The 72,089-nt window shown below is 30.0% G+C and overlaps 3 protein-coding genes, 1 non-coding gene and 2 pseudogenes across 4 annotated transcripts; 4 read left to right on the forward strand and 2 right to left on the reverse strand.

The window, feature by feature from the left end:
• The first annotated feature begins 18,478 nt into the window (after nt 1–18,478).
• LOC121211781 (small nucleolar RNA R71) lies at nt 18,479–18,585 on the forward strand. Its single transcript, XR_005906999.1, has one exon. It is a non-coding gene; the product is annotated as a small nucleolar RNA R71 (small nucleolar RNA).
• A 17,265-nt stretch (nt 18,586–35,850) lies between these two features.
• On the forward strand, nt 35,851–36,625 carry LOC107948148 (auxin-responsive protein SAUR32). The gene has a single exon (XM_016882617.2). It carries the CDS (start codon nt 36,034–36,036, stop codon nt 36,388–36,390), a length of 357 nt encoding a protein of 118 aa, XP_016738106.1. The 5' UTR covers nt 35,851–36,033; the 3' UTR covers nt 36,391–36,625.
• Nucleotides 36,626–42,153: 5,528 nt separating this feature from the next.
• On the reverse strand, nt 42,154–45,104 carry LOC121210907 (ribosomal RNA small subunit methyltransferase nep-1). Its single transcript, XM_041082846.1, has 8 exons — nt 44,833–45,104; nt 43,997–44,322; nt 43,758–43,850; nt 43,468–43,612; nt 43,265–43,375; nt 43,097–43,179; nt 42,960–43,017; nt 42,154–42,605 (listed from the first exon to the last, which is right to left on the reverse strand). Exons 2-8 carry the CDS (start codon nt 44,294–44,296, stop codon nt 42,526–42,528), a joined length of 870 nt encoding a protein of 289 aa, XP_040938780.1. The 5' UTR covers nt 44,297–44,322; nt 44,833–45,104; the 3' UTR covers nt 42,154–42,525.
• A 769-nt stretch (nt 45,105–45,873) lies between these two features.
• LOC107948146 (nucleolar GTP-binding protein 1-like) lies at nt 45,874–48,766 on the forward strand (annotated as a pseudogene).
• Nucleotides 48,767–53,025: 4,259 nt separating this feature from the next.
• Nucleotides 53,026–55,388, forward strand: LOC107948144 (rho GTPase-activating protein 5). The gene is made up of 5 exons (XM_016882615.2): nt 53,026–53,650; nt 53,743–53,863; nt 53,928–54,047; nt 54,149–54,379; nt 54,701–55,388. The coding sequence occupies exons 1-5, from the start codon at nt 53,223–53,225 to the stop codon at nt 55,193–55,195; spliced, it is 1,395 nt and encodes a 464-aa protein (XP_016738104.1). The 5' UTR covers nt 53,026–53,222; the 3' UTR covers nt 55,196–55,388.
• On the reverse strand, nt 55,284–56,297 carry LOC107948145 (acidic endochitinase-like; annotated as a pseudogene).
• Nucleotides 56,298–72,089: the final 15,792 nt, after the last annotated feature.

The following is a 72,089-nucleotide window of genomic DNA, read 5'->3' on the forward strand; positions in this document are numbered from 1 at the left end:
GGATGTGCTACTTTCTTAGCATATGTTATTAAATCCGATTCAGTTGAGAGTCAGTGCAGTAAAATTTAGACTGTATGTGAATTTCCTAATGTATTTCCTGGAGAATTGCCTGGATTACCTCCTGATCGGGAAGTTGAATTTGCGATTGAAGTATACCCGGGTACAGATCCAGTGTTAATACCTCCATATCGAATCTCACCTACTGAGTTAAAGAAGCTGAAGATGCAACTACAAGACTTATTAGACTGGGGGTTTATACGACCTAGTACATCACCGTGGGGAGCCCCAGTGTTATTCGTTAAAAAGAAAGATGGTTCAATGCGGTTATGTATTGATTATCAATAGTTGAATAAGGTAACTGTTAAGAATAAATACCCGTTACCTCGCATTGATGATTTATTTGATGAATTAAAGAGAGCTTTTGTGTTTTCAAAAATTGATTTGAGGTCGGGATATTACCAGTTGAAGGTAAAGGAGAGCGATGAACCAAAGACAGCATTGCGTACACGGTATGGACATTATGAATTTTTGGTAATGCCATTTAGGTTAACAAATGCTCCGGCTACTTTTATGGATCTTATGGACCGGATTTTTCAACCATACTTGGATCAATTCGTAGTGGTTTTTATTAATGATATTCTAGTACATTCGAAGTCTGAAATTGAACATGAATAGCATCTTCGAATTGTTTTGCAAACATTGCGAGAGAAGTAATTATATGGAAAATTGAGTAAATGCGAGTTTTGGTTAACAGAGGTTGTATTTCTTGGTCATGTAGTATCAACAGATGGGATTAGAGTAAATCCAAAGAAGATTGAAGCCATACTTCAACGGAAAGTTCCTAGAAATGTGTTAGAGGTACGTAGTTTCCTTGGTTTGGCAGGATATTATCGAAGGTTTGTGAATGGATTTTCAAAGATAGCTTTACAGATGACAAAGTTACTGCAAAAGAATGTTTCGTTTGTTTCGAGTGAGCAATGCCAGAAAAGTTTTGAAATGTTGAAGCAAATGCTGACAGAGGCACCAGTATTGACTTTGCCAGAGTCGGGAAAAGATTTCATTGTGTACAGTGATTCTTCTTTAAATGGTATCGGGTGTGTATTGATGCAAAACGGAAAGGTAATTTCTTATACTTTATGGCAATTGAAACCGTATGAACGCAATTATCCGACACATGATCTAGAATTAGCAGTAGTGAATTTGCCTTGAAGATTTGGAGACATTACCTATACGGCGAAAAGTGTTATATTTACACTGATCATAAAAGTCTCAAGTATCTTCTATCACAGAAAGAGTTGAATTTGAGACAGCGTCGGCGGATAGAACTTTTAAAAGATTATGATTGTGTTATTGACTATTATCCGGGTAAAGCTAATGTGGTAGCTGACGCATTAAGTAGAAAAACTGCAACTGAATTTAGAGCAATGTTTGCACGACTTAGCATTATTGATGATGGAAGTTTTTTAGCTTAATTGAGAGTAAAACCGGTAATGTTTTATCAAATCAGAACAACACAGTTAGAAGATGACAAATTAATGAAGAAAAGAGAGACGATACAAAACTGTACAGCAAGGAAGTTTAGTATGGACAAAAATGATTTCTTAAGATTTCAGAATTTACTTTGTATTCCAACTACTTCAGAGTTGAAAGAGTTAATACTTCGAGAAGCACATGACAGTTCTTTTACATTACATCCCGGAGGAACGAAGATGTATCGTGATTTACGAGAACTGTATTGGTGGTCAGGTATGAAAAGAGATATAGTAGAATATGTGGCTAAATGTTTAACATGTCAGCGAGTTAAAGCTGAACATCAAGTTCCGACAGGGTTGCTTCAGCCTATTAGTATTCCTGAATAGAAATAGGATCAAATAACAATGGATTTTATAACTAGGTTGCCACTGTCTACGAGTAAAAAGAATGTTATCTGGGTAATCGTTGACCAACTTACGAAATCAGCTCATGTTATAACCGTCAGAATTGACTGGTCACTATAGAAACTGGTCACTATAGCCCGACACTGTTAATAGGGTATCAATAATTTCTGACCGGGATCCACGGTTTACATCAAGGTTCTGGAAACAGTTGCATGAGTCTCTCAGTACTCGACTTTATTTTAGTACAGTTTTTCATCCACAGACTGATGGACAGTCAGAATGAGTCATTCAGATTTTAGAAGGCATGCTCCAAGCTTGTATCATTGATTTTGAATTAGGTTGGGAACGTTACTTACCGTTAGCTGAGTTTGTATATAATAATAGTTTCCAATCAAGTATTCAAATGACACCGTATGAAGCTTTGTATGGTCGGAGATGTCGATCACTAGTGTGTTGGACGGAACTAAATGAAAGAAAAGTGGTTGGTCCAGAGTTAATTCAAGAAACAGAAAACACTGTTAGAAAAATTCGAGAACGATTGAAAGCGGCTTTCGATAGGCAGAAATCGTATACAGATCTGAAACGTCGGAACATTGAGTACTCAGTTGGAGACAAAGTATTTCTTAAAGTTTCTCCTTGGAAGAAAATTTTGAGATTCGGTCGAAAGGGTAAATTAAGTCCATGATACATTGGACCGTATGAGATTATAGACAGAATTGGGCCAGTGGTATATCGTTTAGCTCTGCCTCTTGAATTACAGAAGATCCATGATGTTTTCCATGTTTCTACGTTAAGAAGATATCGATCAGATCCATCTCATGTGATTTCAACTAAAGATATAAAGATTCGATCAGATTTGTCATATGAAGAAGAACCGGTTAAGATACTGGTACGAGAAGTAAATGAATTACGTAATAAACGAGTTCCCGTAGTAAAAGTGTTATGGAGAAGTCATAATATGGAAGAAGCAACGTGGGAACCGGAAGATACAATGAGATCACAGTACCCCCATCTTTTCTCATGTAAATTTTGAGGATGAAATTTATTAAGGGGGGAAATGTAATGACCCAAATTTTAGGTCATCGGAAAAGTGAATTTTTGAGTCTTCGAGTATGAAAAATTAGATTCATAAATATTTCTTAGAAATATTTACGAAGTTAAGTGAGAGGTTAATTAGATTTTAATTAAGTAAATTTAGCTTAATTAAGGTTAATTTAGTGTAAGGATTAAATTGAATAAACTGTGAAAGTTCAATTAGAAATTATAAAAAGGTCAAGGGACTAAATTATAAATTATACCATAAAGTGACAAGTGTGTGGTAAAAATTAATTACATGTGTATAAAGTATAATACATACATGTGTAGTATAAATATATGTTTACATATATTATAAGTAAATAATAATAATAATTACTAAAATATAATAATATAATAAAAGAATAAAGAAATAAAATAGAAAAAGAAAGAAAGAACAGACAAAGTGGAACGAAATAGGAAAGAAAAAGAAAGGAGAAAAGAAAAAGGGAAAAATTAGGGTTTGGGAGTTTCAAGTTTGATTGGTAAGTCAATTTGATCCCTTTTTCTTGTAATTTTGGTGTCTATGGAATCCTAGGAAGAAATACTACTTGAGTTATGTTGAAATTTAGAAAGTTAATGAATTTTTAGATGTTGACTAAGTTGTATAAATTGATGAATTATTGGTTTAATTGATAAAAATTCAAGTTAAAAGTGGGAAGAGGGTTGATTTGTTAAGAGAGATATAAGTTTTGTTATAGTAGGGATTAAATTATTTAAATTGTATAATTGATGTTTTATATTGAATATTAAGAGTTGAAACTTGTTTAAAGTAGGTATAAAATGAAAACTGTAAGGTTATTTGAAGAAAAAGAATGGTTATGGTGGAAGGACTAAATTGGAATTTATGTAAAATTTACATGGAAAATTAAAGAGTGTGTTATTAAATAACATATATTGATAATTTTAAATGTTAAATTTTATGTAGCCAACGCAGCATTGAAAACGTCATCGAAAAATGGAAAGGAGAAAATGAACGAGGATATCGAGTAAACCCGAGAATTTCGATTTGTATTTCTATAAACTATACTTAATAATTTAATAATTATAATTGTTATTTTTATATGGTTAGTATGTATGATAAATGATGTGATAGAAATTGTTACTATTTCTGTTCCAAAATGAAATGATTCAAATACCCTATTAACAGTGTCGGGCTAAGTCGGATATAGTTGGCATGCCATAGGATTGGAAGTGTTCAGGGATATTCCGACTATGTGTCGATGAGACACTATATGTGTTGACTACTGTGATTGTTCTGGATTCGTTCCAAAGAGGTACTCTGTACTTGACTACGACTGTTATTGTTACTGTTACTGTTACCCTACGGTGTATTCCGGTTTCGGCCGATGAAACACTGTATATTATCCCCGATGTGTGGGTTAGATCCACGTATCCGTTTAGGTCCGAGTCATGTTAATAGGGATAAATGAAAATACTGAAGACTGTTTTCTATTGATTGTGTAACTGTGATTGGTATATGATACTGAAAGAGTTATGAAATGAATGTAAAAGATTAAGCTGTTAAGATTGTGAATGTAAAAGGATTTAAACTACAATGTATATACGTGGTTTATATTGTTCTAAGCATTAGTCTATAGAAATACCACTGAGTGTTTTACTTAGCGTACAGTTTGTTTCCGTGCGCAGGATTAGGTACGAAAGAAAGCTAAGGACTCAGCATCCAAGCCAATCCTGGACTCAAAGTGGTGAACACTTTTCTTTTGGTAAAATGGCATGTACCTAGGTTGTTAAGGTGTTATTTTGTACATGATGGTGAATAAGCATGAAAGTTGTTGAAGCATGGTATGACATATGCATATTTTGGAAGTTAAACTTATGAGTTTGACTAGTATGATAATGTAGTATAATTTTGATATGAATTGTGGTACATAATCCTTAAGAGGTATTGAAGTGAATGAATGAATATTTGCTAAGTTTGAACGGCATAATGAATGATTTTTTATTTAAGAACTATTAGCAAATGTTTGGGTGTGAATTAGATGTGTTAAGCATGTGAAAATAACTAAAAATGGTCAAAAATCATGTTTTCACACATTCAAGTCACATGGGCGTGTGCTCAAGTCGTGTGGCTCTCTGTTTATGTCACTGGGTTGTTCCCACGGCCGTGTGTGCAAGTCAGATAAAACATATATTGAGCCCCGTAGGCCCATATTAGGGACTTTATGATGAAATTTGAAAGGTTTTGAATTGGAATGCAAATTTATAACTCAGTTTTGTATAAATGCTAGTGTATATATCTGGTAATGCCTCGTAACCATATTCCAATGACAATTTGGGGTTAGGGGGTGTTACATGTTTGGTAATTAAATTTCATAAGTATGGCTTGGTTATGCCTTAATAAATTATCAATGCCATTGAGATAATATTTGAATTAAGAATTAAGCTATGAATGAAGCGAATGAAACCATATGTTTAAGTATATGATTGGTCATATTCGGTTTAATGATATATATATGTATGATATGGAAATGTAAATTTCATGCTTATGCCAAAGTTTAAATGCACATTTGTCTATATGGTAATTGAATGTGAAATTATGACTAAGGAAACGTGAATTGTATAAATGTATTATGATAGTATGTATTCGGTCAAGTGAAATTTTTATTGATATTGAGTATGAAAGATGATTTTGGATAAAGAACGAATGCATGTTTGGACAAAACTTTTAATTCATGTTTAGTTATATGTGGATATTTGAATTTACAAGTATGGTTTGGTTATGTTTTATTAAATTATTATTGTTATTGAGTTAATATTTGCTTATGACTTACTAAGCTAAGATAGCTTACTCTGTGCGTGTATTTTTACTTCTATTTATAGATTTTGGAGACTAATTCCAGGCTCGAGGAATGTCAGCGAAGTCTATCACACTATCGAATGCTTTCGGTACTTTTAAAAGTTGAATTAGAAACCTATGGCATGTATAGGCTATACTACTTTTCGAATATGGTTGAAGTTGTATATATATGTATAAGCCATGCGAAAATGGCTTGTCCATTTTGTTAATCTTGGAATTTATGCTTTGGCTTGATGATTATGTTTGGTTGTGGTTTTGGTATATATAAGTACGGTTATGTTTGATATTTTACTCATGAGTTTATTGATTCAAATATGTCTTGTATTTGGTTTTATTGAGAAATGGGATTTTGTGCATATATGGTTAAAACTTTGGTTTTATAATGATAGGTATAAAATTTGATTCGTAGTGTACTTTCATTAAATAGTCGAATATAAAATGACTTAATATGGTCTTGTGATTTGGAAAAAGTATAATTCCTATATGTATTTTAAAGCATATGAATTTAACTTGTTTATATTCGGCAATTGTATTTGGGTTTTTACCATTTGAATAGTAAATTTGGATGTTTTGTTGTGTGTTTTCAAATTATGTTAGTTTTTTAATAATTATTGCCGCGTAAGAGATATATGTTTAAGACATGATATATATAATGGATGTGTTAGCTTATTAAAATTTTTTCATTAAGTAAAGAACTGGATAAGAATTATGTTGGTAAATTAATCACGATTTGGTATTTATATATAAATATTTACATATAAGTATATGAAGTGATGGGTTGATTTATATATAATTGTATGTGCTTAGTTGAATATGTATTTGTTGAATTGGTTTTGAATATGAAGTTTGTTACATTGCAAATACATAGTTGTATTGTTCTTAATGTGATATGAAAATTTTGGATAATGTTTGGAATTAGTTCTATGTAAGAATATACGCTTGTAAAGGGATTTCATAAGTAAAAAGTGGACATTGAAATATGCATTGCTATATTCGGCTGAGGTTTTGTAAAGTGACTAAATGAATAGTACTTTAAGTTATAAGGAATTAAGTTTGTTATTTTCTAAATGGTGCCAAATGGAATTTTCCAAAAATGAGATGTGTTTGAATATATTTATTTATTACGTCTTATATATGTGTTTATAGATTGTAGTATTATATTATATTTATGGTATGAACAAATGCAATGTGATAAAATGATATGTTCGGTGCTTATTGCTTATGAATTATAAATCTGATTATGTGTTTAGAAAGAACCGCAATATGATTTGCAAAGAGATTAATTTAGTTTTATTTATATTAATAATTATTTGTTTTAAAAGTTTCAATAAAATTATGCCTATGATTATTCCGAAGTTATGTTTCGTCTGGTAATACCTCGTAACCCCTTTTCGGCGACGGATACGGGTTAGGGGTGTTATAGTGGACCTGCTTCAACATGGCTCAATCGATACATCAGCCTAGGCCGAATGGGCACTGCCGATGTAACTAAAATGAATTCTCCTGAGGCCCGCAGAAAATAAGAGATAGGGGTGGCGGGCCAGCACTAGAAAAGGAGGTTGGACCATGGGTTTTTCGCTTTTTCGAAGCGGGGACTACGACCTTAGACTTGCCGCGTGTGTTCGTCATGGTGTGCCTGAAAAAGTAAAAGAATTCATCAATAATTAAATAAAGCATCACCATACAAACAAAGAAGCTGAGAAATAGTCATATAAATTAAAATACGACACTAAGAATCATCCTAAGACGTGCATCATCATTTAAACAACCGAAAATAGAGAATCAACTTCTAAAACAGTATTTATTAAAATCAATTATGAAAAAATAATAAAAAAAGAAACGAAATGGAAAATTAAAACGACAATAAACTAATGAAATTCCAGTAATAAAATCACATAATATCAAGAAGAATAGAAAGCTGAAATACCAACGTCAGATACTAGGAATAATAATATTAGGAAGAACAAGCACTATCATAATAAAATAAAACAGTAACTAAAAGATTAAATAATTACTGACTTAATAAAAATTAAAAGAAAATCAGTAAACATGTATAACTAGAAAAGAAAAAGAAAATAACTAATAATAATAATGATAATAAAGAAATAAAACAATAGAACTAATAATTAATTAATTAATTAATTAAGTAAAGAAAAGGTAAGGGCAAAAGGGGAAACCGACGGTGGGCGGTAGTAGGAACGAAGGCGCAGCGGTCGACAGGGAAACGATGGTCGAACAATGGTGGAGCAGGTTTGGTTGGAGAAGGGGGAAGATCGGAAATAAACATTGCTGATGGGGCGTTGGAGTTGAGTGGGGTGTGCGAAAAGGTGTAATGGGGGAAAAGAAAGGGCCTAGATGGCTAGTCGGTGAAAGGAAAGGGGAGAGGGGGTGCTGAAGGAAAATGGGTTCAGGTTTGGTGGGGTGTGTATGTGGGTGTGCGATGAAGAAGAAGGGTAGGAGTGGTGGGAGTGGTTGTTCGGTCGGGGTTGGGTCGACAGCCGAAAAGGGAGTGGTTGGAAGGAGCTACGGCTAGGGTTTATTGGGTAGGTGAGGGAAAGAAGACAAAGGTGAAAAATAAAATTGGGGCTTTTAATGGTGACACAGTCGTGTGAGGCCCGTGTTGGGCACACGGCCACGTTACACGCCCGTATGGCTCTCCCCTGCCTGTGTGCATTTAAAAATTTTTAACCTAGTCTTCACACGGCCTTGGACACGCTTGTGTGTCCAGGCTTTGTGGCACACACAGCCGTGTGCAACCTCCTTTGCTTTTCCCATGCAAGTGTGACCTTCCACAAGCCCATGTGGCTCAGCCATGTCTCTCACGCGGCCATGTGCCTTACCCATGTAACTTTCTGAATTGATTTAAAATTGAAAAAATTAGCTCCAGGTTTCACACGGCCTAGGACACGTCCGTGTGGTCACACGTCCTATCACACACTTGTGTGGACTATTTTAAGCCGTGTCTCTATCGATTTTTGGAAAAATAAGTCTCAGGATTCACACAGCCAAGGACATGCCCATGTGTCCAGGCCGTGTGGGTTAAATGGCCATGTCACCAGGCCATGTAACTCACTGTCGAACCCCTTTTAGTACACACGGCCCGGGAACACCCGTGTGTGTAAGCCGTGTGGGTCAAAAAATAAGATTTGCAAAGTTAACACTCGAGTTGCCTCCTGAGAAGTGCTTATTTAAAGTCTAAGCTCGACTTACCTCATATTCGCATGGTCACGATGGTTTGCAGTGTCGAAACTCCTCTTTCTTACTGTCAATTCTATTATCAAAATAAGATTTGAGTCAAGTAATATTTACCTTAAAAGTGTCAAATTTAGAATGAGTTACCTCAACTGTACTGTATGGGAAGACATTCTATACCGTAAAAGGAGTTGCTCCATTTGCATTAAGCTTTGAAGTGACAATTCGAGGGTCCGTTTTATCTAACAGTACCTGGTCCCCAACCTTAAATTGATTCGTTTCATCCTTATGCTTGTCATGGCGTCGCTTTGGTTCTGCATCGTATATTCTCGATTTCTTCTTGACATGTGTCCGCCATTCATCTAGTTCATCGATCTGTAACATTCATTCTTCATGAGTCATTCTGTTTCTGTCACTTGGACTGGAACGTGGCTCTATTACATTCTTTCGAGGGGTTTCTTGCAAAGAAGTTTAAGCCACAAGGTTACTCATATTAATAGAACTCATATAATCACCTCTATAACTAGATGTCTTAACAGAATCACGAGCTTAGAGTGTAATCATGTCATCACCTACATGAAGTATTAGTTCACCTGTACCAACATCAATAATAGTTCTGGCAGATGCTAGAAAGGGTAGACCTAGAATCAGAGATACATCACTATCCTCATCCATGTCTAAAACAATGAAATCAACTGGGAATATAAATTTATCAATTTTTACAAGTACGTCTTCAATAATACCCCTAGGAAATTTAATTGTTCTATCTGCGAATTGAATATTCATCCTAATTTATTTGGGTTTCCCAAATCCTAATTTCATAAACATTTTATAGGGCATGACATTAATACTAGCCCCTAAATCATCCAAAGCATTCTTAACATTCAAACTACCAATTAAACAAGGAATAGTAGAACTTCCTAGATCTTTCAATTTGTTGAGTAGTTTATTTTGCAAAATGGCTTAGCACACTGCATTTAGCTCCACATGCGACGAATCATCTATGTAACACCCCTAACCCTGTCCCATTACCGGAACAGGATTATAGAGCATTACCGATTGTTACACTGCATTTGCAAATAAAACAAAATAAATGCAATACTATATATCTAATAATAGCTTTAATAGACCCACCGTACTTATTAAGTATAAATAAAACAAACTTACGCTTCATTGGGAACTTAGAAAATTTTTCTTGCAATTTCAAAATTTCTTCTTTTAAACAGTACCACATGCCCGTGTGGCTAATTTAACATGCCTGTGTGGCTTGGGACACGCCCGTGTGCAACATTGACTTTTAAACATGGCCATGACACACGTCCGTGTGACCTACCCGTGTACTAAATTGACTTTAAGACACGGCCATGGCAACCAAGGCACACGCCCGTGTACCAGGCCGTGTGGACTCAATAATGAGCCTTTCACACGTTATTATCCAACCCTGTAAATATCAATCCACAACTAATACAAATACCAATACTAAACCATTCCAAACGCATTTTATATACTATCCAATACTTAGCTTTAAACACTTATCATGTATCATTATCAATTATCAATGTACTTATTTCATATTACAATCACAATCCAATATAACACAATTAAGTCATCCTAGGTACATGTCATTATTAACAATTAATATACTTTACCTTATTGAGTTCGGGGTCAGCCTGGGATGCTGATTCAACGATCTGACTTTAACTTATCCTGCACACGGAAACAAACCGTACGCTGAGTATGAACTCAGTGGTGTTTCTATAATCCGAACATTTAAAACATAACATACACTTATTATCCTATAATAATCATAAATATTCATTTATTCATTTCATAAGTAATTTCTTTGCAACTCATTTAACCTTCATCATCTAATAACTTGATTATTGCAACTCATTTAACCTTCATCATCTAATAACTTGATTAACTTTTTCATTTAATTCACAACAATAATATTCTCTATTCATATGTCTTACTTATGTTTCTGTTCACTATTCAATATCAGTAAACATATTTTAGTATCGATTAGTTTATCAGTTTCTTTCAGTAACATTTAGTCATTTGATAACAATTAGTTATCCAGTAATGATTATTCATTCAGTAGCGATCCTTTACTTAGTAACAATCAATTATTCGATGATATATTAGTATTTTTCAATAAAAATCATTTAATCATTATTATTCAGTATCAGTCATTTATTTATTCAGTAACAGTCAAATATTCGGTACAGTAAATTTTTCAATACCTTTATTTGCCCCTATTAACATGACTCGGACCTAGACGGATACACGGATCCAACCCACACATCAGGGATAATATACAGTGTTTTATAGGCCGAAGCCGGAATACACCGTAATGGCAACAGTAACAGTAACAGTTAGGTGCCGAGTACCTCTTCGGAGCGAATCCAGAACAGTCACAATAGTCGACACATATAGTGTCTCATCAACACACAGTCGGAATATCCCTGAACACTTCTAATCCTATGGCATGCCAACTATATCTGACTAACCCGATACAGTTAATAGGGTATTCAGTGAACTTTCAAATTTTCAATTTCATTTGTAATTTAATTTCAATTCAATTTAGTACATTTTTCCATATCAATCCGCATGCAATTCACTTTCAATACAATATACATTTCAATTCATTTCCAATAATCACACATTCAATTCAACATTATGATATCACATACTCACCTTATTTTATATACCTTACACATGAAATATTAAATGCAACAACTAATAGATAAGTTTCGGATTATAGAAATACAAACCGTGATTTCTGAGCTAACTCTTGTTGACTTCGTCTTTTCCTTTCTTAACCGAGGATTTTTTGGCACCCCGTTAGCTACGAAATTAATACAATTTATAATCATTAATACAGTACAATTTTCACATTGAATGTTTCAATTTTTATTCAACTTTTGTCTAAATTTCAATTTAGTCCCAAACTGAGACTAACTTTTATTTTTCACCTTTAACTCAATATTTTCATTCAATTTTCACTTTAAACTAATTTCAGCTCTCTAATTTCAGCATAAAACCATAATTTTGAAATTCTTTCAATTTAGTCCCTAAAGCATAGAACTTATGAATTACTTTACAATTCAATCATTATTTTACTTCTAACTTGAATTTCTATCAATTTAATCCCTAATTCATCATTTTATTCAACATGAACAATATTTAAAAATCTAATAACTTTCAATATATCAACTTAATTTCATCAAAACCTTATTCCAAAGCTTCTAAAATATCAAAATTAAGTAAAAAGGGCTAAATTGACTTACCTATTTGAGCTTCAAGCACCAAACCCCAATTTTCTCTTTTCTTCCTTTCTTTTCTTTCTTTCTTTCTTTTTCTCCCTTGCTGTCTGTTTCGTTTCATTCTGCTTCTTTTCTATCCTTTTTCATTTCTTTTTCTTTTGTTTTACTTTATATATATATAATAAGTTAACTTAATAAATATCTAAATAATATCAAATATTTATTTTACATTTGTATCCATTTTTATCCACACACGTGTCATAATTTAATAAATTTATTACATAAAAATCTTATAATATAATATAATAACAATAATAATATACTTATATAATAAATAATACTTTTATACATGTGTACATTATTAATACATATGTATCCATATATCACCATGCATTTGTCATTCTTTTCTTTATTCTATTTATTTAATATTTTATTATAATAAAAATCTATTTACTTAAATAAAAGTAATTAAATAAACATATCACAATTGTACCAATATAATTATTACACATGTATATATTTTTTTATTCCCATACATTTGTCTTTACTTTAATTTATTTCATAATATAATATCAATTTAATAGAAATAACATTAATAAATATCAAATATAAAACCATAATAAATAATAATAATAATAATATACATATTTATGCATAAAAATCAAAGATTTTTATGCATTTGCCGCCTCAACTATATCAAATGGCATATTTTCCATTTTGGTCCCCTCTTTTTTTTATTAATCTATAATTAAACCTTTACACTTTATTCAATTTAATCCTTTTATCCAATTATCATTAATTAAGTTAAATTCACTTAATTAAACTTTAATTAACCACTCACTTAACTTCGTAAATATTTATAATAAATATTTACGAATCCATTTTTCAGAAATGAAGACCCGAAAATACACTTTTCTGATAACCGTAAAGTTCGGGTCATTACAATCTAACTTTCGTTTGTTTGCCAAAAACTCCTTAAAAAATTTAGCGGAATTGGGCATCTACGAAAAAGCTTCATTAAACGGTAAGTTAATATGCAACTTTTTCAAAAGTTTAAGAAATTTACCAAATTTTTCATTTGTGTGGTCTTTCTTTTTCGCGTTCAGATATGGCACACGAGGTTTGTATTCCTTACCGACCGATTTTTGTTCATTTTGGCTTACCTCAACCTTACCTTTACTTACAGCACTATCTTGCCTCGGTTCTGATTCAGATTCAACAAACTCATCTTCATCTCACTGTAACATCCCTTAACCTTTATCCGTACCCGGAACAAGATTACGGGGCATTACCAGTCAATTCAGTTCAATCACTTTAAATCACATTCAAACCTACTCAAAACATGTCAACTTAGATATTTTACGTGCTTATATGATGAATCTTTTTAAGTATTTTACATACATTATCAAATAGTTCAAATTTCTTACCAAATAAGCCAATATACTATTACCAAATCCAAATTTACTTATTTCATCCTTACCTTGACAATCCAAAATGACACACATAGACATTTTAGGTACATGACATTACCAATTATTAATATACTACACCACGTTGAGTTCGGGATCGACCTGGGAAGCTGATTCAACAGTCTGATTTTAACCTATCCTGAGCATGGAAACAAACCATACGCTGAGTATGAACTCAGTGGTATTTCTATAATCTGAACACTTAATAATATAACATACACTACAAAGATAAAATCCTTTCTAATTCACTCAAATTTTCTCATCTACTAACCCTATTAGCTTTTCAAAATAAATTCACAAATCATTTGAACAATAATGTTTTCCATTCATAGATAAGTTTAGAAATACATAATTCATATGTCTCACTCATACTTCCGTTCACTATTCATTATCAGTAAATAATATTCAACTATTCACTTCTCAGTCAGTATTCTGTACTTATCCATTTCAATAACAGTTAGTATTTTTCAGTAATGATCAATTGATCCTTATTATTCAGTAACAATCAGTCATTAAAGAAATCAGTCATTCAGTATTTTTATTTACCCCTATTAACATGACTCGGAACACACCAGTACGACAATCAGTGCCTCATCAGCTTTACCGAAGAAAACAGTAACAATACGGTACTCAGTACCTCATCATATTAAATCGAAGTAACAGTAACAGTATGACACACATGGTGTCTCATCGACCCAAAGTCGAAGTAACAGTACGACACTTATAGTGCCTCATTGACTCAAGGTCGAAGTATCCCTGAACACTTCCAATCCTATGGTATGCCAACTATATCCGACCCAGCCCGATACAGTTAATAGGGTATTCAATTCATTTCTCAATTCATAGTAATTAATCATTTCAATATCCATTTCACAATAATTACATATTCATATTTATTTCATCACATTCCCAATCAATTTAATTTTCAATATAACATACATTCAATATTAAATTTCCACATCAATCATATATATCCATATAAATTCAATAAATTTATCACATACCAAATCAATCCATTTCAATTGTAAAACACAATATAAATAATTCTCACCTAAATTACTTACCGTAATATTTAATCAAAATACAACAACTAATAATTAAATTCACTTTTCAATTTCAACCAATATTCACTCCAATTCAAATAATCATCTTGACGCACTTACCATACATATTAAATAATAATTTCAACAATTAAATATTAAGTTCGAATTATAGAAATACAAACCATAATTTCTGAGCTAACCCTCGTTGATTTTGTCTTTTCCTTCCTTAGCCAAGGTTTTCCGAAACAACGTTAGCTAAAAAAATTAAAACAATTTTTATAGTCATTAATACAATACTAATTTATATTGAATAATTGAATTTCTATGCAATTTCTACCTTATTTTCAATTTGATCCTAACTAAGTTCACTTACTGTTCTAACTCAATTCATACTTTATTTCTACTCAACTTCTTATCATATCCAACATAAATATCCAATGTTCATGATAAAATCCTAATTTTAAATTTCTTTCAATTTAGTCCTTCAAACACAAAACTTATAACTTACTTTACAATTTAATCCTTTAATCAATTCTAAATAAGAATTCTATCAATTTAATCCATAATTCAATTATTTGTTCAATATGAACTATACTCAAAAACCTAAGAACTTCCAAAATCTCAACTTAATTTCTACAAAACTTTGTTCTAAAACTTCTTAAACATCAAAATTAAAAGAAAATGACTTAATTGACTTACCAAATTAAACTCCAAGCTTTAAAACCTGAGTTTTTCCTTTTCTTTTTCTTTTCTTCTTTCCTTTCTCCCTATTTCGAAAGCTTCTGTTTCTTTTCTCCTTTTGTTTCTTTGGTTATTTTACTTTATTTCATATATATATTAGTTAATAATATTAATAATAATACATTATAATAATAATATAATATAATAATATTTAATTCATAAATATCATTTACTTAAATTATAAGAAAATATTTTGTTTTATTACAAATGTATTTATATGTATTTTACACATGTACCATTAATCATTATACAATTGTCTTCATTTTAATAATTTAATATAAAACTATAATAATTATAATAAATATTTATTTAATAACAAATACATATATCACAATTATACATATAAATATTTTTACATTTGTATATTATCATTACCATCCATTTGTCTTTCTTTTATTTATTTATCATACAAAAAACTTATCATATAATTATTTAATTAATAAATATCTTTTAACTTAAATTTTAAGTAAATAAATAATTATAATACAAGTGTATATATGTACATTATTACACTTGTACCATCTTATCACCATACACTTGTCTTAATTTATTTTATTTCATAATGTAATAATATTAATAATAATATTTTAATAGAAAACCATAATAATAAATAATAATTATTTCATATAATATATAATCGAAGAAAAATCTTTTCTTCCCATTTGCCGTCTCACCTAATGAAATAGGCATAATTGCCTATTTAATCCCTTTTATTTTATTTTAATCTATAATTAAACATTTACCCTTTATTCAATTTAATTCTTATCCTAATTAACCTTAATTAAACTCTAATTAACCACTCAATTAACTTTGTAAATATTTATTATAAATATTTACGAATTCGTTTTCCAAAAATGGAGACCAATAATACATTTTCTGTTAATCATAAATTTCGGGTTGTTACACTCGCACAGTAATTGCATGAAGTTTCTCCCTTGGGTTAGTTTTGGTATTACTAGGCGAGCTACCTTGTGGTCATTCTGAAATCAACTTTGCAAGTTGACCGATTTGGTTCTCAAGCCCTTGAATCGATGCTTGTTGTTTTGTAAGTACTGTTTCAGTGTTTTGGAAGCGAGTTTTTGACATAGAAATAAACTTCATCAACATCTCCTCAAGGTTCGGCTTTTCTCTTTTGGTAAGGTGATTGAAAGCTTGGATGGGGTTGTGGTCTTCGGTTTCTGATGTATGCGTGATAAGTTTTATATTTATGATTGATCGTACTTGAAAACTAACTATTATCACGATGAAAGCAAGCACACCTATCGAACAGTAGTATAGTTTATAACAAGACCGGAATGTCAAACCCACAGGAACTAAAAGTACTAGTATTAACTTTCTTTTTATTATCTCGCCTAAAAATAAGGAGATTCACTTTATCTCAACTAATTAACTAAACTAAGAATGCATAGGAAGAAAATTGGGGAAATACTTTTGGGAAAACTGGTTGATTTGGACAATACCCAAGGAAAAATCCACCTAGACTTCACTTGTTACTTGACTCTGAACCAGACGATTTATTCACTTGACTCGATCCGTAGAAATCCCTAAGTTCTATTATTATCTCTCTCAAGACTAACAACGTCTAACCCTATGTTGATTAATTGAAATCTCTTTCTAATTAAAACCCCTAGTGTTGCATTAACTCGATCTATGGATTCCCTTATTAGGTTTGACCCTAATCCGACAGATTTATGTCGCCCTATGTCTAGGGGTGTAATCAACTTCGCTTAATCATGCTAGATCTACTCTTAGACAGGGACTTTTGCTCATCTGAATAAGCACATCAAAACTTGAATCAATATCTTGGAATATTAAAACAAGAATTAAGAACATATCAAGTATTTATCATAAAATTTAGAAAATAATAACAAGATTCGTCTTAGGTTTCATTCCCCTTAGGTGTTTAGGGGACTTAGTTCATAAGTGTAAAAGGAAACATCTCAAAAGAATAATAATAACAAAACATAAAGAAAACCCAAAAACCCCTGAAGGAAATTGAAGGGAGATCTTCAGTCTTGAAGGAGAATCCAGCTTCTGAGATGGATCAATCGGCTTTTTTCGAGTAATTCCTCGCATCCTACTCCGTGTGTCTCTTAGATGCCTCTTCAGGTGTTTATATAAACTTTAGAATGTTTCAAAACCCTCAAAAGTGGCCTTTTTCGAGTAAAACTAGACTTGGGCTCGACAGGGACACGCCCGTGTGAGGTGGTTTAGGCCGTGTTTAGAGTCTGCTAAATAGACACGGCTGTGTGGTGTGGCTTAGGCCGTGTTGCAATCTGTTAAATAGACACGGGCGTGTGAACTACCCGTGTGAGGAAGTCAAGGCCGTGTTGATTTCCTACGTTGACCCATTTTCTCCGTTTTTGGCCCGTTTCTCTCTTTTTTTACTCTCCTATGCTCACCTAAGTATAAAACATGAAATTAAAGGATTAGGAGCATCGAATTCTACAAATCTGATGATAATTCATCTAAAAATATGCTAAGCATATGATAAAAATATGTATAAATTACGACTTATCAGTTTCCTTGACCACCCCAAGAGAAATTGGGATGGTTCCTCCAACCTACATTATAAGTGTTATTGTAAGGATTATTCTGAGGTCTAGAAATATTACCCGAATAGTTGATTTGTTCGTTCTCTGTACTAGGACCGTAAGGCAAATATTCTGGATTGCTCATTCCTCATCTATTTGCATCGCATTGCATCACCAGGTGTACCTGCGTAAAATCACAAAAACCATCAATTTTCTTATTTAATTGTTCTAACTGATTTGATAGCATGGTAACTGCATCTAAGTTAAAAACACCAGCTGCTTTTTTCGGCTTCGTCCTAATGACTTTCCACTGATAATTATTCAGTGACATCTCCTCTATAAACTCATAAGCTTCTTCAGATGTTTTATTATTCAAAGAACCACCGGCGGCTACATCGATCAATTGCCTAGTTGAGGGATTCAAACTGTTGTAGAAGGTTTGAACCTGTAGCCATAGAGGTAACCCATGGTGAGGGCACATTCTCAATAAATCCTTATACCTCTCCCATGCATCATATAGGGTCTCTAAATCCATCTGTACAAAGGAAGAGATATCATTCCTCAACTTAGCTGTCTTAGCCGATGGGAAGTACCTCAATAGGAATTTATCAGTAATTTGATCCCATGTAGTGATAAAACCTCGTGGTAAGTAATTCAACCACTATTTAGCTTTATTCCTCAACGAGAAAGGAAACAACCGTAGGTGAATGACATCGTCAGAAATGCCATTTATCTTGAAAGTATCATAGACTTCTAGAAAATTAGCCAAATGAGTATTTGGATCTTCGTCTTGTAAACCATCTAACTAAACAAATTGTTGAATCATCTGAATAGTGTTCGGCTTCAATTCGAAGTTATTCACAGCAATAATAAGTCTCACAATACTCGATTCAGCCCCAGTTAGAGTGAGCTTGGCATAATTATACATGGTACGAGGAGCAAGATTCGGATTTACAGCAACTACATGAGGGAGTTGATTATTCAGATTATCAACCATATCCTCAGTGATAATGATAACTTCCTCTTGCTCTTCCACTATACTCTATCGACTCTGCCTTACTTCTCTACAGTTTCTGCGGGCTGTGACTTCAATCTCACTATCAAATACTAAAGGTCCTAACGGGTTTCTTCTAGTCATAAACTCAAGCAACCTGCCAGAAGCAAATAAAAGAAAAATTAGGAAACAAAAATTAAACCAAAATAAAAATAAAAATGGCTAAATTAATAAAAATCGAGTGTTCCTAATATTTTAGTCCCCGGAAACGGCGCCAAAAACTTAATGGTCACTACAATAACTATAATTACGACAAAGGCAAGCGCACCTGTCGAACAATAGTATAGTTATAGTGAGTAGGGAATATCGTATCCACGAGGACTAAAGGTACTAGTAATTATTATTTTTCTATTATTTAGCTGACAAATTAATGAGATTGATTTTAATATAAAATTAACTAAATTAAGAACGCAACAGAGAATGAATTGGGAAAATAAAAAAAATATAACCAATGAGATGGCAATATCCAGGAAAGAATCCACCTAGACTTCACCTATTATTTTGAATCTAAATTAAATGATTTATTCACTTATGCCTTGATCCGTAGAAATCCCTAAATTATGTTAATATCTCTTTCGAGAGTAAGAACAACTAACTCTAAGTTGATTAATTAAAATTTCTTTCTAATTAAAACCCCTATTGTCGCATTAACTCAATCTATGGATTCCCTTATTAGATTTGACTCTAATCTAGTAGATTTATGTTGTCCGATTTCTAGGATTGCATGCAACTCCACTCAATTATGCTAGATCTACTCTTAAACAGGGACTTTTACTCCACTAAAATAAGCACATTTAACATGAATCAATATCTTAAAAATATTAAAACACGAATTAAGCATACATAATTGAGAACAAGAATTAAGTATTTATCATGTAATTCAGAAATCAAATAATAAGATTTGTCATAAGTTTCATCTTTCCTAGTTATCTAGGGAATTTAGTTCATAATCTAGAATAAAACCATCTCAAAGTTAGGATAACAACAAGACATAAAGAAACCCAATAAAACTTCTAAGGAAATTGAATGGGGATCTTCAATCTTGAAGGAGATCCACTTCTGAGTTCAGTCTAGTGGCTTTCTTCGAGTCTTTTCTTCGTTCTTCTCTGCGTGCTCTCTTAGGTCTTCTTCTAATATGTATTTATAGACTTTAGAATGCGCAGAAAGCCTAAAAATTGGATTTTTCTGCATGTTTGGTAAATAGGAAGCGATATCGATACGGGATGGCACATGGAGGTGTGGCCAGCTCGTATAGAAATGCCCAGGCCGTGTGGATCCTGGAAATAGCTCTTTTTGTCCGATTTTGGCTCGTTTTTCACTCCTTTCGCTCCCCTATTCTCACCTAAGTATAGAAACATGAATTTAAAAGATAAGGAGAATCAAATTCACTAATTTACATAATAAATCATCTGAAAATGCATCAAGAATGGGATTAAAAACATGTTACTTTTATAGCTTATCATTATTCTATTCATTTTTATTTAAACACGCAATTCATTTTTGATTTCAACGAGCTAGCGGAGGGACCGATTGGACATATGAAGTTGAGGCTCAAATGATTTATAATTAGGTTTTGGCTTTTCGCCTATTAATTATAAACTCATTTGGTCACGAAGTCATTCCATTACAGTATTGTGATTGGGCTCTCCCCAATGACATACCATTACGAAAGCACCTACTTAGTACTCGTCCAATGACATTGTCATTAGTGTGTTACACTCATAAGATATCCTTGATCTATTTGGGATAATATTCGTTCTTCCTTCATGAAAAGACAATCACTATCAATTAGTAATCAAGTCATCCATCACAAAGAAAGATGACCCGTGGTCACGTTTACTTTTCATCAACCATGTAATACCAATGAGAGGATGTCATTTACCTACGTTTTGGGCTATAAATTCCATTGTTGTGAATGATGCTACTTACTATAGAAGTCGTACACCCAACGCATCAGCTTTCGACTCATTATCTATTTGAACTCAAACTTTTACTTACATCAAAGTGTATGAGTCACACATACATAATCCGCCATCCACTCAGGATTTAAGTACGCCACACTATGAACGTCACAAGTGAATAAATCCATAAATGGTTTCAAGATCTATTTTGCTTAGATCCTGTTCGATGTACTATCAGTCTAGTCAATCACATCGATGTCTCTATCTTCTGGAAGTCATTCACTCTGATGCCTAAGACAAGGCATCTTCCCAATTGGACTTGAAAGATGACATATTAGTCTTTTAATCAGTTTTTTCTTTTTTGATTAGACTAAGGACATGTTTAGGTTCATCTACTAATATAAATTTTATTTCTGTATTACAATCCAACCACGTAATACCGCTCAGTATTAGTTAAACATTAGACAATCAATGAATAACATTTGCTTTAATTCTGTTTTGCGTGCAAAAACCATGTGAGGATAATTATACAAAGGATATTAATGTAATCAATGAATTTGTTTTATTAACCAATTTATTAGAAAAAATTACAAGTGTATATTAACAAAAATACTACACTTAGGGCACCAAATCCAACAACTTGAACAAATGTTGCACATTCAAATATTCTAAAATGGGTTGTATTTGTCTTCTAACCAAAAGTTAATTGTAGTGGGAAATATTTATCATAACTTATCAGCATGATGCGTACAAGTGTCGATTCATATAAAATATCATATCTTTGTACATATATACAAAAACTTTTGTTCTAAAAAAATGGTTTAACTACTAATTCGAGGCATTGAATCATTAATTATGCTAAACCATTTTATACGCATAAAGATAAGGCTTTGTAATAGTTATCCGCACTTACAATATAGCATACAATAATCATTTAAAACCCGAGAAATGAACTCACCAATATTTGCATGAATTGCTTTGATTGCATAATCTGAAAGTTTTGTTCTTAAACAAATCATTAAATAAGTAATCTCGCAAACTACATGTTGCGATTTGATAACTCACATTTGATTATCTTGTATGTGCATATACTAAAATAATATCAAAACAGTCCACTTTCCAGATAAATGGGCCCATATTTCTTTCAGAAATACAAGAGAATCCCGACTTTCACTAGTGAGGTTTAATGAATCTTTTTTCAGAGCAAGCAACACTTAGAAAAACAAGGACCTTCAATTTCATTAATGAATATCCATATAAATTCTCTTTTCGCATCATTATTGTTTAGGATGGTCTAACCGGTTATGTTAACAAATTAATATATTTCTCTCAGAGAAATAAGAGAACAAAGAGAAGTATAAATTTTATTAATCAATAGGGATAGTTTACAATGCTTTTCTAAAGTATATATTTATAGACATAAGAGGTATACATGGTATAAAACTTTATTTCTAATAAACATTAAAGTCTTAATGTATATCAAATTTATCTTGATATTGATGGACATCTGTTTAATAATAAAATATTTATAACAATAATAATTTAATTTAATTTCCTATTATTTTTAATTTTTAATTTTTAAATTTTTTAAATTTTAATTATTTTTGAATTAATATGTAATTAGGAAAATGAATTAGGATAAAAAAACATTTTTTATTATAAAAAAGAGATAATATAATTTTTGGACCCTGAATTTGGCAACTAGCCCCACTTTGGTACATGTATGTTTTTGTTCACTTTGGTATTTGAACTTGGCAACTAGGTCTATTTTATTCCCTCAACTTGGATTCTGTCAAGATTTTACGATGTGACCAGTAAAAATTTCTTGAAACCGATAAAAATTGAAAACTGGGACGAAAACTAGTAGTTGAATAGGTTGAACTGGTTTATTAATTTTAATTTTTTATGAATTTTTAATTAATTAATTAATTATTGTTGGTCTAGCAGTAGAACCAATCAAACTAACTTAATCAGGAGCCAATAGTTTGACTAGTTCAATTAATAAAATACTACAACACTTTAAGATTATATAATATCATCACCTGAAAATTTATATAACATTTTTAATTTTCAAATGATAATGTAACACAATCTCAAAGTGGCATGTAATCAAACTTTTTATATTTTTCAAAATGGAGGACCAAAATGAATCTAGTTGTTTAGTTCACGTACCAAAATGGATAAAAAAAGTACATAAACCAAAGTGGAGTTAGATGCCAAGTTAAAGGATCAAAACTTGTATTATCCCTCAAAAAATATTTACATCTTAAAAGAAAAAAAAACGTGGCTTTATTATATTAAAGGGGCAGGGACGGGGCATTAATAGGAAGCAAGCGATTTCCATCCAAAATAGATAGAATAATTATTTTAAAAGTTTAAAAATACAGTATAATCGAAATGTAAGTATAAATATATGTTGGAGTAATCACCAAATCTAAAATTAGACTATTATAATGTAAATAAATTAAAATAATTTATACTATAAATTAATTAACTGGACTAAAATTTACATATGATAATTAACTCATATTAAGACTTGAAAAATTCACACACTTAATTATACATGATGACTTAAGATTCAAAGCTTCCATCTTTGTTAACAGTGGGAATGTCTTAAGAACAATAGAGGGATTAATTTTTAATTCTGGAATTGAAAATTAAATAAAAAATATTTTATAAGAGGGAACAAAAGCATGCGACTATATGCATGTAGAGAAGGTGAAGGAACATGTTTAAGTCAACCAGGTAAAGATGCTGAAGTGTTGTTAGAAACTACAAACTAGAAAAATCAACGCTAAGCTAAGCTATGGCAAGTGAGGAAGAAAAAAAGGGTATACCCTTGAATTTTTTTTTAAAATTAGATCATAAAATTTTGTTTGTATTTGAAAGAAAAACTCATGCATTATTATAATTTAATATAACATAAATTATAAATTCACTTAATTTCAAAAAATTAATAAATAATTATTGAATTATTCAAAAAATTTTATTTAAATCACTGAGTTGTTATTTTTCTTTAAAGAAAAAATCTAGCTAGCGAGTTCCAAGCAATGATTCAACGATTAATACAATAAATTAATACTTATAGACAAGTAGAAGAACATACCTTAGATTCAAGTCGACCTGGCAGTTAATGTTGGAAGTCGAAGAAGAAAATTATTTGGATTTTAATTCACAGATTTATGACGTTCAAAACTATTTCATGAAATAAAATTAAACTGTAGAAGGGAAAAAGAAAAAAAAATTAAGTGGTATTGGTATAAACGGTACGAACAAAGAATACTATATAACTTAATGATGTAAATAAAAATTTTCAAATAATTCAATAAATATTTATAATTTTTTAAAATTAAATAGACAAATCTTATACTTACTAACAAATTAATAACATTAAGTATAGATTAACCTTTAATACATAATCAGACTCAACCTTTAATAATTGAAGAGTGGACAAAGGTAGGGTGGGATGCAGGATTTGACATTTACGTGTTGTTTGCTTTCACACACACACCATTTTCGAGACTGTAAAAGAAAAGCGTTGAAATGTGGAGCTAGTATCGTCGTCTCCGTTTGTCACTCTGATGTACAGTTGTGAGAGAGAAAAGAAAAGAATGGTGGAGCCTTTGCTGTAAACAACATAGATTATAGAGCATGCCAGCATTGATATTTATATATTTTCCATTTTTGCTTTAATATAAGTTTTCATTTATTTTCAAAAAAAAAAAGAGTTTTCATTAATTTGCGGGAGTTACCTGTACTGTTAGAATGATACTAGTTTCGCCATGTCACTATACTGACACCTACAAAGCAATGTATATTTTCCCACAATCCAAACACATCATACTCTCATGGAAGCCACTATATATATCACTAACACGTATTAGGTTTGAGTTTAAGAGATTTGGATTAATGTAGAAAGTATATAAAGATTTAGATTATATTTGTTTTCTTTATTAAAAATATAAATTATTTTTTTTAAATTTATTTATTTTTATTATTAAAAATTGATATTGTTGATAAAATAATCAGATAATTACATATGACGTATCACATATACTTTATATTAACATATAAATATTAAATTTTAACTCCAAAAATAAATAAAATTAAAAAAAACTAATTTATTATTTAATTTAACTTTTACTACCAATGCAATTACACCATGCATCCTTTAAATGCAATTGTGATTAATGCTATGAAAAAAGGTTAAAATGTAGTTACTTTGACCTAAGTTTAGCTAAATATAGAAGTGATAGGTAAAAAAAAAGGAGAGGGTGGACTCTCTGACCTTATCTGTCGGTCATCGCCTCGAATTCCTCTCCCATTCCCGATAGTGACACACCACACACAAGGTCACAAAAAAAAGTAATTTTTATTCAAAGAAATTAAATTTGTAATTGATAATTTTTATAGGAAGAAGTTTGTGAAATATGTTTATCAAGTGTCAATAACTCTCAACATGTTAGTATAATTATTTACTCTTTTAAAAGCTCGAGTTTTCTAAAAAATGATAGTTTTATATAAAAAATTGTTTGGGGTGAATTTAAATGGACAATACTTTTATTTACAGTTAGTGTAAAAATAATAGTGACAGTAAAAATAAATATTGTAACGTGAGATAAAAAATAAAATAAGTACATCGCACCTTACCGCCTGTCCAAACCCACCCATAATTGAATTTTCTTAAAAAGTGAACCATTGTGCGTTTTACTTAATGTTATTTAAACAAATTTCCTATAACAATGATTAAGTAAGAATGTTATCACTTGAGCTACTTCTCAACAACCATATTTTTTTTATAATCACAGGGATCCTCTATTATTTTATAATTTGAAATTAATAACTTAATATTTAATAATGAATTTGTAGTTGGAAAAGAAAATTAGGTATGGGTAAGTGTGACTCACTTTTTTTTACTTGACTATTCTATTATTTATGTCATCATACTATTATTTTGTTATGATTAGTACAGTAATTTTAAACCTGGAATTCTAGGTTACATAAACGATTAGACACAACAATCTAAGTGGTAATTTTATTCTACTTTCTTTATTTTTAGGTTCTGTTTTTATTTATTTATTTATTACTATTTTCATGTTTATGACTGCATCCCACCATCATCCCATTTATCTTGATTGTGCAGACCAAAAAATTGAAGAAAATCAATAATCGATTTTATTTTAATTTTAGATTTATTAAATCTAATTTTGGTTTTGTTTAAAATTTTTTAAAAATAATAATCAAAGTACAACATAATAATTATAATTTTTTAAATTAAAAAAATCGATTCGAGTGCATGGTGGTCGTGGTCATTTCTGAAACTGAGGAAATAAATAGCTAGTAGGGTCGAGTCTACATCTATGTTTTGTCTTTTTCTAAACGTCTAATTTTATGGAAGGTCCTTATACTATGTTTTTTTACAAATTAGTCCTTATACTATAATTTAATCATTTTTAATTATTACTTTTGAAATGTGTATTTTAAATATTAAATCTAACTTTTCTGCCTAGTTTTTTTAAAAAAATTTATACATATATATATGATAACCTAACCTATATAATCTGGTATCCCACTTCAAATCCATATAAACATAAAACTTGTTTATTTTATTGAAAACACATTTTTATTTCTATTTATCAAATGTGTTTCTCATCTTTAAAAAAATAAAAACTATTTTTTGAAAATGAAAATATAAAATATTTTCAGAAATCAAACCCAACCTTAATTTCAAGAATAAAAATACACATTTTGAAAATTAGATAAATTATACATCATCAATTTATAATAGACAGACTAAATTCATCAAAAATACATAATACAAGGACCTTTTACAAAAATTTTCATTTTTTTAAAACTTTGGGTTCCAAATTCCAACTCTTTTTACTCATCTTAACTACTCCCCCATCACCCATATTTTCCTCTTCATTATTTCATTATCACCCAAAAAGGCCAAAACCCCACCACTCTCCCCGCCTCTCTCTCTCCCCCCTCCCTTGAACAGAGGCTAAACTCTTGGGGGGGATAAAGAGATAAGAGAGAATCCAAGCAACACACATACACAAAACCCTTAGCTGCCACCAAAGCCTCTTTTGAAGATATAGTTTTTAAGGGAGCATTCATTCTGAGGGGAATGTTGTCTGGACCGGGGACACTTGTGTTTCTAATCCATTTTCCCTGCAATATTGTTCTGGCCATGGGGATCTTTATATTGCTTATTTTTGTAATGGATTAAGGTTGTACTAGTGTCGTCGGACCAGGCTTCATTCCCCCCAATCATTGCTCCCATATGCAACTCCCATGGACTGCAGCATGTAAAAAAGGTTTGGGTTGTTTTTTTGGATCATTGGGGTGTTTTATTTACTGAAATTAAGGTTGTTTGTTACTTTGCAGTGCAATGATGAAAGGGTTTTTGACCAATTTGTTAAAGTTTCATCATTACTTTCTTTTCTTTTCTTTTTTTCTGTCAGTACTAAGTTTGTAAACCCTCTTTTCTAGTTCATCATTACTCAGATCTTTTTCCATGATGGCTTCTTTTTTTTCTTTTTATCTCATCTGTCAGTTTTATGCTTGTTTCATGCTGTTATTAAGATCTGGTTTTCAAGTTTGGTCAAACTTTATCTCTAGGGTTTCAAGTTGGAGATGATGTTTACAGACATATTCACTTATATATTCTCAAATATACAGATCTGCACTACATGTTACCAGATTTGCATGGATAAGAAAATGCTTTAGGTCTTAAACTAAATATGATGCAGTAATAGTTTTGATTATATATATATAGCTAGCTTGTGTGTCTTTGGAATGAATAAGGAATGTAATATTTAAACTCTTTTTACTGTTGATAAGACTAATTTTTGAGAAAGTAATGTTAACATAATTTCTATTTTGTAAAATATATTTTACTATTACATCCATTAATTGCTGATGGCTTTTTGCATGAAAGAGCTTTGCCAATGGAAGTGTGGGTATGATGAAAGGAAAACTACTTACTTTGGCTTTGTTATTATTACATCTTACCTAAAAATTGATCAACAAGAAATGTTGAATGTTTGTAATTCAGTAAAAAAATAATAATAACATCTTTATACTACCATTTTAATAATAATAATTTCTTTTATTTTATTTTTTTTGTAAAAAAATAAGAATTTTTATATAATAAATGATACCTTTGTTATATTTGGACTTATTTGATTCTTTTTAATAAAGATTAAATTGATCCATTTAATAAGAGACCTACGAGATATTTTAACCAGTTTTTATCGATCAAAAACTAGCTTAGTTTTTTATTAACTTTGTTTTCTAGTGTGGCAAAAGATGTTTATTACCCAAGAAATTTTTTAAGCTTACATTACATTTTTAGAGAAAAGAAGAAAGGGTTTTAATCACATCAAACTTGGAATCACATGCCACCACTTGAACCGGCATATAAACATATCTTGTGATCCTATGCTCGGCTTGATTTCATTTCATCTCATAAAAAGTTTTCAATATTGTCCACCAGCTACTTCCCATCAGCTTTGAAGGACCCGTGATTTGAAACTATATGTCGGGTGCTAGCGTAGCCATTGCCAATCTTTGAATGGCCGAATGTTTTCCCAATGTGGTTGAGGCACTTTGATTATCAACCTATTTGAGTTCGTAGCTTTAAATAAAGTTAATTTTAACTTGACCCCTTAACATATCTTGGCTTCAATCATGGATCTTAGCTAACTCGTTGGATGCATTTAGCTACTTTCCCATCAGTTGTAGGTCCCATCACTTGAACCCATATTGAGTGTTATGTGTTAGATTTGTAAAACAAATCTGAAATAAAATTTAATAAACTAAGATCTATCATGTCAAATCATCAAAAATAAATCAATAACAAAACTAGATGCGGAAGTGTACCTGAATTCATGAATTCCTTGAAGTTTTACCGGACCTTTGCATATTAGTTCTAATCAAATTCTAATGAGCCCATCATTAATTAGAATTTGATTAGAACTCAATTACTAGAGTATCTACACATATTTGACTCATACTTTATTTAATAATTAAAGCCCAATAAAATTTTAACCAAATTAGATCACTTTTAATTTGGGCTAACCTATCATGATAGTAAATAATAACATGTAATTACCCTTATTATATATGTGATGTCCATATTTTCCAACACAATGGCCATTGCGAACATGTGTTCTTATTATTAGTATTAGGGATAAACATAAAAACTACACATGAGCTTTATTTCGATGTGCAATTCAATGCATAAATTTTGATTTGGTGCAATTACATATGCAAAATTTTAATTGTGATTCAAATATGCGCATTAAAATTTAACTTTGATTCAATTGTATACATTTAAGAAAATCAAAATTCATGTATAGCATTGCACATAGAACTAAAGTTTATGTGTAGTTTTATTATTTATCCCTTAGTATTATTCATGATAAGCTCAATAATAGTTATGTTTTAAATTTTAATAAAAAAATCATATAAAGTTAATAAATATTAAATTAAAACTCAAATCTATATTTATATAAAAAATTTAAATAAATGAATTTAAATTAATCATTTAAAAATATAAATTAATTTGAGTACATTTTAATATCCATATATTAGGCAGGACTTAATAGATTAGATAAATAATAAAATCATTAACACCATATATCGAAACCCAACTTGATTCGACCCATAAATACCTTTATACTCTTTTGAAGCTAAAATTTATGAAAAATAAAAATGGAAAGTGACCAGATTTGGGCTAGAGCTCAATGTATTTGGAGATCAATAAGTCCAAGTTGTCATTACCCATTGGATCAATATTTTAAAGTCCAAACCCTTTCTTTTTTACTGAACTAATGTTTTAGGTATCTAGACTCAACCCAAATTTAATAATTCGAATAAAATATGTAATTATACTAATAAATTTTAATTTAATTATCAATATAATTATCTTTTTTTTTCTGGATAAAAATGGTTATTTGTACACTTATGTAATTATATATATTTTTTTTAATAATCTTATTATATTTTTTTGACAAAAATTTTAGAATTACTCATAGCCTCTTAAATAATAAATAGAAGGATAATGCGCTTCAATGTACTCAATCTCACGTCCTCCTATATTAATAATAATGTCCGAAGCAAATTTTGACGAAAGCAGTGACGAGATATTATGAACTACTAACTCTATTATAAGGTGAAAGTTTAGGACAAATTCTCAATCATAATCACAAAAAGAAAAAGAAAAAAAGTTTATAAAGTTGTTTTTGATGCATGTGGTGTACGAATAAAGGGATGGACACAATTTGACCAACGATATTTTTTTAATAGGGTTAATATAACTTTTAGTCCCTAAATTTAACAATTAGGTCTAATTTGATGTTTGTATTTTTTTGGGTCCATTTTTGCTACTTGAACTTGGCAAATGTAAAAGTTTGATGATGTACCATTATGAGAATTTGCGATGTCATCACCTAAAATTTTAAACGTGGCACAATATCAGAGTTCTCCATCATCAAATCATGATAGAATTCAAATTCAAAAATCCAAATTCAAGTACTGAAGTAAACTTAATTGTCAAATTTAAGGACTAAAAGTTATATTAACCCTTTTGAATATTTTTAGCCTACAATTCCATTTTAGTGGAACTCCATATATGTACATGTATGTGGTGATTTGTACCATTGGATCATAGCCCTACATTTGGATAAGTTTATGTTTCAAATAATTGAGTTTAAGTCAAATCATTATTTTAATTTTTTTTTTCTATGTTCATTAAAAAAAATATTATTATTTGCATAAAAAAAGAAAGAAAGAAGAATAATCGGTAGGCCTTTAACATCTTTAAATAATAACTTTTGCTCTCTTCAAAAAGCTACTCTCCCCCTCCCCCACTTTGGATGGTGTTTTCATTGCCCACCACTTCCTTCTTTCACTTTGAATCATTTTCACCCCCGCTTTATAGTCAAGTGTCACTCTACTACCACTCTTAATTATCATATTTTTTTCCCATCACTAAGAAAAGAAAACTTTGTTTTGTAGTAAAAATAATGTGTTAAATGTGATTTTTTATCTGATTTCGGGTAGAAGATGTCTAAGAATTGAATTCAAGATTAGATGTTCAGTGATGGAATGTGAAATCAAGTCTAGTAAAGAAATTTAATGAAAATTTTTTAAAATTGGGAGAGCTTGTCCTTTTTTCTTGTACTATGGTTTAATGTGTACGTGTATATATATATATATATATATATGAGTATATTTAAAAAGATTAACAACCCTAAAATGATTTTGAAAGATTCTCTTTGAAATATTTCATTGGAGACTTTTTTTTTTTTTTAAGATTCAAGATGTCCAAAAAAAGCATGATGTACTATTATAATGTACTATGAACATAGTCCTAGAAAAAAAAACCTATCAATTTGTTATTCTCCATCTTTATATGAGTGATGAGTTCTCAACATCAATTGAATTTTTTTTAAGATTGAACTAACCCTAATTTTGCCCTACTTCCACTTTAATGGCTTATTTTTCTTTTTAATTTATGTTTGGTTTTTAAATAATTAGTAACACAACAACATTTTTAATACTTATTCTTCCCACAATTTCAGTGCAAGAAAATCATAATTTTATTACTTTAATTGCGACTATGTCGGTAGCTTTTAATGACTAAAAAAATATTGAACCAATTTGATATATCGATAAAATGATGGGTTCGATTAAATGAAAAAGATGATTAAAGGCATTGCTTTTCGATTATATTTTTATTTGATCTGAATTCGAAAATTTATTTAGAGTAGAAGAAAATTGTTGGAATTTTTGGGAATGATAGATGTTCTATAATAAGAATGCATCATTATAAGTGGAGTGTGGACTTGTAGTTGACCTTTGCTAGTGTGTTACACTGTGCCTAATGCGTTGCAGCTGTGGTATCGGCGTATATGGAGACTCGTTTCACCATTTATAGGATACCAATGGAATTTTGGGATTAATCCAAAATCCAAAATCTAATTTGATTAATTTGAATATAATATAATTTAAATTATTTGTAGAAAAGTTTGAACTCGTACAATTTCAAGTCGAAAAATAACATATATTCAAACTAAAAATGACACGAACAATTAATTGAAAGTCAATCAAATTCAAAATTATTCAATTTGAAAAACCCAATTAAATCCAAAATGAAAAATGAAGTATATTTTCAAAGGAAATAATTACAAAAATAAAAAAGGAATGAGAACATGGAGAGGATGTTTCTCCACCAAATTTATATATGCTTAAGTACAATAGCATATTATTCTCCGTATTTAATATGCTATGCTAAATGGCATTACTTGATAAAAAGGTAAAATGTATTTGTTAGGTCTCTATTATAAGGATCGATTCAAATCAGTCCTCAATTTACTCCTATTACTACAAAGAATCAAAAGCTAGAGATAACATTTGCATTTCAACTCCAAACAAAAGGTTACATTATCAAAACCATAAAAGTTTTAAAAATATTAAATCTGTTAGAATTTGGGCTTATTTGATTTTTTTACTAATACAAGGACTAAACTGATCCATAACAATAGTATATGGACTAATTTGAAAAACATCCCCATACTAGAGGGACTTGAGAAAAGTTGAGGATATCATGGTCATTTCGATTTTCTGTTCTCGTTAGTCCTTTGGTTTAGGGTATTTTCTAGTTGTTACGGCAAAGGACGTACACGTACTCATTGTGGGCACCATTGTCCTTTCATCTTTTAGCTAACTTTTTTTAATTTAATGAATAAAATAATTCCACTACTAAAAGCTAATTTAGAGATCTTATTATAAGATATATGTTAATTATGATATAAAATAAAATAAATTAAAATATTATATAAATATAAATAAATAATATATTGTTAGCTGAATACATCATATTTTAAATATAATTATATCATCTAAAAATACACAACGTGATAATAGTAAAACATAAAATTCTTTATTTTTTAACTGATAAGAATACACTTTATTTTTTATCATATTAATAAATTAAATCATCATAATATTTTAATTTAAAATTATTAGTTAAAAAATTGAAATAAAATAAAAGGTCTGATAACTACTCATTTAAATATAATTATACTTTAAATTACAAATATTAGATAAAAATTATACTAATTTTAAAATAGAGTTATTGCTCTAATAAAATTCTAAGCATATTAATTATCGCTTATTATGTTAATTAATTATTATTTTGAATAATGTTACTTTGTATTAATTACATATATTTTAATTATATTCAATAATTCAAATAAAAAATATTGTTTTATGTTAATCAATGCAATTAAAGATATAATATTTAAAAAATTAATTAAATAATAAACATGTAAAATCACATGTAATGTATGTAATATTAAAAAATTAATGATCATAAATAATGTAATGTATATATAATATAGTAGTAATAATTTGTTAAATTTATAAATGAAATTTTATTTTCCTTTAACATGTTCATATTCTCAAAGTATCTTTTGTTTATTAATTTAATTTTTGTATTTTTTCATGTGGATAGACTTCCACATAATTAATATTTCATTTTTTATACACCTTCTCATACATACATATATATATATGAATTATTATTTTGAGAAATTATTTTATGTATTATTTTCATCATATCATTTCACTTTATAATTATTTAATGATATTTTAGTAATTTTTTCATGTCACTAATACATTTTTTTGTAATTTTTTTAATTCTAAACCCCGAATTTCAAATTTTAAAGTTGGGATTGAGTTCAAGGTTCAAGGTAAAAAAGTTATTAAAATTATGTATCAATGGCATGTAAACAATTATTGTACTGTCATTGAATAATTAGAAAAAAAAACCATGAGTGATGTGGTGGGAAATGTTCATAAAATAATTTATCTATTATTGAGTGTAAGGGTGTGTTTGATAAACTATTCAAAATTTTTATTTCAATAAAAATGAAAATTTTCAACATTTAATATTTTAAATGTGTTTAATAATTATTTTAATTTTCAACGAAAAAATGTTGAATAAGATAAGTGGGTAGATAGCTACTTATCGATTAATGTATAAAATATTAAGTTGATTTTATTTCATTAAAAATTGAAATAAATTATCCTTTTTAAAAATTGAAATATTCAAATTAGCATATTTATTTTTCATCCAAAACTATTCAAAATAATATAAAATATTATATTAATAAAATAAAAAAAATTTAATTTTTTTAAAATTAATATTTACTGATTTATCAAACAATTTTTTAATATAAATTTAATATTTATAAAATTTAATAATAAAAATTTAATACTTAATTTTACAGCAATCAAAAATTAAATTTATCAAACGCAACCTAAAATAACAAAATTCAATCGTCTACTTCATAAACTTTTGTGAAACTAATCTTTTTTTAAACAATATATCAAATAATAATTAAATATTTTTTTACCAAACAAATGTTATATATATAAAAGAGAGAAACCATTTAACACGTAGTAGCAGGAATACAGTTCCACAATATTTTTTAAAATAAAAAATTTAGAAAGATTAGATGACATGTGCGATATTGATAGAATGATAAAATAAACAAATAAAAATTAAATATTTAAAAATAATTAAGTTATTTTTTTAAGAGTAAACAATTAAATAGTTATTTTTATTTACTTCAACTTATATTTTAATTGCTTTTATTTGAATGTTACTTTTTGTCACTTATATTAATGTGTTGTAACATTTTAGTTATTAAACCATTTAAAATTTTTATTTAAAATGATGATTTGAGTTACACCGTTACATTTTAGTTACATTTCAGTTTACCATTACACCGTTAACAGTAATTAATGGTCTAGTGACTAAAATTTTACAATATGTTAACGTAAATGACTAAAACGTAACATTTCAAATATAAATGACTAAAATATAACTTGAAATAAATAAAAATGACTATTTTTATAAAGATAAGGAAAATTGAAGTAATTATTTCATTGGTTTATATGTTAGTAATTTTTTAATAATATTTTTATTTAATCACAAAGCTGACGTGACCTTACCACCATTTTCATGTCTGTTTGGACACAGCTCAAGACCTGGCCTTTCCCTTCCCTGACTTCTATTTTAATTACTTTCTAGATTCTATTTAAAATATATATTTTTAATTGCATAAACGAAATTAAAAAAATTATTACGTATTTTTTAATTTTAAAAATAATAAAAATAACTGTGGAAAAGCTCAAAATGTATTAAATTATATATATATATTTATTAGAACTGTAAAACGACATCTATGTTGTCGTCTGTCGGCAATCTCTTTCTTTATTTAAAAAATATGCCACATTCGCTTCCACCTCCATCCACGTGTCTTACCCCTTTGATTCGTTATTAATTACACATTACGCCATTCCTACCAAGTCTCCTACCCCAATATTTTGTCCTTCACAAAATAATTTATATATATTTTTTATATTTCCGTATTTGTAATCATATTAAACTCTAAATTATATTTAAATTATAATCTACTCCAACTCTTAAATAGTAATATTAAAATTCAATATTAAAGGTGATTTTGGTTTGATTTGATTCAATTTTTTAAAAAAATTTTAAACCATTCAACATAATTCAGTTTGATTCGATTTGATTATTAATTTTTTACTTTAAAATTTTAAATTTATTTTTGATAAAATTAATTTTTTTATAATTTTTTAATATATTTGTAATTATTTAGAAAAAAAAAAAAGTAATTAATTTTCCCCTTCTTATCACCATAAGATTCCCATTAAAATCAAACGTATAGGAATAAACTTTCTCCAAAAAAAACAAAGAAAAACCCTAGTCCTTTCCGTAGCATATAACCCCACTTCCCTTCTTCATAAGCCTATAGTGTATAAATAAAGGTAATGAATTTACATGTTTGGTATGGATTATCAACCATGACTAAACTCCTCCTTAACTCATCACTCCCTATTTTCATACAATCCTTAGCAAAGAACCCTTGGCCTTTCCCTTGTTCTTCCTTATAATACAACCCTTTTCTTTTATAATCTCTTAGGGTTTTCATTTTTGATCATCACCTTTGTTGAAGAAATGGGTAATGGTGAGAAAAATTCAAGGAACTTTCATTTACACATACCCCACCTTCATCATCATCATCAAGGGAAGAAGCAAGCAAAGGGTGTGCCAAAAGGGTGTTTGGCTATCAAAGTAGGACCAAAAGAAGAAGAACAACAAAGGTTTGTGGTGCCGGTTTTGTATTTTAATCATCCTTTGTTCATGCAATTGTTGAAAGAAGCTGAGGAAGAGTATGGGTTTGAGCAGAAGGGTATGATTACCATCCCTTGTCATGTAGAAGAGTTTAGGAATGTTCGTGGGTTGATTGATGGTGAAAAGTCACTTCATCATCATCATCATCATCACCATCATGTTGGGTGTTTTAGGGTTTGATGAAAAGAAAAAGAAAAAAGTTGTTATTAACACCTCAAATGAAGAAAGAAAAAAGGGTTTTTATGGTTTAGCAAGTGCCAAACAATACTAGGCCAACTTAACCATAAATGAAATAGGTTTGATTGTTAATTATTAGTGTATTAGCTTTGTAAATTTACGACTGTTTTTTTTAATTTGAGAGTGAGATAAAATTGTAAATTGATGACTTGATTAATACGAATATTTTATCACTCCACCAGTAATTCAGTTCATAGTTGATTGCTTAAATTTGTTGAAACTCATACTCCCTTAATCAATGATCCCATATATATTTGGTTGGTGGATAAATGGGGATGATTATAGAAAAGAAAATATGATGACAAAGGTTGATCATAATTGTAGTGCTTTAATTTGTTAGTATTTTTGTTTGGGACCATAATGGAAAAAGGAGGAGGAGCAAATGCCCTTTTTTTGTTCTTTCTATCCATTTATATATATTTTTTCAATGTTAAAGATGAAAACAAAATGAAGACAAGGTCCATTGGTAGGGACATGATTGCTTTAAGTTTTTGAAATATTGAGCACTATAAATGTGGAAATCAGTCTAAGCCATCGGGGATTTAAAGTATACCAAAAATATTCTTTTATCAATTTAGTCCTAGATGGTGGCTTTAAAATTATTTTTTTAGAATTTTCTTTTTGATTTCATTTAAAAAATGGGATAATTATGAAGGTAAAATTAATTAAAATGTAGCTATTTTGGATGAAAATTTCAGCATTCATAGTTGCCGAGATTGAGAATAGGTAGGAATTGAAAGCAAGTCAAAATTACAGTATAGACCATATTCACGAAATCCGGAGTCAATGGTAATTAATTCCTTGAAATAAGTGCAACACTTAAAGCTTCGGTGATTCGAATCATAAATAAAATTTTGGATTCCAATAAAAATTTTATGCTACTTTATGTCATTAATTTTGTAATAAATTCTATAAACTATTTTAAGAATTGTTTGTGTGTTGATTTAACTCGTTATTGTTAATGTAAGAGAATATAAAATTGAGTGTTTTAAAATATGTTGTCCATTAGAAAAAGTTACAAATAATTCTAAATTTAATATAAAACAAAAAGTACTTGTGGGTGTTAGTGAATGAATAAAGGTAGGTGATGGGAATTGAAAGAGGTGTCGAGAGAGAGTGTGAAGAATGAAAGTCAGTAAATGGACGGTGGGTTCAATTAATACCCCTCCCCCTGTTTTTGGGGTTTAGTTATATGTAACTCCTTTCATTCATCCCAAGGGTTCTTTTTAGGGTTTATATGTTTTTTCATACTTCAATTTTGTTTTAATGTTTGGATTAAAATATATTTTGGAAATTAGTTTTTATATTTTTATCTTCAGAAATTTTATTTTTTTATTTTTTTAATTTTAAAATTTAAGTTTAATAATTCTTTTTTTTTCTAAAACAATTAGGTTCATCGCAATGTCATAAGTGAGATTTTTTTAAATTAAAATGTTACACTAATAAATTTAATAAAAAAATTAACGGTATTGATAATTAGACTTGAATTTTAAAATGTGAAAAATAAAGGAACTAAAGTTCTAAAACTAAAAGTACATGAACTAAATTTCAAAATTTTAAAGAGTACATAGACTTATGATATATTTTAACCTAACATTTAACCTAGCACATGAATTGTAAATTTCAAAATTAAAGGTGCAAAGGAACTAAGATAAATTGAAAAATATTGATTAAATTTAGATACATAATATAAGACTAATAGCATAATTTAACTAATATCATTTGAGTCAAGACTAAAATATTAAAATTTAACAAATATAGAAATTAAAATTACCAATTTGAAAAATATTAAAATTAAATCTATAATAGATATTAAAATTTTATTTTTTCTATGTTTTCCGTAGGGCACACACATCTGCATGCCCTCAAAACCAGACATTATAGGGAATTTACAAAGGACATTTGGGCCTTCGAGGTGGTGGAATTTGACTTCAAAATTGTGGTTTGTATTTTAAATTGATTATTAAATTTTAAAATATTTCAATTAAGTCCTAAAATATTAGTATTGTATCTACCAAATCTTTCTACTAACATAATTATTAGCTTAGACATTAAATATTGTAAACACATTTATATTTATTGTGTGGGCAGCATAAATTTGATGTGTTAAAATAATAGTCTTCTTAAATTTTATTGACACTATCTATTTAACAAGTTAGATCTATTTTGCGTATGCTCAATATTATATTCGAACTGAAATTTAATGCCTAGAGTGACATTCAAGTTGAAAAAAAAGACTTAATTGATAAAATTGTAATATTTTAAAAACTCAATTAGAATATTTTAAAATTTAGAGGTTAATTTAAAATCTAACAAAAGTTTGAGGGCATTTTATGGAGTTAACTCTTACTTTAAATTTTTTAAAAAAAGTTGTTGCCAATTCAAACTAAGTCCTCATTAAATTAAATTTTATGGAGTTAACAAAGAGCTATTATTATTTCAAAATTGTTTTAATTAATAGAGGCTTGTGGAGGATTAAATTAAAATTTAAAAAAAAAAAAGAAGAAGGAGAGAGACAGGCATTATTCTAGCTATATAGCTGACCAAATGTTATATATCAAACTAAATCCTCATTAAATTAAAAATTATTTTCTAACAACTTACAAAGTTTATTATGAAGATGATGTGATTTATGAACAAATTCAAAGTGTATGGGATTAAATTTAAGATTAATAACCCATTCATGATGCTATAGAGGTATCCAATTGGGACGTTAAGATTGGTTCCATGCATGAACTAACATAGTTTTTTAATTGCAAGTTTCAACATAGGGTAATGAATAATTAACAATTGGGCATTTGTTTTCTGTGATTAGAACCAAGAATTTTGTATGAAACATGCCAATAGGTCAAACAATAAATCAACTTTCTTGGTTGAGTATAAAACTTTGCTTAAACGCTTCATTTTCTCTTATTTTTTCTTCTTTGATTTCACCTTGATTATGAAATGATAAATGTGATTCATATGTGAATTTTTATTTTGTGTAATTTTATATATGAAATTTTAATTTAATTCAATTCTCCCGAATTATTAGCACAATTCTTAGTATAATATCATTTTATATTTATATATTGCATACATATATAATTATTTTTATCAAATATAAAAATAAAACGATGCATTTATTTCTTTAAATGTATATGACTGAATTAAAAGTAAAGTTTCATGCATACATTTGAACCATAACTAAAATTTAGTGTGTATAATTATACCAAATCTAAGTTCATGTATCAAATTACACATTGAATCAAAGTTCAAGTATAATTTTGAGATTTATCCTTGCCAAAAAAAGGATAATTATTTGATACACCGCCGATGGTATTTTTAGACTTTACAAACGGGTTGACATTTAAATATATTTTTATTATATCTATAAAATACTTGTTGCACCCTAAATTTGCTTACAAAGTTTAAAAAACTCTACAGCAGTGTACGAGACAATTTTCCATTAAAAATATATTAAAAACAATATAATTGTGTACTCCAATAATTGGCTTAGTGGCCAAGGATTGTTTACTTTTAGGACTTATCTGGGTTCGAGCCTTCAAAAGAGTAAGTGCTATTTGGACAACTTCCTTTAAACGTAGTGTATGTATGTGTGATAATTGATAGTATTTTATCTTTTTTTTTTAACAATTTCATTATAGGTTATGATTATATTTACTTTTTTTGACGCAATACTTAGAACTACTTATAACCTCTCTCCAACAAAAAAAGAGGATAATAAACTTTAACACAATCAAACCCACGTCCTTCTGCATTAATAATAATGTCCATATCAATTTTAACATAGTGTGAATATGTCTGTACTAATTAACTCTCTAATTTTACAGTTAAAATAACATATAATTTGTATGGAGATAAAAGATAACAGTTCGTTTAGCTGTAAATGTTTAAAATTTCATTAAATTGAGCACTAAATATTCCCTGTGGGCTGATTTGTCCCAAATTCTTTTTTTTTTTATATTTTCTTTCCTTTTCTGTGTTTTATGGGCGGTGGGCAGCTATGATTAAATTGTTAATTAAACCCTAATTCATCATTAAATATTTTGGAATTTTCTACACTAGAGTTGACCAAATTAAGAAATAATAATAATAATACGAAACAAATTAAGTTTTTTTAATTCATTTAATTAGAAAGAATGTTTTTCTTTTCTTCAGGCCAATGCAAAAGAGGTTTAGGCTTGAAAGAAACACATGGAATGCTAGTCATTGGCTAGCAATAAGTGGCCACTCAGTTCTTGGCTATATTTGCGAGATGAATTTGAAATTTTCAACCTTAAATTTGACTCTCACCATATATAAATTATAAATTGAGTTAATTTAAAGTGAGTTTATTAGTGTTTGTAATTAATAATTTTAATTTTATATATTCCTTTTATCCTTTGTTTACCTATTAAATTTATTGCTTAATTTGATACTTAGAATTTGGCTATGAAAAAATCATGCAAAACTCCAATTTAAGATTATAATATAAGAGTATTGAACTCACTTAACTATTATTTGTCTTTGACAACGTTTAATATAAAAGATTAAAATATGTTCTAAGTTTTTATACTCTTCACAAATTTGGAATTCATTCTTTATAATTTTATTTTAAGGAATTTAGTCCTAATTTTTAGATTGCAAAATTTTGTTCATACGGTTAAATTTGTTGGTGTGACATTTTGAAATAAAAATATAACTAAAAAATGATGTTGAATTAACTTGAATTTAACAAAACAATTTTAATAGGTTAGATTTGAAATTTAAAATCTAAAAAATACAAGGATTAAATTCTTAAAAATAAAAATACAAAAATTAAATTCCAAATTTATAAAGAGTAGAAAGATTTATATCATATCTTAACCAAATATATAAATTCCTGAAAGTTTACTTTGTTAAGAAAGGAGAATTGTTTTTTTTCTAAAAGCTGTTGGTATGCCAATTTCAGCCGTTGTCCACTGCAATTGATGTGAAATTGTTCACAAGATCACAATATTACTACACTATTCAAACCATGGTCATCATATCCTCTTAAATTTTTTTATTGCATCCAACTAAAATTATTTGAGCATCAATGATGATACCTTGTCCGATCATTTTTTATATGCAATGCTTTTGCATTCGAGCGAAAAGAGAGAGACCCATAGTGACTTTGTTCAAGGCTGCTCCTTTTATTGGAAGTGATAAAATTGGACTTATAGCAATGACACCCACGGAGGTGGCATTAGTGGCTGAGGTTGAGAATGATGAACTACCTATGGGAGATTTGAGAGTATTGTTACTAATAAAAAGGTTTGTTCAAGACTTTTCAAGTTTATCTCAGGTACAACGGGGTTGTAATCAGGTTGTAAATTTGGGCCGAAAAGAATTAGTCAAGGCCTATACACATAGCTCTCAGTTTCGAACAAAAGTTTCAATTTCTCTCAAGACAAATATATACTTATACCAATTTAATTCAATTCTTAATGTTTTGACTGGTACAAAATGAACACGTGCAACCAATACAAGGTGAAATTTTCACCAATGCGAAAAAGAAACTAAATGTTCAATTTTACTACCGGAATGATATTAAGATTTTAACACTGAAATGATGCATAACAATCAAATTCACCCTCAAAGCTATCTATACCAAAAAAATAAATCATGGGTAAAATTTATACCACTGAATATCAAATATTAACCTATATTTGTATTATATTATACAAATACTAAAAAGCTATATATATTGAAATTGTTATATTTATCAATAAAATATAAATATTTAATTAAATAAAAAAAGCACAAGGTTGAGTAACATAACAATTTGAAACGAATTTGGATTAGCTTACATGCTTAAATATTTTCAACATCGATACTAACACGTACCGTAATCCCGTCTTGGTCTATTGCTATCCCCATCAAATAACATCTTTTCTCTTGAAAATATTTTTCTAGCTGCTCACTTCCATATATTACCTAAACAAGAAAACTGCATATTCCGTTTTTTTAACATAAAATAAACGTACCACGTTATAAATTAAAGTAATTCATCATTGATAACCTATCCCAAAATCGAAGCCATTGAAACAGAGAGACACATATATTATATGGGTGTTACAATATGCTCCACTTATCTGCCAAAGCTTCAGTAATCCTTGCAATGCACATTGCAGCACTTAGCGGATAACCGGAAACTGCAATAAGAAATAAAACCATATAAGACAATGATTGTAGGTCTTGTCCCCTTAAGCATGATAAAAAACAAATTTCATGCTTGTAAAATGTAAGTCTTAGATATTGTAATAAAGCTTGGATTTGGATAATCGTCAACTACAAGAATGGTTCCAGCAAGTGCATATTCTTGGAGAATCATACACCTATATCTGTATCCAATATAAGTAAGCACTGGTAATTTAGCTTTCGTCTATCTTATTGCCTTAGCTTGCTCAATTCAATGGTTCTTACGGGATTCGAGGGTTACTAATCAATATCCTTGAAATTTTCACAACACAATCTAACAAACATACAGATAAGAATGTGGAACTTACTCGCTATAAAATCATCTATATAATCTACCTCTATTTTCCCATGGGCCATTGCACCCACCTGAAAAAAATGCACAGAGATAGGATAAGGAAGCGATTATACATAAAGAGAGAAGGATCGTATGTCGCACAAGACTTACCACAAAAACAAGATTCACATCATCACCAACAGCATCTACGTATTTCCTCATTTTAACTAATTTGTCTGAGCTATATGAGAAACCTGATGTGCAAGAAAAAGAACTTGAGTTCCGGAAACAACGGATTTTACAGACAACACGAGAAACAACAATCAAAGTCAAACCCACCTATTTTGCGAGAGTTGACAGGAAAGTAATTGGTTACGGGATTCTTTATCACACGTAAAAGCTTTTCACGCTTGCCAACGGCAGTTATATTTAGTTTTTGTAGCAGTTGCACTGCATGATTGTTAAATAGGTCAATAAGAAACAGACTGGTAAGAGTTTCAAAATGCAGCAGAAGAGACAAAATCTCAGCCATGATAACTTACACATAATACCAGAGAACCGCTTATATGTTCTTGGAATTCTAACATGAGGTTTAACTTCAAAAAGTACACCTTTCTCAGTTCTAACATACACAGCTTGCAATCTCCCAGCCTTATTGACCGGACTATCTAGAATCGACAGTAGAGCCTATAGGGAAATGGCAAAAATAGCAGTTAGTTCATCATAGTTTTAACAAAAGAGGATCAAGAATGCAGTATCAATTAATTCATCATACTTTTAAGAAAAGAAATATAAAGATAGCAATAAATAACAAAAAAAGGAGGAAAATAACCTGATGTGTTATGTCAGGTCTGTAATCAGCAGGATTCCTGTTATTTTTCCGCAAGAAATTGGCATGATCATCTGAGTTCAAGAGTTGAAAACTCTGTAACAATTTACAACCAACAAGACAAATTACAGTTGAAAACCAAACTTCTTTAATGAAAATTATCAATTAAAAAATACAAAAACTCATACTCGTAAACGATAACAGAAGCACTAAGCACATTACGAAGTTCAAGTTCGATATACCTTTCCAACTTTAGCAACTTCCAATGAAGCCTTCTCAAGAACAAAAATGACCCCATTTTTGTTATTCTTTTTATCAGAGGGGACAATTGGGATTCCCACAAGTTCATCTGTTCCAGCTTCACCTCCTTCCTCTTCTTCTTTACCTACGACTTCCTCTGTTGGCTTTTCAATAGCAGCTCGTTTTGCTGGTTCTTTCTCTTCTTCTTCTTCTACTTGTTCTTCATGTTCTTGCTCTTTTTTATCATACTTCTCGCCTCTATTCTTCCGTTTCTTCCCTTTAATAGCATACGGTCGAACCATTTTATCGGCTTGAAATATTATTTATCCTTTAAATAAGAAGCAACATAGTAAAAGATAACACTACATTAGAATAAGAAAATAATAAGCTTTTTTAGTGGAATTACTTTCATTGCTATTTTAAGAACCCGTTGCTACATTAGATTAGGACAACAATTGAATTTAAAAAACAAATAGCACAACTCCTATTCAAAGTTAGCTACTCGAAATTCGGTTCAAGCTCTCTGCTCGAGAAACAATACATGCTTGATGAGTATCGTATACTAATTTTCCAATACTCGAACTCCAGTTTGAACTGGAAATTAAGCTTTTGCATGTACAAGAAAAAATTTATATCAATTAAATTTAATAAAAAAAAAACTCAAGAGGGTACAGTGGTCAGAGTTCACATAGTGGTGCGTAGCGGTGTATCGGCCGCTTTTTCTTGCGGTGGCGGCGCCTTCCACCACCGCGAAAGACCTCAACAGCGGTGTGAAGAAATAAAACAAAGCAGAAAAGAATGAGAAAAAATTATAAAAGAGAAGTTACGAACAACTTACAGTGGGCGGCGGCGAAGAGGGCGTAAACCGATCGACGGACGGGGGAGGCGTTCAAGGACGGCGATGGATTCTGTTTAAGCGACGGCTGTGAGAAAAAGAGTGAATAGGTAGAAGAAGAGAACCCTATAAGGTTTCTGACTTTAGTTTTAATTTGTTCAAAATTTTATTTTGGTTAAATGTCTTATTAGTCCATGTTTGTATACAGAATTTGAGATTTTGCTCCTATATTTTAAAAGTTAAAACTCAATCTTAGTTTTTTATTTAAAATCCTAATTAAGTTACCACCGCCATTGACTGTTTTTGTTAAAGTGTGCCAAAAGAAACTTTAAGGATCAAAGTGAAAAAAGGTATACATTAGGGACTAAAGTGTACATTAAGCCATAAATTTAATATGATATAAACATACTCCCGTTCATTTCACGGGCTTCAGTAGTCTATACAAGTGTGCATGTGCCGGGCCGGGCCGGGCCAGGTTTAACTAAAAATTTAGTCCTGAGTTCGGTCTAAATCAAAAAATAGGTTTAAAATTTTAACTAAGCCCGACCTGAATAAAAATGTTAAAATTCAAGCTTAACCCGGTCCGCCTATATTAATTTTTATATTATTTTTTATATAATTTTAAAATATATATAAACCATAAAAAATATTAAAAACATCAAATAAATATTTCTCAACAAATTGAAAATAAATTTTAAAAAATAAATATACTTAAATAACACGAAAATAGATATAACTTAATAAACAAATGTTTCTAAAATAATAACAAAATTAACAAATTTCTTTAAAATAATAAAAAAATTAACAATAAAATAAATTTTATACAATATCTAAATAATAACAATAAAATAATAAAAATATAATAGCAAAATAATAACAAAATAAATAATAAATAATAAAAAATAATATTAAAAAAATTATCATGTAATGAATTCGGGTAAACGGGACCCAAATAAAAAATACTTTACCCAAATTCCAACTCATTTTTAAACGGATGTTACTTTTTACACCCTATTTTTTTCTTATATTTTTGCCCAAACTATTTCGCATTCCTATGCACACCTCTAGTCGGCTATAAAAACTAGAACTCTAGTGTGCCTCCCTCTTACTCTTTCTTCTCTTGGGCTGAGCAGAAGCTTGTGAACTCCATTTCTGTTTGGTTTGAAGGAAAAAGAGGTACTAAACTGAAACCTGTGAGCGTTCTTCCTGTTTTCAGTTCTGATTACTGTATTTTATTGTTAACTTCTAAGCCTCTACTACAAGTTGTGTTATTTTATTGAATTTCATATCTAAGTTGATTTGTATACCTATTAACCTGTGTGGGTTTTTGTTGAGGGCTTTTATATTATTTTTCTAGAAAATTGAATCTGTTTGTAACTTCTCTTTTAAATTTGCTTGGGGTTTTTTTTCTTGAATCTAAGGAAAATAATCTCATGAACATATCTGTGTTTGACGTATTTGGCGGAAAACTAACTCTTAATCAGATGTCTATTAAGCAACGATTTCAAATTGTTGTCAAAATCCTTTTCATTTAACCTAACTCGTCTTCGTTTTGCTGCAGGTCAATAGTAAAAATGGTTCAATATAATTTCAAGAAAATCACTGTTGTACCAAATGGGAAGGACTTCATAGATATTATTCTCTCACGTACCCAACGGATAACTCCAACTGTTTTCCACAAAGGGTATGCGATTTCCCGTCTCCGCCAGTTCTATATGCGTAAAGTTAAGTACACCCAGCAGAATTTTCATGAGAAGCTTTCGACAATAATTGATGAGTTCCCTCGCCTTGATGATATCCATCCATTTTATGGTGATCTTCGTCATGTTCTCTATAACAAGGATCACTACAAGCTTGCTCTTGGCCAGATAAATACTGCTAGGAATCTCATTAGCAAGATTGCTAAAGATTATGTCAAGCTATTAAAGTATGGTGACTCGCTATATCGGTGCAAGTCGCTAAAGGTTGCTGCACTTGGTCGTATGTGTACTGTCATAAAGAGGATTGGTCCTAGTCTAGCCTACCTTGAGCAGATTAGGCAACATATGGCAAGGTTGCCATCTATTGATCCTAATACTCGAACCATGTTGATTTGTGGGTACCCTAATGTTGGTAAGAGTTCATTTATGAACAAAATCACGAGGGCTGATGTGGATGTCCAACCTTATGCTTTCACTACCAAGTCACTATCAAGTAATTGATACACCTGGAATTTTGGACAGGCCATTTGAAGATCGAAATATTATTGAGATGTGCAGCATTACAGCATTGGCTCACTTACGAGCTGCAGTGTTGTTCTTTTTGGATATATCTGGGTCATGTGGGTACAGCATTGCCCAGCAAGCAGCTCTTTTTCACAGCATTAAATCTCTCTTTATGAACAAACCCTTGATCATTGTTTGCAATAAGACTGATTTGCAGCCATTGGATGGCATATCTGAGGAAGACAGGAAATTGGTCATGGAGATGAAAGCTGAAGCCATGAAGACTGTGATTGGTCAAGGAAGTGAGCCTACAAATGAAGAAGGGGTGCTATTGACTGTGAGCACTTTGACTGAGGATGGAGTGATTGCTGTGAAGAATGCAGCTTGTGAAAGGTTACTGAATCAGAGGGTAGAGTTGAAGATGAAATCGAAAAAAAATAAATGACTGCCTTAATAGGTTTCATGTTGCATTACCAAAGCCACGTGACCAAAAGGAACGGCCAGCTTGCATACCCCAGGCAGTTTTGGAAACTAAAGCCAAGCAAGCAGCAGAGAAAGAAAAGAGGAAAACTGAAAAGGATTTGGAGGATGAGAATGGTGGTGCTGGTGTGTATTCTGCTAGTTTGAGGAAGAACTATATACTGTCAAATGATGAATGGAAAGAGGACATAATGCCTGAAATTCTTGATGGTCACAATGTGTACGATTTCATCGACCCTGATATCTTGTTAAGGCTTGAAGAGTTGGAGCGTGAAGAGGGTCTTCGACAAGAAGAGGAGGAAGGTGATGACTTTGAGATGGATGGCCAAGAATTATCCCCGGAAGAGCAAGAAGCACTGGCTGAGATCAGGAAAAAGAAGAGCATGCTTATTCAACAGCATAGGATGAAGAAAAGCACTGCAGAAAGTCGGCCTGTTGTACCAAGAAAGTTCGGCACAGATAGAAAGTTCACAACAGAGAGGATGGGCTGACAGCTATCTTCTTTGGGGCTGGATGCCTCTCTTGCAATTAATCGTGCTCGTAGCAAGTCAAGAGGCCGGAAAAGGGAGCGATCAGTTGATAGGAGAGAGGGTGATGATGGAGATGCTATGGATATAGATGACAACCAAGCAAGCAAAAAGCTCCGTCTAAGGTCTACATCTTGGTCAAGGTCACGATCACGACCTCCTAGTGAAGTTGTACCGGGAGAGGGCTTGAAGGATTCTGCTCAGAAGGTAAATGCTATTAAATTGGCCAAGAAATCTGTGTTAAAGAGGAACAAGAATGCTCGGCGTGGAGAGGCTGATAGAGTTATTCCCACATTGAAACCAAAGCATCTGTTCTCTGGAAAACGTTCCATTGGAAAAACTCAAAGGCGATAAGAATTGTAAGTTATTCTTAGTTCTGTTGCTCTTCATTGAATGATGCACCATCAACCATGCGTTCTCTTTGCTTAGTCTTTCTCAATCCGGAGACATAAACTTGTATAACTCTATCCTGTGGTTATTTGTTATAATGATAGTTTGAATGTGGATGAATATGAGAGATATAATTTGGACTTGATGTATGAATTTGTTTTCTATTTGTTTACAAGCTAAAGATGGTTTGTTCGATTTTATTTTGCAGGGTATCAGATTATGTTGGGGAGAGAAAGATTTTATTTGGTTGTTTGTTTGTTTTTTGGTTGGATTATGGCTATTTTATGTTCCCTTTTTGTTCTGTTCAAATGATTAATCGAACCGAATTAGTGTTAACCGAATTAAGTGAACTTTTTAATCCTTTAACCGAATTAAATCTTAAAAAAGTAAGCAGTTTTTTTATTCCAATTTTAGAATTAATAACAATTTAAATTTAAAATCGAAATAAAAAAAATTCATGGCAATTATAAAACTTTGGAACCCAAATCGAAATTGCAGACACACTGTAGGACTATGAGAATGCTAGAAGATGTATTACTCAAAATTACTAGTTATATACAAACGATGATGGGTGGCTTAGCCAAAGCCCCTCAAATTCTACTATCAACATCAATTCAATCCCCCGGTTTATAACATGTCTCTAGAAAGATTTAAACTACCTTAGTCTACTCTATACAGGATTATAACAATCTAGAGCTTCACGAATATAGTTTTAGTTCTTTAAATGACCTTTTGGACTCTTCAATTTTCGCCAACTTTTTAGGAACCTTTGGTGTTTCTCTCTTCCTTCGAGGATGTTCTAGTTCTGTCTCATGTGAGGGGGCTTATTTCAGCCCCTAGTGGCTACCGTTCGCACCCTTGGTGGGCTTCTCCACCACGATACTTTAACTTAATATTAAGGTCTTCTCCAGATACTTTAACTTAATTTTAGGGAATAATTTATATTAGAATGATCTTAAAAATTAAGATTTTTAGGCATCCATAAAAGTTTGCCACATCATCAAATTTTGAAAACATGAAGTTCTTATTATGCACTCATCTATGAAGAAATTATTTTATAGACCTTTTTCACCATATTATCTATTGTCCCTTTTCAATTATTTAATAACATTTCAACAATTTTTTTCATATCCTTTTTCATCTTAAACCCTAAATTCTAAATCCTAAATCTTGAATCTAAATCTCGAATCCTAAATCCAAAACATAAAATCTTAAACGCTAAACTCGAATCCCGAACCCTTAAACCATGAATCCTGAACTCATAAATAGTAACCTTGAACCCTTGAACTTTGAACACGAACCCTAAGCCTAAACCATGAATCCAAAACCCAAACTCGAACCCTCAACTTTAAATCTCAAACCCAAACCCTAAATCTTGAGGTTCGGGGTTCAAAGTTTAAGATTTAGGTTCGAGTTTAAGGTTGAAGGTTTTGAGTTGAGGGTAAAATAATTACCAAAATTATGTGTCAATAACAAGAAAAAAATTAAAAAAAATTCTATTTTTTTAAAATTTGTAAAAGAAGAAAAGATGTTTGTTTATAATTTTAAAAAATTAAAGTAATTTAATTAAAGTTAAATTAAGTTGGAGAAGATATTAGATATTTTTATTTTTTTAAAAAAGGAACTAATAATACAATTTAAATATTTTTTAACAATTTTTTTAAGTTTAGCGTTTCAAAAATTTATTATTTAACCTAACCTATCAAAACAAAATTCCTGATTTCCTCCATATATTCTTAAATATTTTAAAAGAACCCTATTATTACTCTTTGGTTTGCTTATGTATGAGTATATAGACCTAAAATCCATAATGGGTCTTTGCTTGGGCCTCAACCGTTTTTGCATGAAATTATGGACATATGCATGATATCTAAACGCTTCCATTACGAGCCAAGATTTTAGTCAACGTTGAGTTGTTGAGGGCGTTAACATCATTGCCAACATTTGTATCTTTACTCCATTTTCACACACATATAAATCCCTGCATGTTTACTGGTAAAACCCTTCTTTGCATCTCTAAAGCATGTAGTAGTACCAATGAGGTCCTGAATACAATGACAAACGTTGAGGTTTTGGGTTTTTTAGTATCAAATTTTAAGTCTCAATGTGCACAATTATCATGTGTGGGTCTTTAATCTCACCATGTGTTGTTGTCATATGTAGATTTTAGTTTGGCAAGCCAGTTTTAGTCTAAATTATTCTGATTTTTAGTTAATTTGTGTTCAATATTAATTTGATTTTGTATTGTAGTTGCTCAATCGTATATTTGTGATTGTATTTATACTTATAAGCTCTAAAAAAAAAATAAAGTAACGCAATAATCTACATCCCTTACTCAATAAAGTTTTTAATTAGTCTAATCGCGAATTTCATCCTTATATTTTACGAAAACTTAAAAATAAGTATTTCAACAAAAAACTTTCAAAATTTAATCTTTATACTTTATCAAATTTGAGGAGTAAAATCATGTTGTTAGTAAGTAGGTGAACTTAAACCCTTGAGTTTTTCATTAATAATTTTGCATATCAATTATTAAACTCTTAATTTTTGTTAATTATAGGTGTTGAGGGGAAATCAACTCTTCAAATAAGTTTTGTCTTCAAAGTGTCATTTTTGGACAATCAATCTGGACCTCAATAATCAAATGTATTGTCCCTATATCGAAGTTTTATCTTTAGCATCTATAAAGAGTTAATATAGTTCATAAAAAGAAAACATCTCAATTAGTGAAGATAAGTATTTATAAAACTCAAAATAAATATTAGTATTGAGCGTGTAAATAATTATATGTTATATATAAAGTGAAGGTAGGTACCTCTATAAATTTTGGTTGACATAAAGTAAACTAGACTTCCGAGATAATTCAATATGGTTTTTAACTCAACAAGATGTACATCAACATCCGAGAAAAACAGGACCAAACACCAAGAACTGAATCGCTCAGCAAACATAAACAAGTTCAATAACTTTTCTTGATTTGATCACCAAAATCAAAGCTTCGGGGACTTAAAACAAAAGTCAGAACATTTAGAACCCCCAGCAAATGTGTCTATACCTGTGCATGCAAATTGCAAACTGCAAATGCAACAGTAGACATGTGAAGTGTAAAAAGCATTCCACTTTCCAGTTCAGACAAGATTAGGGATGTGGGACCAGGAACCGTCGGATCAACATCAGGCGGTGGGACTATATCTGCATGGTAGGTGTTCATTGTTCACGTGTCTCGTCGTATTTGCCGCTGCATGGTCATGGTGTATTTAATTAACCGGTAGCTACCCTTTCCATGTCTGCCTTTTACCTCCCTTGCTTTCACAAAACTTGGTTCTTAAAAGTACAAAACTCTTTACCATGTCTATCTGTTCAGAACTATTTAACAGGCTTTTCCATCCACTTTTATATTAAAAGATTGGTAAAAGTGCTATAGAATTCCTCTATTAGTTGTTTAGATTACAATTTGTGTTCCTGTATTTAAAAAACGGTAGATTAAAAAGTAATTTGGTCAATTCTATTGAAATTTCAATCTATTTCTGTTGTTAACAATTGACATGGCTGACGGAATATAACCAAACAATTACAAGTGGCATGCTTAGTGTACCTCATTCTAATGTATAGGGATCAAATTTTAAAATTATAAATAGATGAAATTTTTAACAGAAGGATCCGTTTGCTTTTTAATTTAACGTATAGGAGCTAATTTGCTCTTTTTTTAGTAAAAGGAAAAAAATATAATCTGACTTATAGTATAAGGGCCTCCATTGCACTTTTACCTATTTTGTTTGATCAAAGCTAGATACTTTTTAAGTAAAGTATTGAATTTAAGTTTTAGGAATGAAGAAAATAGCAGTGGAACAAATTTGGTCCCCAAATCTAATTTGATTTAACTTTGAATTCAAAGGTTTTATGTAACTATGGGACATTGAAGGTGTCGTATAAAAGAAAGGTTAAATTTTGCTATCACTCACTTTATTTTATAAAAAATTGTAGATTTAGTTCTTATACTTTTTAAATTAGTCAATTTTAGTCCTTATATTTTTAAAATTTTGAAATTTTAGTCATCACCCAAATAATAAGAATTAAATTTATTTGGTTAAATTCAATTACTAGTCTAGCACTATGCGTACAATTGTAGATTAGTCTATATTCTCCAATTGTACAATTCTAAGTCTCTATACTTTTCGAAATTTACAATTTCAATCTTGATACAAATGATGGTCATTAATCCATTAACTGGATTTTTAGTGAATAATGAGGAAATAACAAGTTGACATGGTATTACACATATGATAATATATTTGCCACATCAAATTTTAAAAATAATAGAATATAACATAATGGATTTAATAGTTATTCTTTTGGTGAGGACTGAAACTTTAAAATTTAAAAAGTAAAAGGACTAAATTCACAATTTTTGTTAAGTTCAGAGACTAATAACATAATTTAGCCTAAAGAACAGATGTTTAATGGGACCTTATGTGTATATATTACAAAAAAGGATTTTTTTTTCAAATATATTTTTTTAATGGTACTCTTGAAACTGTCTTTCTGCAATGACAGCTTATTAGTAGGGTAGAAAGCACCCATAAAAGCTTCAGATTTGAGACAAAAAAAGAAACCTTGCCATGTGCCCATGTGACTGTACTGTGGGGGACAAGAAGTGAATATATATGTATATATATGTACACTCTAATTTAAGTTGAATTTTAATGCATTTTTATAATTAATAAGAGCTGTTATTTTCATTTTCTCATATATAATACATATTTTAACGTAAGATTTTGGATGAGAGAGAACGATGGCTGGGTTGTTTCGATCCAAATCTTGTGGACTGCTCGGACTCAGTGAGTTAAACCATGCTGCTCCGAGTCCATTCTTTCACCAAACCAAGACGAATGACGATCATGAAGAAGAAGAAGATTTTGCAGAAGATGGGATGAACCCTATTGCTACGACGCCATTGATAAGCTCGAAATCGAAATTTGGTTGTAGTCATGGAGGACGACGAGACAACAACCAATTCCCGTTTGTGGATATATTAGCAGCGTTGTTAAGGAAGTCATTAGTCACTTGCAGTGTGGACACCAACGACATATCTTCCATGGATATTAGCTTACCAACTGATGTCAAGCATGTCTCTCATGTTACTTTCGACTGCTTTAATGGCTTCCTCGGCTTACCTACTGAACTCCAACCTGATGTTCCCTCAAAGGTTCCTAGTGCCAGGTTTGTTTCTTCAAAGCCTTGGATCCATGAAAGTTCTGGTTATGGATTCTAAGAACTCAATTGATCTGTTTCTGTTTATTGCATGTTTACAGTGCAAGTGTTTTTGGGGTTTCTCCTAAGTCAATGCAGTGTTCTTATGATGATAAAGGGAATAGTTTGCCAACAATTCTTCTTATGATGCAGAGTTGTTTTTATGATGAAGGAGGTCTTAAGGTAAGAGTCTTAGCCTATGTTGGTTTAATGACTAAATTATGTTTTAATTGTGTTTCATTTGAAGGCAGAAGGAATATTTCGGATTAATGCCGAAAATAGTCAAGAAGAGTATGTTCGAGACAAGTTAAACAAAGGTATCTTACCGCACGGAATCGATGTCCATTGTTTAGCTGGTTTGATAAAGGTATAGATATATATAAGCATGTCTGGTTTTAAACCTTGGTGATGATTGAATTTGTGCCTTGCGATTCACGGCATATCTGGTTTCGAATTAATGTTTCGTAGGCATGGTTTAGAGAACTTCCTAGTGGAGTGCTCGATTGCCTTACACCGGAGCAGGTGATGCATTGCAACACGGAAGACGATTGCGTTGAGCTTGTGAAGTTGCTTCCTTCAACAGAAGCTGCTTTACTTGATTGGGCTATCAATTTGATGGCAGATGTTGTGGAGTATGAACAATACAACAAAATGAATGCACGCAACATCGCGATGGTTTTCGCACCGAATATGACTCAGGTACTTTTCTTTGTTGCATTTAGGGGTCTTGCTAGTTCAACTGCACCGGGGCGAGTGGCCTGGTGAAGTGAGTTCACCTTGTGTGTTTCACAGCTGCCCTGTTTCGGACAGTAATGGACGGCCTAAACATGTGGACATTGGAGTAAACATTACTGTCCCTTGGGGTAGTATAGTATTGTTGGCCTCTCATCTCGGCAGAGTGGCAGAGTGGAAGGCTAGGACCGGAGAGAATCCGCCATAACTGATTTCTCCTTATTCTGTTCTGAAACACTTAGTTTTAGGAAAAAAAACTGAATGGAGGAATATATCTACCTAATGCAGATGGCCGATCCCTTGACAGCATTGATTCACGCCGTGCAAGTGATGAACTTCCTCAAAACATTGATCTTAAAGACAATTCGAGAAAGGGATGAGTCCGCTACCAAGGACAGGTTGCTTCCATCTTGCTCAGATTGTCCTACAGGCATAACCGATACATGTGCATCTAAGGAACCTGCCACTGCTAAGTTCTTGAGGGTTGACACATTGAGTAGACTCGAAAGTGACCCCGAAGAGAAACAATGGAGCAGTCAGGATAGTAACAGAGAAGAGGAAGTTGAGTCCATTTCAGGCAACAATATACTAAATGAATGGGAAATGGGAAATGTTGAAACTGAATGTAGAAGTGGATATGATAACGGTGACCGGCTAAGTTTAAGAAAAGGTGTAAGGCGATTATGCAGGCACCCGATATTCCAGTTGAGTAAGCCGACGAAGAAGACACGGAATCTCGGGATTGTAAATACTAGAGGAAGAGGTGGAGAAGCTTGGGTATGATAAACATCAATGGTGATTGTTGTTTGTGTAATATGCATTATAATGGTATACTCCTTGTACTAGCGTATGATGTGCAGTATTGAAGAAGTAATGAACTGAATCTTAATCTGCAATTTTAGGTAGCATAACTGAAAATAGTTTCATAAATGTAGACGATATATTTATAATACGAGTAATTTATAAGAGTTGAGTATATATAGGTCTCAGACATGGCTCTTGATGGAAGAGCTATATCCACTTTGATCATCATAATACTTGGACCAAAGCATAACTCCGCCGTACTTGGAGGAATTCTTTATGGCAGGGAGGACCTTGGATGTGAGATCGTTTACGGGGATGAAACCGCTGCCTGCTGCATCAGGAGCTGCCGGTAAGCCAAGGAATATCTTGGTTGCCGGGATATCCGAAGTCCATTGTTTCCATGCATCTTCAAGGTTGGCAATATCGGCCGACGAGTATTGGCAAGGAGGGTTGTTATAGAATTGGACCCAAACATAATCAAAAAGACCCGTTTTCAATGCATTTCCAACCCAAGCATCAGGGAATGGGCATTGAGGAGCTGCGGTTAAGTACACTCTCTTGCCTTTCTTGCTATATCCCGAAAGGTATTTCGCGAGATCGTCCCAATGTTCCCCTGTTCCTCCCTCGATATCAAAGTCGATCCCGTCAAAAACAGCAGGTCCAAGCGGTCGAGACGACGACGTTCCCCCCAAGAAATTGTTCCAAAGATACATCGCGACTTGCCTAGCGTCATCAGACGAAGAAAGGGAGTAACTACCAGCACCTCCTCCTATCGAAAGAATCACTTTGACACCTTTAGCTTGACACGATTTAATGTCGGAGCTTAACCCAGTACAACCATTGCTATAAGGATCACAATGACCGGCAAGGTTTATCATCGGAGTTTGGCCATTACCAAATGTTGCCAAGAAGGCTATATTCACATATTCATAATTCCCCGTCGCGCAAGTCTCCGCTAAGGTGCCTTCATTACCATTTTGGCCCCAGTAGATGGAAATCCCGCCACCATATGAACCAGTTGCTAACACCAAACCCTTCAACAGCAGATGAACGAAACTGATATATTCAGCTTGAATGCCATGTTCTTAGGTTACTTTATTACACGACCGAGTTGTTTGTGTGTTGAAACCATGGAGGTGAAGCTCCATATTTATAGCAAAAAAAAGGTGCTTGTTGTTTGACAATTATTCTGAAAATTTGCAGCTAAGAACGCAGCGTACCAGTAGGCTAAAACTGTCTCTATATTTTAATGATTTACCGTAGACTTCACGCAAGCAATATATGCCAATTTAATGGCAATACCTGAGACATTTTTGTTGAACACTAATTCCTACGATATGTCATTGAAGAGTTACAAGCATTGATCCTTTATTAATAATTTTTTGGTTAGTAAATATTTGAATATTAAGACATACTTCAAAGTTTCTGTAATTTTTTATATTTGAAATTTAGTATCAGTATTTTTATTTTTAATAATTTAGTTTTTTATTTTTTCAGTTTAAAAATTCAAATTTAATAGTTAACACCATTAAATTATTTTGTTAAATTTAATTGATGTAACATTTCGAAATTAAAAAAAAAAACTTCAGTAGCCATGTAACAATAAAAAAACATTGTAATGGACTTGAATTTAACAAATAATTTTAATAGTGTTAATAACTCTTAAAAGTTACGTCAACATTTTAATAAAAAAAAGTATTAAGCTAATCAATGACATTGTAAAAAAAAAATTTAAGGTACCAAATTATGTCAAAATTTGAAGTATAAAGATTGAATCTTAAATTTGAATGTAACATAGGGATCAAAATTAAAATTTAACCGTTGTTATATAATCTAAAATTTGAGTGTAGCATAAGGACTAGAATTGAAAATTTACCATTTTCTTATAAAATGCAAAAAATAAAAATAAAAATGAGGAGGCTATTTTGGAACTTCCTTTTATGTATAGTTATGTAGATAATAATATTTATGCTAAATTATGAAGTATAAATTTAAATGTTAAAATATACTCTAATTTTATTTTTAGAGATTTAGACCATTTACTATTTAGATTTAAAAATAAGGTTCAATTGTTGCCACTATTAAAATTCTTCTATTAAATTCACTAGTGTGACATTTTAAAATTACAAAAAAAAAATCACCTAATAACCATGTAACAATAAAAATAACATCGAAAATGTTTATGTAGATTTTGTTTTGTTAGAATAGTGTTCTTAAGAAAATTTGACATTAGCGTTTTAATTGAAATAGTTAATAATATTAAATATTTGGACTAACTAATAACATTATAAAAGTAAAAGGATCAATTTATGTCAAAAATAAGATATATAGATTAAATCTCAAGTTTCAGCATAGTATAAAAGCTAAAATAATAATAATAATAATAATAATAATAATAATAATAATAATAAAGGAAACAAGGTAAACCTAAAAGAAATAAAAAGCTATTTATTCATCTCTAACACCCTTAGGATATCAAGTTAAATATAACCACGTAATGTTTTAATCGAAAAATTAATTATATTAATTATTTAGACTAATTAATAACATTATAAAACTATAAGGACAAAATTACATTAAAAATTAAAGTGTGGCAGTTAAATCTTAAATTTAGATATAATAAAGGAGTCAAAACTAAAATTTAACCCTTTTTTAAAACTAAAAAAAAAAAGCTAAGCACTCATATAAACCTAAAATAAATGGAAAGTCACGTGTTACTCTTTAATAAATTTATCACGTAATAATTTAACCAAAAAATTAATTATATTAACTATTTAGACTAATTAATAACATTATAAAAATATAGGGGTCAAATTATTTTAAAAATTAAAGTATTTAAAAATTCCAAATTTAAGCATATTAAAGAGACTAAAGGTGAAATTTAACCATTTGTGTAAAGGGAGCATGGTGAGAGAGCCACATGTCAGCCTAAGGTTTTTTATATATAGGTATATAATATTAGAGGTACCAACGGTGAAATTTAATCATTTTCATAAAATAAAATAAAAAATGGTGAGAGAGCCCCATGTAAAGTCCTTTGAAGCTTCTATTTATATATATATATATATATAGATTGTTGGGTTAAATTATAGGGATACAATTTAAAAATTAACAATAAGTTTTAAGTTGTTGTATTTTCCGTGTATTTTTAATTTTATAAATTTAGTTTTTATTTTATAAATTTAAAAATTTATATTTAAGTATTAACATCGTTAAAAACTTTTTGTTAAATTTATTCATGTGAAATTTTAAAATTTAAAAAAAAAACTTAATTTGATAATTATGTGACAAAAAATGACATTTTAATGAATTTGAATTTAACATTGAATTTTAAACTATGTTAATAATTATTAAAATTTACTTCAATACTTTAATCAAAATAAAAATATTTAAACTAAAATTGAGGTTCCAAATTATGTAAAAAGATTAAAATATAAAAAAATTAATATCAAATTTAAACGTTAAATAGAGACTGAAAATGAAATTTTGACCATGTTTATATAATTTAAAAATTAAAGGATAAAAAATAAATTAATACAGTAAATAAAGGAAAATTTCCATGGACATGTGAATAAAATGAAGGCTTAGTATAAAAATTAAATTTTAAATTTGAGAGGAATTTTATATTATTTAAAAAATTAAAGAAGACAAAATTAAAATTTAATTATTTATTAATAATATTAAAAAATAGCTATAGAGGCATGATTGATATAAAAGGAAGGCCTCATTACCTCTTATATTTATTTCATCATTACGAAGATTAATCCATTCGAAATGTAGCATTTGCATTAATTTACCGCTTTATTCGTAAACCAGTAGAGTGGGTTAATAAAAAAATAAAAAAATTATTTTAAAAAATTTAATTACTAATATAACTTTATAAATATATGTGGTTTGAGTTGGTTCAAAACAGTTAGATATTTTATAAATAAGAAAAATAATTAGATGGTGTTCCAATTTTATAAAAATATTTATTTTTTATTTTTTATTTTTTATTTTTTAAGATTTTAAATTTATGTTTTTTGTCAAATTATTTTCAAAATAATGTAAAAGTTAACTTTTTTAACTTTGTTAATCTGAAATACACGTGGATTACCACGTAAGCATTTAGTTAATTTTTAAAAATTTAAAATTCAAAAAAATTATAAAATTATTTTTAAAAATAAAAAATTATTTAAATTATTTGATAAGTATAAAAATGATAAAAAATATTTTTAATTTTAAAATTCAATTAAATGCTAACATGTCATCCATATGGCAATCCATGTGTATGTCACATCAGTAAAATTAATAAACGTTAATTTTTCCATCAATTTTAAGGTAATTTGACCAAAAAAATACAAATTCAATGGCTAAAAGAGACGAAAATTTAAATAGATGACGAAATTTTATTTTTTTTAAAGTTGGAGAATCAAATAAGTCATTATGCCTATATATTATTGTTATTATTATCAATAAGATAATTATTTGATACACTGACAACAGAGTTTTGTAGACTCCACAAATAAGTTGAAAGTGTGACAACATTTATTTATATTTATATTTTTTTTACTATACCGTACAATACATTTATTAAACCTTTAATTCAAGTGTGGAGTCTAAAAAATTTTACTTATAATGTATTAAATAATTTTTATTAATAATATGGTATAATAATAAAGTAGTAAAGTGTAACATATAGTAACGAGTACTGATTGAATTTATATTTGATGTCATGTATAAATTTATATAGGCTTCAAGCATAGTTTTATAATTTGTTTTTTCATTTTGGTACTTTTTTTTATCTAGATTTGTTAATCCATTAAATTTACAAGCATTTAAAAAATGGTTGAAATAAAATCTAATTAGAATGTGTCACATGACACTTCAAGTCAGTTACAAAGTGTCATGTGACAATTAGAGGTGGCAAACGAGTGAGCTCAAGTAAACTCAAATCAAGTTTTTTTTTTTAATTCGAGCTCATGTAGAGTTGTGTGGTTTGAATTTTCTAAATTATAAATATTTTAATTTTAAATATAATAATTCATTTTATTTTTATATAATGACAACATAATTTAAATTTATCTTATAAAAAAGATAAATATTATATATATGTAAAATTTATATGTAATAGAGTTTTTAATATACAATAATTAAATTGCTAATTGCATGTAAAATTTATTATATGATATGTATATTAATCAATGAAAATATTTTTTATTGTTTGCTATTATATTATATTGACAACAAAATAATTTTTATCTTTCTTATTAAATTTAGGGTAAACAACATCTAAAGTCACTAAATGACGTTTTAGCCACTCAACTTTAGAAAGTTACAAAATGATCACTAAATTTTTTGAAAGTTTTTAAGCCATTGGACTGTTAAAATCGTTGTTGTATAACCTTCTTTGTTCGCACTGTTTGCATAAATTGAAAGCTCTCCATCACCTTTTCTTCTATAATTCAGTGTTTTTCATGAAACAGATTTGAATGTTACGAATTTGCAAATCAAAATTCAAATAAGTTTCTTCTCCAATACTAATCATTAGATCAACTTAGATCTAAGGTATATTCTTCTACTAATCAATGGGTACTGATCCACTATACCGATCATTAAATCATCACTTGAAGCTCGCTAATTGGAGTTTTTTTAAAAGAAAAACTTAACAGTCATTTGAACGAAAACTTTCAAATAGTTCAGTAACCATTTTGTAACCTTTTGAAGTTAAGTGACCAAAACATAAACTTACTAATAGTTTAGTGACCTTGGGTGTAGTTTACCCTTAAATTTATAAACCTAATACATACACCAAACTACTTTATTTCAAAACCCAAATATATTATACTAAGCATTAACTCAAATAGTATACCCATTATTACCCAAAATGAAAATAAACTAATTATAATCCAAATCTTAAGTCCAAATTTAAAAAAAATACCTAAATACAATTTGTAATTGTTAAAACCCAATTCAAAATATAATTTAATAAAAATAATATTTTATCAAGATACTAAATTTTTAATAATATTTTATGTATTACTAGTTATATACATGTATTATATACTAAATTACACATAATCGTTAATATTGCATCTTTTATTATAATATATAATATAATAATAGTTATATATATTACTAGTTTGTCATAGTAATATACTATATTATTATATTATGTAATAGTATATCATCTATTATAGTTAGTTATTAAAATTGACTTAATTGGCTAAATTGATCTAATTCAAACAAATTGATTGATAAATTTAATTTTGATTTTAGACCAATTAATAGTTATATATATATAGTTTTAAAATATGTTATTACATTAAGTAATGCTATATCACATACTATAATGACAATACATAATACATTAATTAGTATATCTTATTATTTATTATTATATTAGTTAAAATATACTCTAATTCCTTATACTCTTCGTATATTTGAAGGTTAGCCCTCTTATAATATTTATGTTGTTGTATCATATCATATAACATATAATATATTAATAGTTTATATATATTAAGGTCTAGTTAGATAATCGGTTGATTTGATGTTAAACTAAATTAATCAACGTTACACCAATTAAAATGTAACGTTAAATTATGCTATTAGTACCTGTACTTTGCAAAAGTTATGTATTTAGTCCCAATACATTAATTTGACCCAATTTAGTTCTTGTATTTTTCAAATTGGTTAATTTTAGTCCTTGTACTTTTTGAAATTTGAAAATTTAGTCCCGACCTAATTTGTCCTGTTAAATTCAATTACTAGCCCTATACTATTTATACGGCTATAACTTTAGTCCATATTCTCCAATTGTATCATTCTAAGTCCATATACTTATCGAATTTTGAAATTTCAATCTTGACGCAAATGAACGTCATCAATCCATTAATTGAATTTTTAGTGAGTAATATGTGAAAATAACAAGCTAACTTGGCATTACATAAATGATAATATGTTTCCTGCATCAAATTTGAGAAATAGTAGCACTTAACTGAATAAATTTAATAATTATTGTCTGGTGAGGACTGAAATTTCAAAATTTAAAAAGTATAAAGACTAAAAATGATCAAATTAAAACAGATGAATTAAATCCACAATTTTCACAAAGTACAAAGACTAATAGTAAATTTTAACCTAAATATAATATACATTTAAACCCAAACCTAGTAACAACAAAACCTAAACCCAATACCACCCAAACCTAAACCCAATTTAAAACTTATTCAAAACCCAACCTAAATAAAAGTAAACCCATTCCAAACTACAAATTAATATAAAGATAATAATATTAATAAAAGTTTAATATTAATGAAACCATTAAACATTAAAAAAAAACTAAAAGTAAAACATAAATTCCCAAATAATTAAAATTAAATTTATTAGTTATGTTATTAATATTACATAATAAATCATGTTTAATCAATAGGGATAAGAATAACACTGATTATTATATTATTAAATTAATATATTATGTCATTATGTATTTTATATATTTTAATAATGATTAATTTTATATATTTATTATATATATAATTCTGGTATTAAAAATATTTTGTATTCAATTAATGTTTTCAAAATTTTATTTTACTTTATAATATAATATAAAAATTTATTATCAATTACTTTTGCTATTAATAAAATTTTATTATAAATATGTAATACCTAAAAACACATTTCCATAAATAAATAATTATCGTTTACTTTTAATTTAAGTAATATAATAAATTATATTAATTATTAATTTTTATTATGATTGATCAACTATAAATTCGAATTTTTCAAGCTTTGAGTCGGATTTATTTTGAATTTAAATTAAATTAATCTCCAACTTAAATTTTTATGGACTTGAACTTTTTCAGACTCAAATTTCGTTGGAATCAAATTTTCTTAATCTCATGCTTTCTCAAACTCAAATTTGTTATTGACTCAGGGTTTAATTGATATGGAATGAGCTTTCAAACTTGAGCATATTTTGTCATCTCTAGTGGCTCCATATGTATTGAAAATAAAAACATAAATATAAATTCTCAAGATTTCTAAAAAATAAATAAAAATTATAAAATACAATTAAATATTTTAGAAAATTACCGTTGATCAGATAATATTTTTTAAAACTTTTACAAATTATAATTTTTTTACAAGTATTTTTACATAAATTTTTTTAAAAAAATATGCATATATAATAAATTTCAACCAAAACTTTTATAATTTTCCATATTATAATTTACAAATCTAGTATATAAAAAAAGTAAACAAAATCATTTTTTTTGCTGATTAAAAAGGCAATAGTACTGAGAAATCTCTGAACTTAAGGCAGGTTGCATTCGACACCTACATTAAAAAAAAATTAAATTAATATTTATATATTTCAAAACATGCAAATTAGCTCATTCGTTAAATTTTTTAGTTAAATAATAATATGAAAATGCTGAAAATTAATTTTTTGGGTAAACTATAAAAATGATCACCTAACTATGCCTTTCATTCTATTTTGGTCACCGAACTATTAATTTTTTTATTTAGTCACTAAGCTTTTTGAAATTAAGTATTTTAGCCATTCTAAGTTGATGTGGGTTTTTTTATTAGTCCAGTAACAAAATTATCTCTATAATATTTACACATTCTAACTATTTAATCCTAAATATAAAAAATTCAACAAATTTAGCCCTCAATGTTTATAGTTTTTTTTTATTTTAGTTCTAATTATAAAAAATTCAATAAATTTAGCCTCAACATTTACAAAATATTTCATCTTAGTCCTAACTTTGAAATTTTAAATATATATATATCTAAAAAATAATCATTTTGAGCCCTTTATAACCCATCAACTAACTAGTGATTGCAATGGGGTTGGGTTTTTTTTTTACCCGCCCTGACCCCGACTCGATGCTCTACCACCATGTCCCACCCCAACTCGACCCTGACTTTAAAAAAAAATTAACCTGTTTCAAACCCAAACCCAAAAATTAATAGTATACCTGACTCCCACTTTCTTCGATCCAACCCGAGTTTTTTTTTGCAAAATTGTGATTAATTAAAAATTTTAAATAAAATGTTTTGTCACCATTTCTTATTAGATTTGCTTAATGATTTATCTCTAGAGTTGTGTGCCAATATATATTTACAAACATGTTGTGATTACATCACAGAAGAAAAAAAATGAACAAAGGCTCATTTAATAAACTATTAAATTAAAAAGATAGAAATGGGGGAGATAACCTTATAGGGGTGAAATGAAGGACCAGTATAGAGGCGGTAGAATAAGACTAGTATTGATAAATTTTAGTTTTTTTTTAATTTAATTAATATTAAATATGTATAGAAGGTATGTAACCTCCCTAACCTGGCCTAGACGTTAGACTTGAATTCAAGAGATTACATCGGCCACCGAAATGGCCTAGTAGCAATCGAAGTTTTCTAAAACAGTCATGTTAAATCATTAGTTTATTTTTAAAAGAGAACTTAGTGCATTTTCAGAAAACTTAGTGTTTTACCTCCCTTCTTACGAATCAATATAGTTAATCCAAAACTAGTTGATTTATAAATTATCTATTCGTTTAAAAACTCATTTTTCAATAGTGCAGTAGAAAAGTGATGATAACGTAGTTTTAATGAAAACCATGTTTCACGCATTATATAATAAGATAAAACTCATGATCTAATAGCCTAAAAATAACATGCATTCCCTAAATAAATGCGAAACTAAGTTATGTGCCACAGTTTAAATAAAATGTTACAGTTCTCAAATAATAGGAACTATAAATAATAATAGGTATAAAAAATACTTATATATCTTTAATCCGAGTTAAGTCCTCCGATTTGCTGATTCCACTTCCTAACCTGGTGGGTTATTTGAAAAGATGTAAATTAAAGAGGGTGAGTTATAAAACTCAGTGTAAGTTCAATGACAAGAAAATCGGAACAAAACAGAAGACAAAGCACATGAGTTAAAATTTTTGATAATAATCACAATCACAAAACACTTCAGATTAACAGTTTTTCATATCACTTCATTGCACTATTTCAAAAATCATAGTTTTATATGCACATGCTAATGAATAGCAATGCAATTTCAATTTAACAGAAAAAGTCCTACCTAACTTATCTACACACGTCACTTATGAGTTCCCCAAAACTCATCTACCATATAACTTCGAGTTGTGGATTAACCATCGCTGATTTGCAGATAAACTGCCACTTGTTGTGGATACACAACGTAATTGCAAATAAAGTTGCCATTGAGTTTGTAACAATTGTGGGTAAACCACCAATATTTTTAGATAAAAATATTTGCAACTAAGCTGCCACTTGGTTCAAGATTGGACCATATATTTGCAGTTACTGCCACTTGTTGTGAATGCAAAACGTATTTACAGATTAAACAAACTGTCACTAGGTTTGTGGACAAGACACCACTTGTTTGCAGATTATTAAACTTCCACTCTTCCTCTATACAAATCATCCCACCCCCATTCAATGCAGTATGACAAGCTTTCTAATAGAATAAATCAACACTAGCAGTACTAATACTTAACATGTAATCTGTCGAAACCATTTTTTAAAGGGATGTTTGAAAAATGGGGATCAACTTTTGAAAAACGAAAACGGGAGTCGCCACCAACCTTTTTAGGTGTGATTGGATCACCTTATAAAACATTTTGGTCTACGAAAATTAAGAAAACAGGTTCGAGAGTCGGTTACGTACGAGGAAGGATTAGCACCCTCGCAACGCCCAAAATTGTACCAAATTGAATAGTTTTCTGTCTTAATGTCAAAAATTTGAAAGGATTTAAAAATAGGATCCCTTTTTTAAAACTGAAATTATTTAAGTTGAAAAATCGAGATTCCTTAGCTCCGAAAGAATACAAACATCACATCCAGTATGATAGGACACGATATTCTTAAACTCTCGTAACTGAAATCATCTCGCAATTTACAAAATCTATTTAGAAGGATACTTTAGGCATTTAGAAAAATGGGAAATCACAACCCAGCATGTTAGGGCACTATTTCCTGAATTCCTAAATATGAAAAACATTGCCTCATTTTAGAAAAACTTTTGGATAAAATATGAAAATTAAATGAAATATATTTTTTAAAATAATGATTTGAGTAAAATTTAAAAAATAATTTACTAAGAGTAATACTAAAAAAATTATTAAAAAATAAAAGTGTTTGATATGATACTAAAATTATTAAAAAATTAAAATATATATAAAAAAATCCGGGAAACATGGATTAAATCAAAATAAAAAGGGTTGAAAAACGAAGATGAACAAAGAATAAAATAAAAACAAACCTTAGAAAATAAGAACGTAAGAGGGAGAGAAATTTGAGTGAAAGCTCTAAAAATTTTTTATTGTTTCCCAAAACTCCAGTGTCTTTACAATGAATAGAGAAGCCTCTATTTATAGTTGAACCTCCTCAAATCCAACGGTACAGATCAATTACACCAACAGTTAAATTAAAAGGTATCTACAAATTAAATCTCTAAGATTACAAAATCATATCTTCTAAGATTGCATATCATATCTAAGATTGCAATCATATCTAAGATTATATTTCCATATGAGTCAAGCTTGTAGATGGACCTTAAATCTTTTCAAGTAATGGGCCTTTCTGATCGGGCCAAATTATATTTGTAATTCTGGACTGAACTTGGACTTCGTTTTTTTTGGGTTTATTATTTTTGTTTTTGGACTTATTTCTGGGCCCGGGCAAAATTGAATATCTACAGCTGCCCCTCTTTGCTCATTGCTGTGTAACAGGAATAGAGCAAAGACTATAAAAGGACCAATTTTGCCTGGGCTCACCGAGTCTTGAGTTCTTAATTCTTGATCTTCTTTAAATGGCCTCTTGACGGCTTCAATCTGCTTCACTGCAACTCAGGAAGGCGATATCTACTATCTTTGATCTGCTCCTCGTCTAATACAGAGAGGCCAAATCTGTTATCTTCGATCTGCTCCCCGTCTAATACAAATACGCCAAATTTGCTTCTTCAATCTGCTTATCGTCTAATACAGAGATGCCAAATCTGTTATCTCCGATTTGCTCCCCGTCTAATACAGAGATGCCAAATCTGTCATCTTGGATCTGCTTCTATGTAAACACATGAAGATCAGATCTGCTATGTCTTCGATCTGCTCCCCGTCTAATACAGAGATGCCAAATCATCTTGGATCTGCTTCAATGAAGGTCCAATCTGTTATGTCTTCGATCTGTTCCCCGTCTAATACAGAGATGCCAAATCATCTTGGATCTGCTTCAATGAAGGTCAGATCTGCTGTGTCTTCGATCTGCTCCCCGTCTAATACAGAGATGCCAAATCATCTTGGATCTGCTTCAATGAAGGTCCAATCTGTTATGTCTTCGATCTTCACCCCGTCTAATACAAAGATGCCAAATCATCTTGGATCTGCTTCAATGAATGTCAAATCTGCTATGTCTTCGATCTGCTCCCCGTCTAATACAGAGATGCCAAATCATCTTGGATCTGCTTTAATGAAGGTCAGATCTACTATGTCTTCGATCTGCTCTCCGTCGAATATGGAGATGCCAAATCTGTTTCTTCGATTTGTTCTCTGACAATATAGAGATGTTAAATCATCTTGGATCCGCTTCAGCGTAAACACCTGAAGGTCAAATCTGCTATGCTTTAGCCTGCTACCCTACTGCTTAGGGGGTTAAGGCGCATCAATCGTCATTGTCCCTTGAAGGACATAACCTGTATTGTAAGGCCCAAATTTTACCCGGGGCCCAATAAAACCAAACCCAAATTAAACCTAGCCCATTACCCAGTTACAAGCCCAAACCCAATTTTGGCCCAACCTAATCCCATTACACTAGCCCAACCCGAACACACACAAAAAAAAAACTTTAGCCACCTAGTGCCACCCCTATTGTCTGCCACCAGCACACCTGCTCCACTTACACCTGCAAAAGCCAAAGGAAGAAAAAAACAAAAAGGGGCAGAAAAGAAGCAAGAAAACAAGGAAATAGACAATAGCAAATCTATTGTATTTCGGTTATAAAGCCTAAAATCTTGGATTTAAAAAAAAACACGAATATGGAAATAAAAGAGAGGGAAGAGATTGTACTAAAAAAAAGAAAAAAGAGGGAGGAGATCCAAAAATTGTATCACACGCATATTTTTCAAGAAATCAAACAGAAAAACACACCGAAGGTTGATCTCTGATTTTATTCTCTTTATTTTCATTTTTCATTTTCTTTCTTCATTAATACTTCTTTTATTTTTTATACAAATCTAATTAAACAAAGATACACAAAAAACGCAAATAAAAGGAAAGATGAGGGATTCTCACTAGATCCGGCCCCGTCGCCGCGTCGTCGGAGCCCTCCCCTCCGTTCGGCGTGGTTGAGTCAAAAAGGGGGGATCAATTGTATTTTGAAAAAAAAAACGTTTGTAAATAGGGGGCATTTTCTTTTGAAAAAGAAAAAAGCAGAGAAAAAAAGCTTCAAAGTTTTCGACTTTTGTTTTAAGTTCTTGTTCATTTTGCTTTTATTTTTTTTACTCTTATTTTATATTTATATACATATGCGACGAAGGAAAAGAAAGAAAAAGACTCACCGGAGTCGTTTGGCCTTCTCGTTGTCGGAAGAGCTCCTCCCCGATGTTACAACCGTTCTAAGGAGAGGACAAAGTTTTTTTAAAACATTTTTGGGCTAGGAGGGCTTGATCCTCAAATCCATCTGAAAAGGGGTAAAAAATGGGCCTTTTTGCATTCTCCGGCAACCGTGGATGGCGGCACCGTCGTCGGCGATCGACGGCCGCTACGGTGGTCTGGTGATCGGACCTTGGCCTGATGTTTAGAGGGTGAGAGAGTTGAGAGTCTTCTCTCTATTTTGAAAAATGAATGTAGGATGGTAGGGTGGTGTTTTAACTTTTTTTTTGTTTTTAAAAAAAAAAACCTTCAATCGGACCATATTTAAGTTTTTTATATTATTTTAAATTGGCCCTGTAGTCTGTGTGCTATTGCAATTTGCCCCTTTGCGCGGTATTTTAAGATTTGGGGCATTTTCAATTTTAGACCTTGGACATTTGTACGCAATTAATTTTAGTCCAAAATTCTGTTTCAATAATTTGTTTTACTTGTAAGTTATCTCTTGGATTTTGTTACTTCTCTCAATTAAGTTTCAGTTATTCTTTTTAGAATAAACATGTTTCTACATATTATCTTGATTTCATACTTTTGTGATTATTATTTTTTTTCTTTTCTTTTTTCACGTGCATATCTGTTTATATGAAATATCTTTATATTATTATTACTATTATATGTATATATTTATATAATATTACTAATAGTTTATTTTTTACATTATTATGTATATACCATGTAAATATTTTAATATTATATTATGTATACATTTTATATATATCTATATATATATCTTTTAATATTGTATTTTTATTGTTTTGTATATGCCCTAATACTATATCGTTTATATATTTTTTATTTCCCATATTATCTTACGTTTATATATTTTTTAACTATATCATGTATATAATACTACTATATATCTATTTATGAAGTATTATTAATATTTGTTTTTAATATTATGATTATTTCTAACATGTATATATTATGTATTTAACTTCAATATTATATATCGTATATTTCTAATACTATTACGTTATTACTACTATTATATTATTATTATATTTTTACCCATTACTCTTTAAAATCACTTATTTTACCTTTTACTCTTCACTCACTATATATATTGTTTACTTATCTATATGTTCACATACATATATATAATTTCACACATCATTCCAAAATTATTACTTGTATTATTACTATTAATATTATTATTATCTTCACTGTACTATCATTCTTTAGTCTTACATAATGATTGTTTATTTATTACTAGTTCTTTTTAATCTCGAATATTTCCTAGCTTATTCGTTATTATCTTTTTATTCGTTTTATTCATTTATTTGTTACCTCGAAATAAGATTTTTCGCAAATAAAAGCAATGTTAGGTGTTTGGCAATTCGGGGAATCGTGCCCTATCGTGCTGGGTTGCAATTTCCCGTTTGTTCGAAACAATTGAATATTCCTTTGGTGTTCTACTCATGTCTTTTAAAAAATTTCATTAAAACGAAAGAGATGTTCGATATTTAGCAATTCATGGAATCGTGTCCTAACGTGTTAGGTTTCAATTTCTCGTTTGCTCAAAATAATCGAATGTCTCTTTAGAATTTCATTCATGTTTTCTAAAAAAAACTTATAAAGGAAATGTTCGATATTTAGCAGTTCGGGGAATAGTACCCTATCGTGTTGGGTTGCAATTTCCTATTTGCTCAAAATAATCGAATATCTCTTCGGAATTTCACTCGTATCTTCCAAGGTGAGGCAATGGTCAATGTTTGGAAACTCGAGGAATCGTGCCCTACTGTGCTGGGTATCGATTTTTCGTTGGACCAAATAGTTGGGCATCCTTTTGTTATTTTCGAATTACAAATTTTCGAACGTCGAAACAAGAATATTTTTGGCAATGGACTCGGGTTATTCAAATGTTATCAACAAGAACCACATATTAAAAACATTTTTAATTTTAGACAAAAGGACAGTATTTAATCGATTTGGTACCAATTTTGGGCGTAATGAGGGTGCTAATCCTTCCTCGTACGTAACCGACTCCCGAGCCTATTTTTTCATATTTTCGTAGACCAAAATCATTGTTTTAGTAAACCAAAATGTTTTATTAAAACAACCCAAATTTCTAGGTGATCCGATCACACCTAAATAAGAAAAGATTGGTGGCGACTCCATTTTCGCTTTTCAAAAAGTCGATCCATCATTTTTAAATCGAAGAAATAAAAAAATAGTTTCGACAGCTTGGCGACTCCGCTGGGGACAATAAGAGAGTCAAGCCGCAAAATAGATTATTTTCTGTCATTTTGTTGAAAATTTAAAATTTGGTTTTTAATAGACAATCCTTTTACTTCATTCGTTTCGGTTCAAGTCCCATAGAATAATATTGCATGGCATTGCATGACCACTGTGGTCACACCTTCTAAGTTGGGAGTAAGAAACTATGCTTTCGTGAGGTTTTTACCTCCGTATGGGCTAGTGGATTGCTTCCGGGGTATATCCGTACCTATGGTTTCGTGAGATTTTCATCTCCGCATGGTCATAGGGAAATGTATCCCTCCGAGCTGAACTCGATCTATATGAGCCTATAATGGGTTAGGATTGAGGAATCTACTGGTTCGAGTACCTTATCTCTAGAACTAAACAGCATATAGTGAACCTTAGGAACCATCCTTGGGTAAAGCCACGCCGAGCCTTAGTACTTACCCGCATATGCGTCATAATAACTATTATTGACACTAACTAGTGTTTTGTTTTGTTTTGTCTTTTTTGCATAACATTGCATACTAAAGGAGGCGTTAATCCGTATTCAATTACTAAGTTAGAAAATTTGACATAGAGAATGAATTTCTTAGTAAAGTCGAGGATAATGCGGCCGTTCATGCATGGTCGGAGAGGCTGCAATCGGAGAGAGGGGATAGCTTGGCAGAAGGGTATGTATCGGAGCTGCAAGATTTCACTCGCGTCAATGTAGTAGAGAACGAACTGCAAGAGTTGAGAGACATTTGGGCTAGTTGGAACGAAGGAATCAAGCAATTGTTTTACCAAAATTATGGTGACGTATCCTACCTGCTAGACATTAGAGTGGATAAGAATTTGTTCCGAGCCTTGGTACAATTTTGGAATTCTGCATACAAGTGTTTCACTTTTGGAGAAACGGATTTGGTACCTACTATGGAGGAATACACTACTTTGCTCAGGTGTCCCAAAATTCAGGTCCGGAAGACTTATGCTCGGGTTTTTAGTAGTCAGACTTTCGTGAAAAA

This window comes from Gossypium hirsutum, chromosome A12, assembly GCF_007990345.1.
Source record: "Gossypium hirsutum isolate 1008001.06 chromosome A12, Gossypium_hirsutum_v2.1, whole genome shotgun sequence".
Classification (NCBI taxonomy): Eukaryota; Viridiplantae; Streptophyta; class Magnoliopsida; order Malvales; family Malvaceae; genus Gossypium; species Gossypium hirsutum.

Bases quoted from the DNA above. Each gene is read 5' to 3' on its own strand.
- LOC107948148 (XM_016882617.2), top strand. From the start codon at position 36,034: ATGGGTAATGGTGAGAAAAATTCAAGGAACTTTCATTTACACATACCC.
- LOC121210907 (XM_041082846.1), bottom strand. From the start codon at position 44,296: ATGGTTCGACCGTATGCTATTAAAGGGAAGAAACGGAAGAATAGAGGC. The intron at 43,613-43,757 runs GTTATTTTCCTC...ATTTCCCTATAG, and splicing joins GACCTGACATAACACATCAG to GCTCTACTGTCGATTCTAGA. The intron at 43,180-43,264 runs GTGGGTTTGACT...CTTGCACATCAG, and splicing joins TGTCAACTCTCGCAAAATAG to GTTTCTCATATAGCTCAGAC.
- LOC107948144 (XM_016882615.2), top strand. From the start codon at position 53,223: ATGGCTGGGTTGTTTCGATCCAAATCTTGTGGACTGCTCGGACTCAGT. The intron at 53,651-53,742 runs GTTTGTTTCTTC...GCATGTTTACAG, and splicing joins TCAAAGGTTCCTAGTGCCAG to TGCAAGTGTTTTTGGGGTTT. The intron at 54,380-54,700 runs GTACTTTTCTTT...TACCTAATGCAG, and splicing joins TCGCACCGAATATGACTCAG to ATGGCCGATCCCTTGACAGC.